At 34.2% G+C, this 72,089-nt stretch overlaps 6 protein-coding genes and 1 long non-coding RNA gene across 7 annotated transcripts; 4 read left to right on the forward strand and 3 right to left on the reverse strand.

Annotated features, from left to right (window-relative positions):
• Positions 1 to 477: 477 nt before the first annotated feature.
• On the forward strand, positions 478 to 2,131 carry LOC110614594 (scopoletin glucosyltransferase). Its single transcript, XM_021756160.2, has one exon. It carries the CDS (start codon positions 597 to 599, stop codon positions 2,028 to 2,030), a length of 1,434 nt encoding a protein of 477 aa, XP_021611852.1. The 5' UTR covers positions 478 to 596; the 3' UTR covers positions 2,031 to 2,131.
• Positions 2,132 to 6,285: 4,154 nt separating this feature from the next.
• LOC110615363 (tetraspanin-8) lies at positions 6,286 to 7,184 on the forward strand. The gene is made up of 2 exons (XM_021757205.1): positions 6,286 to 6,771; positions 6,864 to 7,184. The coding sequence occupies exons 1-2, from the start codon at positions 6,286 to 6,288 to the stop codon at positions 7,182 to 7,184; spliced, it is 807 nt and encodes a 268-aa protein (XP_021612897.1).
• Positions 7,185 to 8,162: 978 nt separating this feature from the next.
• On the forward strand, positions 8,163 to 9,318 carry LOC110614332 (tetraspanin-8). Its single transcript, XM_021755845.2, has 2 exons — positions 8,163 to 8,764; positions 8,961 to 9,318. Exons 1-2 carry the CDS (start codon positions 8,261 to 8,263, stop codon positions 9,270 to 9,272), a joined length of 816 nt encoding a protein of 271 aa, XP_021611537.1. The 5' UTR covers positions 8,163 to 8,260; the 3' UTR covers positions 9,273 to 9,318.
• A 927-nt stretch (positions 9,319 to 10,245) lies between these two features.
• On the reverse strand, positions 10,246 to 14,690 carry LOC110614262 (protein CHAPERONE-LIKE PROTEIN OF POR1, chloroplastic). Its single transcript, XM_021755752.2, has 5 exons — positions 14,401 to 14,690; positions 14,117 to 14,226; positions 12,585 to 12,967; positions 10,595 to 10,671; positions 10,246 to 10,471 (listed from the first exon to the last, which is right to left on the reverse strand). The coding sequence occupies exons 1-5, from the start codon at positions 14,457 to 14,459 to the stop codon at positions 10,321 to 10,323; spliced, it is 780 nt and encodes a 259-aa protein (XP_021611444.1). The 5' UTR covers positions 14,460 to 14,690; the 3' UTR covers positions 10,246 to 10,320.
• An 874-nt stretch (positions 14,691 to 15,564) lies between these two features.
• On the reverse strand, positions 15,565 to 18,466 carry LOC110614511 (calcium sensing receptor, chloroplastic). Its single transcript, XM_021756061.2, has 6 exons — positions 18,065 to 18,466; positions 17,731 to 17,976; positions 16,949 to 17,141; positions 16,542 to 16,683; positions 15,978 to 16,109; positions 15,565 to 15,882 (listed from the first exon to the last, which is right to left on the reverse strand). The coding sequence occupies exons 1-6, from the start codon at positions 18,302 to 18,304 to the stop codon at positions 15,660 to 15,662; spliced, it is 1,176 nt and encodes a 391-aa protein (XP_021611753.1). The 5' UTR covers positions 18,305 to 18,466; the 3' UTR covers positions 15,565 to 15,659.
• An 18,487-nt stretch (positions 18,467 to 36,953) lies between these two features.
• Positions 36,954 to 38,828, forward strand: LOC110615364 (ethylene-responsive transcription factor ERF086). Its single transcript, XM_021757206.1, has 2 exons — positions 36,954 to 37,001; positions 38,178 to 38,828. The coding sequence occupies exons 1-2, from the start codon at positions 36,954 to 36,956 to the stop codon at positions 38,826 to 38,828; spliced, it is 699 nt and encodes a 232-aa protein (XP_021612898.1).
• A 4,736-nt stretch (positions 38,829 to 43,564) lies between these two features.
• LOC110616220 lies at positions 43,565 to 46,863 on the reverse strand. The gene is made up of 2 exons (XR_002488169.2): positions 46,747 to 46,863; positions 43,565 to 46,484 (listed from the first exon to the last, which is right to left on the reverse strand). It is a non-coding gene; the product is annotated as an uncharacterized LOC110616220 (long non-coding RNA).
• Between the last annotated feature and the right edge of the window lie 25,226 nt (positions 46,864 to 72,089).

Here is a 72,089-nt window from a genome sequence, read left to right on the forward strand (position 1 = left end):
TTTTTTTTATTAGAATTGAATTGTGTTATTTTATTTAAATTTTATATTTTTTATTTTTTTATTATCACTTTAATTTTAGAAATTGAGTTTAGATAAAGATAAAAAGCAATCAAAGGGAGTTCTTAGTTTGCATCGAATTTTAATGGACGATGAAATTAAATTAGGTGAAAGGACTATACAATAAACAGATATAAAATAAGAAATTTTTAATAAATTTTAAAAATGCAAAGATTAATTTATTAATAATAATAATATTTAAGAATTAAATAATAAAATTTTCTAATTAATTATTACATAAATAAATATTATACTTCTTTCATTCTATATTTTTTTAATTTAATTTAATTTTATTTTTAAAATATTTTTTAATATTTAATAAAATTTAATCTTTTTATAATAAATATAATTAAAAAATTAATGAAAAAATTTGTCCTTGGTGTAAGTTAATAAACAAAGTCAATACACATAATGAGACGGAATGGCGATAAAACAGTAGCATATAATCCTTCACATGGAACCCTAAGATCAGAAGTTATGCAGCTCAACCCAAAATTTTAGATTTCTTTCCCCTCAGTTGCTCATCTTCGCGAGATCTAATGGACGTTGAAAAGAGACACGGCCTTCTTCATATTTTCTTCTTCCCATTCATGGCTGAAGGCCACTCTATTCCCCTCATAGACACGGCCAAACTCTTTGCTTCTCGAGGTCTCAAAGTAAGCATAATCACAACCCCAGTAAACGCCCCTCTTTTATCCAAATCCATTGAGAGAAACAGACTTCTGGGTCACAAAATTGATGTTCTAGTCATCCAATTCCCTTGTGTGGAGGCTGGATTACCAGAAGGATGTGAGCGATTGGACTTGACTACTTCACCTGAAATGGGTTTAAATTTCTTTATGGCCACCACCTTGCTTGCTCATCCACTCGAAGATCTTTTGAAAGAGTATCGACCCAATTGTCTAATTGCAGATAGTTTCTTTCCATGGTCGTCTCAAGTTGCATCCAAGTTTGGAATTCCAAGGATCGTTTTTGCTGCAACTTGTTTCTTCTCTTTATGTGCTGCACAGTGTTTGAGATTGTATCAGCCTTACAAAAGGGTATCATCTGATTCAGATCCTTTCATTATCCCCAATTTTCCAGGCGAGATCAAGTTGACAAGAAATCAACTGCCGGACTTTGTGAAAGAAGAAATTGTCTTCTCCAATTTCTATAGGGAAGTGAAAGAAGCTGAGCTTAAAAGTTTTGGGGTTCTTGTCAACAGCTTCTACGAGCTTGAGCCTACTTATGCTGATTATTACAGGAATGTCTTGGGTGCAAAGACGTGGCATATTGGGCCAATTTCCCTTTGGAACACAAACATTGAAGATAAGGCAAAGAGAGGAAAAGAATCTTCCATGGATAAAAATAAGTGTTTGCAGTGGCTTGATTCAAAGGAACCCAACTCGGTTGTTTATATATGTTTTGGAAGTCTTGCTAATTTTCCTGCTTCACAGCTTCTTGAGATTGCAATGGCTCTTGAAGATTCTGGGCAGCAATTCATTTGGGCAGTGAGGGAAAACAAGAACAATGAAGTGTGGTTGCCTGAAGGATTTGAGGAAAGAATGAAAGGCAAGGGACTAATCATAAGAGGCTGGGCACCACAAGTGTTGATTCTTGAACATGAAGCAGTGGGGGGTTTTGTGACTCACTGTGGATGGAACTCTACGCTTGAAGCAATTTCTGCAGGAGTTCCAATGGTCACATGGCCACTATATGCAGAGCAGTTTTATAATGAAAAGTTGGTGACACAGGTTCTGAGGATTGGAGTTGCTGTTGGTGTACAACAGTGGGCAAGAATAGTAGGTGATAGTGTGAAGAAAGAAGCCATAAAGAAAGCAATGACACATCTTATGGCCAGTGAAGAAACAAAGGAAATGAGATGCAGAGCAAAAAGTCTTGCAGAAATGGCAAGCAAAGCTACTGAAGAAGGTGGATCTTCTCTTTCTGATTTTAATTCCTTGATTGAGCAATTGAGATGTAAGGGAATGTAAAATGTTATTGCAATTCCAAATATGATTTGTTTGCTGTTTTTCTCAGTGATGAATAAGGAATTTTTAATAACTATTATATAAATTTCAATTTTATCTTATCACCGCTGGACGTGGGATGTCATATTTACAGTAGCTCAATCATAGATTTTGAAAATAATGCCCCTAAGATTGACTGGTTAGGTGATTGAGTTCAACACCTAGCTCGAATCTCAGTCTCTACTTCAGTGGCAGACACAGCAAGATGGAGAATTATTATTATTTTAAATATATAATCATAAAGCTAATATCTTTGATAAAAAAAAAATGTAAAGCTAATATATTAACTTGATAATTATAAATTTATGCATGATAATTAGCAATAACGTTTTATATTTATGGCGATCATTTGCTCCTAAAATCTTTTTAATTTATAGTACGTGGACCAATAATATTAGGTGGTGGTCTCGAAAAGAATAGAGTTATGCACTTTAAAGGTACTTTAAGGGTTGACGCTGCAGCAGAGGTAAGTTGTTCCCAAAGCCAAGAAATATTTTTTCTTCTTTCTTAAATTGATATCATAAAGAAAAAAATGCCAAGAAAAATTTGTAACTCGTAAGAACTGTATCTATTTCTTTTCTTTTTTGAATTGTTCTTTTTTTTTTAATTGCCATAAAAAGGATTGAAAATCCCATTCTTTTTGTTAATAGATTCAAGAAAGAAGAAACACTGCACCAAAGGTAAGCTTGTTCATATATTTCGTTGAGAACCTGGAACCCAAAGCCAGGAGATATTTATCACAAATAAAAACACACAGGAAAATTCATAGCTTGCAGATACTGTACTTATATCTTGTACTAAAGAAAGAAAATTCTTTCTTCTCTTTGAATTGCCATAAAAAAGGATTGAAAATCTTATTCTTTCGGTTAATAGATTCCAAGAAAAAAAGAAACACTACTGCCTGCTAAAAAAAAAAGTTAACTTTCAGAAGCTATGGCCAATTAAATTTATAGCTCCTAGGTTTTGCATCTCGTTAGTTTGTTTTATATCATTTAAAGTTTATTTTGTTAAGTTCTCTATATTTTAATTTATATTTAAGCCTTTAAAATGGTGATTAGGGGTGAGTTATTGTGGTTGTTTTTTCCTTTTTTGTTGAGTAGATCTCAAGAAAGAACCAATCTCCTTCACTGCAGTGGTTATTCTTTCTTTTAATTTCTTGTACGGCACATAAGAGCCATGGGAGCTATGGCAGAAAAACAAATTGAATGTCAGTGAGGATGTTTTCTTCTTTTCAAAGTTAAACAAGAAAACTACCGGCGGTTCTAGAATTAATCGCAAGATCGGTGCTGATGGGGTACTTGGCATGGCGAGTAAAGATCAGTCATTCTCGTTGGCGGTTTAGCAGCCTACAAGAAAAGATTCAGTCACAGAAACCCATCAAAATTGGACCAAGATCGTTGTTGACACTTGATTGAGTACAGTTTGGATCTTGAGGTGTCAAATATACTAGTGATTATCATGTGCTTTGTCAACTGAAGATGAGTAGCAGAAATAGATTCAACCCCTAGAAGAGGAAGTATAGCCTTCTTGATGACGCTACTCATGGCTTCCTGTCAAACAGGCGCTTAGAAATTGAATCAAACAAATTTCAAGAAAGCCAACCAATAACAGTACTGCAAATGGTAATGGAGTTTGGAGCTAAAGTGTTGATGATGGCGTTTTCTTGACCGGGATGATATGTCTTCTCCTTTTGATTCACAGAGTTTTGATACAGCAGCTGAATCATTAAACGACGTTCAAGAAAACCCATCAGTTGTGACATCTCAACAATTGAGTTTCAGAGTTCAAGTTGCTTGATGGGTATAGAAGAGGATCCTGCTCACAGGCAATACAGTAGAAATGGGGAATAGTGTCACCACCAACACTTTGGAACAATATGAGGAATCGCTAGCCAGTGTTGGAACAACGGTGAGTCAGAATAACATGTAAGACAAAACACCAACATTTCTTGAGACGATGACATGATCTGGTTCGAGCATTTTACTTTCAAGATGCAATATGATTTGCCAGAAATTAATCAAGATAAGGTATTAATTTATCTAATCAAATAAAAGTTTTGTGTATTTATTTTAGCTTTAAATTTTATTTTTTATTAAATAAATATTTAATTAATCAAAATAATAGTTGAATTATAAATTGAAGATACAATAGAGTATAGGGCGGCGGTTTACGGAAGAATTGATAAAAAAATCACAAATTGATAAAAAAATCACAAAATGAGAGACAAATAATCGTAAAAGTCCGAATTACGAACAGTATAACTCAACTACTAGAGTTTTGATTCATTTATTAAAAGGATTTAATTATTATTATTTTAAAAATTAAGTTCAAACTTAAAAATACCTTTTTAATTCCTAACAATGTAATTATTTTTATATTATCATTTACTGATACATGTATAATTTCTATAATTTCTTGTTTTTTTCATTTGTATGTTAAACTTTTTTGTAAATTTATATATTCAAAATATTTCTTTGTACATTTTTTATATAATCAAATTGATGTTACACATGTAAACAATGTCAGTAAATTATGGGGAATGGTATAAACCGGTTTGAACTGAATGGGTATTCAGTAAATTATCAACTCATTTGGTTTGATCCTAATTTCAAACCAAACCAGTAATGGGATTTGACCTTGTGAACCACAAACATGAGTTTTCAAGGCTATCGCCACCCAAACTGTTAACAATAACAATCGTTTGTTGTTTTTTACTCACAAAAAGTATATATATTTATATGAATTTTTCATCTCGAGTCTAACCATAATAAATGAAAAATAAAAAATATAATTTAAATAATTAATAGTATTAATCATTTGTTTTGTTAGGTAAATTAAATCACTACATATTTTTTTTTATTTTATTATCGTTTATAGAGTAAAAAATACATAATTTTTTGTATGAATTATATTATATAATTTATCATTAGTATTTTTCCATTTTTATTATAAAAATTAAATTTAAATATTTCTTAAATTATATATAATTGAATATTATTACTTATAATTTTAAATTATTTTTTAAATATTTTACATCATGCAATTTAGATGAACTTATTCCAACAATTATATATATAATACATAATGTATTAATTATAATAAAAATATTATTATTAAATTATAATATTTATTAATAACGAAAAATTCAACTACTAATTTTTACTATCCGAATTAAAATTATAATTTTTACTATCCGAATTAAAATTAAAATTATATTTATTAATAACGACAAAATAGAGTTTCTAACCGTGAACGACGTAGAGGAAGAAAAGAAAGAAAAGAAAGAGGAGGCTGAACAGTGGCTCCTCCAATTGATAATTACTTATATGCCATGCATTCATGTCCCTCCTTCCTCCAATCATCTCGTTTGTTTCAGATTGTGAACTTATTTCTCTCTAATTTGGGGATTAAGGATTTTAAAGAAATGAAATAGAGAGAAGAGAGTAATGATAAGAGTAAACATGAAGGATTTATTTTTTCTTTTATTTTAATATTAATTTATATATTAAATATTAATTTAAATATTTTAAATTATTTTAAAATTACTACGTCATTAAATTTAAATGGATATGCTATTTTGTCGTCTTTTTACTAACGGTAAAATAATATGTAATACTAATTTGACATGAATTTAAATTTAGACTTTAAAATGATTTTTATTATAAAACGTGTTTTTTAAATTTTAATTAATAGTATTAAAAATTAAAGTATATATAGGTAAAAATTTTCCCTTACGGTTAGTCTGATTTTCTCCTAAATAGGAAAAAAAAAAAAAAAACAAATTAAGCAAACACTCAAAGGGCGACGTTTTGATGCATTGGACCAATCAGCTTTAATGCAAATTCAAGATAATGCCGAAAAATCTACGACGTATTTGGATGAATGCATCCAGTTAATAGAATTTTGATATGTAATTAAAAAATAAAAAAATTATCTAAAATATATTGAGATTTACCCATTAATATAAAATTTTAAATTTTTATTAATTGAGTGTGAAAATTACTTGTACGCCCCGCGCGTGGTAGTATTCTCTGAATGTAAATCTGACGTGGAAACCTTTCTCGGTAGACAGCTGGCACCATTCACCGCGTAAGCAGCGCCATGACATTATGTCTTTTACGTTTTCGCATTCCGAAATCAAATCTAATTCTAATTAGCAAACCGAAACCCTAAATATAAGTAACCTTCTTCTTGATCTTCTCTTACAATCGTCGACGCCATGGTTCGGGTAAGCAACACTATCGTCGCACTCCTCAACACCATCTTCCTCCTAGTTAGCCTCGCCGTCATCTCCGGCGGCATGTACATTCACGTGCATGCTTCCGCCACCGCCTGCCAAAAATCGCTTGAGAACCCGCTGTTCATACTGGGTGTCTTTATGCTTCTAGTTTCTTTCCTAGGGTTGATTGGTTCATGCTGTAGGAACAATTGTTTGTTATGGCTTTATCTGATTCTCTTGTTTTTGATGATGGTCGGCCTCGTGGTGTTCACGATTTTCGCTTTCGTCGTCACCAATGAGACTGCGGGTCAGGCCTTGTCTGATAAAGGGTTTAAGAAGTACAGGCTTGGAGATTACTCGCATTGGTTGCAGAATCACTTTGTTAAAGGGAAGAATTGGGATGTCCTCAGGAGTTGTTTGATTGAAGCTAAAGTTTGTGATAATAACCAAAACGATTTCTCGAAGCAGAAATTTTCTGCTATACAGGCACGCACTTCCTCAATTTCTAGCCATTTTTATTTTCTTTTGAATGATTTGATTCTGATTAGTTTTTGAATGATTGTATTTCTTTTTTCCAGGGTGGTTGCTGCAACCCGCCGACGGGTTGTGGATATCAATATAGGAATGGGACCACGTGGACGGTGGCGAAATATGGGCTGCCGCCGGTGGATGACAGTGACTGTAAGACGTGGAGTAACGACCCGAAGCAGCTATGCTACAACTGCAATTCATGCAAAGCTGGGGTTGTAGCCAGCATAAGGAAGCAGTGGAGGATTCTGGCTATATTCTTGATCTGTATCATCCTCTTCATTCTTGTTGTCTTCTCCATTGGTTCCTGTGCCAAGAGGAACAATTCTCTTGATAGGAGATATAATTGGCAAAGAAACCATTTTGCTTGATTGTACTATATATCATTCTTTTGATTTGTAGGATTATTTAATCAATTTCTTTTAATTTATTGTAGCCTAGCTAATGTTCTGCGGCTTTTAATTGTGAGACATCATTTCTTTTTTTATTTAAATATTCATTATAAATATTAATGATTTTTTATAAGACTTGTTTTTTCATCATACTTACATAACTATAAAAAACTTGTTGGTTTGCATGTGATTTGACAGTCACTATATTTGTTTAGGTTGTCTTGTCTTAGCACAAAATGATTCGTATGGACATTCGATCAGTTTGATTTAAAATTAAATTGAATTGAATTAAATACAAATTAAAATTTTAGTATTTATAAAAATCAAATCGAATCAATTTTAGTTAGAAATTAAATTGAATTAAATTGGTCTGATTCGATTAGATTCGGTTAGATTTAATTAATTTGAATTTTTAATAATTTTTTATTTTTTATTTTATTTTTAGTATTTTAAAATCTAATTAGAATATTTTTAATCTTAATATGATCTAATCTCTCTATATTATTGAAAATAATATATTATTATTACTAATCGATTCGGTTCGATTTCTTCAATTTTTTTCTGATCAAAACTGAACTGAACTAAAATAATTGAAATTTCTAAAATAAAAAATCAAATTGAATTTTCAAATTAATTTGGTTCGATTGATTTTTTTGATTTGAACCGAAATATGAGTATTAACATATTATTGGAGATTTTTTTTATATAAATCATGATATATCTAGCCTATTAAAATTACCATTTATGACATATTTTATATAAAATAATTAATAATTTAAGAGCGAGTTTTATGATAGACCACAAGTATTTGTGATGAGATGAGATGAGATGTTAGGAGCTAAAATCACGAACAAATCTAACCAGAAAAAGGCATATTCGTACCAAACTTGAGTAAACAAAGGCAAAAACATTAAGACCTAAATTAATCTCAAAAATCAATTAGAGAGATCAGGAAACTGGTGCGTAGCCTTAATCCATCGCTACGTAACAGTTGATAACTAAAAACCATCGCGCCAAATTAAAACCCTTACCAACCATTCATCAAGGTCATCGTCATGCTTCGCCTAACAAATTGCATCTTTTTCATGCTGAATATAATGCTGATGATGTTTGCCATCGCCACCCTTAGCTCCTCCCTCTACCTCCGTCAACACAGCGGCTCCGACTGCCAGAAAGTCCTGCAGAATCCGTTCATGATAATAGGAGTGTTCACATTCGTTATGGCTTTGATAGGGCTAATGGGTTCGTTCTGGAGGCTCATCATTTTCCTTTGGATGTATTCGTTTGTGGCGTTTGTGATGGTGATTGGTCTGATGGCTTACATGGCCTTCGCATTTGTGGTTACGAATGAAAATGCAGGGAAGGCTTTGTCAGGGTTAGGGTTTAAGGAGTATAGAGTTGGAGATTACTCCAATTGGCTGCGAAATCAATTTGAACAAGGGAAGAATTGGGAAGAGATTAGGAGTTGTTTGGTTGATGCTCAGGTCTGCAAGAATCTTGGTCTTGATATTAATCAAGATGCTTATGATTATTATAAGCAGCAATTCTCTCCAGTTCAGGTACATATTTTGTTTTTATTAATTTCCTGTTAATTTTAATTTGATTAATTAATTATTTCTTTATTACTGTGCTCTTCATATGTAATTTGAGATTTCTTAAAATTAACCAACAACTCACTCACCAGCAGTTTAATTTTAGAGATGAAACCATATATATTGTTGATATTTGAGAATGGTGATTTTACCGATTTCTCAGTCCGGTTGCTGCAAGCCGCCAAGATATTGCGGATTTGGGTTCAAGAATGCAACGTTCTGGATAATGCCAGAATCAGGGCCACAAGTGGAAGATAGAGACTGCAGCAGATGGAGGAATACAGGAGACAAGCTTTGCTTTGACTGCAAATCATGTAAGAGAGGAGTTTTAGAGAATATTAAGATTGAATGGAGAAGTTTGGCTGTAATGAATGCATGTCTTCTTGCTTTTGTAATCCTTGTTTACTCAACTAGTTGTTGCACCAGAAGGAATCTTCAATGCCATACCACTTGCTACAAAGATTACTGCCCTTGAACTTCTCTTTCTTCTTTTGGTTTTTAGTTATTAATATTTTAGTTCTTTAGATATATTAGGTTTCTTGATTAAGACCCTTGTGAATTCATATAAAGATTAATTTATTTCCCAAATTTAATTATCTGCCAATTATCAATTGTTGCATCTGGGTCAGGTTTTATAATTATCAAAGAGATAAATTTTGCCCCATCAAAGCTTAGCTTAGCTTAGCTTAGTCTCTAAAGCTCGCATGGATACACAATGGTGAGTTGTTTTTTAAAGAGTAGGTTTTTTTGTTTTTTAAATACTTTTCTAGCACTCAATTTGAATGCCAAGCATGCTGGAAATCTGGTTATTTCGTGGTTGGCTCGTATTGCTAGCCATCAGGTCACAGGTTACCAGACTGTGGTCCAGAAGCCTCTAATGATAATGCCAAGCCTCTAAACTTTTCTGTGCATGGCTTGCAGTTCAATGCCAGTAGTCTTTATTGGGGTGGAGATTTTGTAAGGTAATGAAAGGTTTTTCGACATTTGAAAACCTTGAAACTATATTTGAATAAGAGTGTTTTTAAAATAAAAGTTTTAGTAACTTTTAAAAATTTTTAATTTTAACTCGCTATATGGTCAATTGAGAAAATTTTATCTTTAAAACTTCTAAATATCTTAAAAGGATATTTTCTTCTTTTTAAATAATAAAAAATTATTATTTACCATCACTAGAAGAACAAAGTGAAAAGTTCTCAAAGGAATTTATAAAAAAAGATTCAATAAAAATCAAAACATGGGAGGCAGAAAGGATTCAAAAAGAAGTGCAGCATAGAATTCTCAAATTCATGGCATTCAAAATACCTCTCTTTGTTTGGAAACAATTATTTGTGAGAAAAGAATTCAACTAAAATTTGATATCATGCATAATTTCTATTTTTTTTTTCTCTTAAAAGGAGATTGAGCTTCCTACAAAATTGAATTGAATTGAAATCCTACATAACATGGGGTAAAACAAAAGGATGATTAAAATGAATATATAAACTTCAATACAACTCCCAGCATTAGTGAGACACGGTTGTCATTCACTTGAGGAAAGTACATGCCACAAACAAGAAAACATACGCTACCAATGAAGTAAGGAGTTCGAGTGTCCAAGTTGGATGTATTAGAACTGTGGGAATCATGGGAACAAATATAGAGCCGCATACCCACCCAGCTGCAAGAGATCCAAGACTGCAACACATGAAAGATACATTTAGGTAATAAAACAGATGAGAGAGAGAAGAAAATTGGGGGAAAAATAGAAGGGGGCCGTTAGGCAACTGCAGCTTCCATTCTTTTTATTCATGAACTCACCCAATAACAAAAGCTCTGCCTAAGTTGTTCGTTTTCTCGTTGAGGAAATATATGCAAGCTGCTAAAGATACCGCCACCTGCATGAGAAATAATATAGTTTAAAATAAAGAATGAGGAGGCAAGCAATGTACTACATATTCCTATATTTGTCTTATTTTCGAACAGTCCCATAAGTAATGTTTGATGTGGTGGAGTAAAACTCAAAATCGAGGTTATTAAGTGCAGCTCTAGTGACAGGCGTGACTTTCCATTATCACATCCCTACATACTTTTCCTATATGCATAGTACAAACAAAAATATACATAAAATGATGACAAGCTTAGCATGTAACTTAATTAGGGCTTCTTGTTTAGATAAGCAAGAAACTTGCAAAATTTTATCTTTATAGAGTACATCTAATTTTGTAATATTTGGTTTTGCTCCTTTTTAGGATACCTTATTTTCATTTTGAATTCTTAATTTTAATCTATTTGGCTTAGGACTACTATTTCTTTTAGTTCTCTTTGGGAGTCCAAAATAGGAGTAGTGCTCCACAATTTAGTTATAATTCAATAATATTTCCTAAAATTTAGGAGTGTGCAATCGGTCAGTTTACACTCAAAACAAATCATAAATACTGAAATACTATGAAATGGAAACCTAACCAAAACAAAATGATAGAAAAACTAAACCGCATCTCTTTTTTTTTCTTTTGACAAAGCATCTGTTTGGCTCAGTTTGTCAGCTTTGAGTATACTTCCACCAAGAAAATGCTGACGGTTCACTTCCTTCTCTATCCAGAATTCCCAACAGCTTCAAACAATTCCACAGTGGATCAACTTTGCCATGAATGACAGTGGCGTACTTTGAAATTTAGTCCCACAATCCCACAACAAGCAGCCAACAACAATTTTTTTAAAAAAAATCTAAAAATTCACAAATCACGCGGCAGTAAAATCAATTACATGTCTTTTAATTAATAATACTCAAATTTACAAAATCCTCAAATCAATTACACACCAAACACAGCTCAGGAGAGGAACGAGGTGTGTTGTTCTCAACCCAGTGACTACGACAATGACAAGGACTACAGGACAGAAATGTGTGAGATGAGACATTGTGGAGACATGAGCAGCATGAGATGAGGGCATTGACTTTGTCAATGAAGGGCACTGAGGGATGCAACGACAATGAATGGCATGGATGGATGATTGAATGCTACAACACCGATGAAGGGTGATGGCGACCTTGTGACTTGTGAGAAAGGATGATGGATGACTTGGACACCCCTTATGCATGAGATTCTATGTTTTTTATACAAATTGTGAGGTGAGACAGTGAGACATGAGGAAAGGTGACATGACGGAGTCTTTGGAAAGGAAAAAGGTGATTGAGGAATGATAGCCTATAGGTGTGGATTCTCTAGGGTCTTTATCTCTACAGCCTCTGGACCTCGGAGACTTGAGGAAGGGCAATTGAGAAAGTGTAAAGTGGTTTCAATAACAGGGGTATATATGGCTTGTTCAAAAACAATGCAGCATTGAATGTGTATAGCACTATAGCTTTGTTTGGTTATTTCAGTTTTTCAATCTTGAAAATCAAACCGAACCAGAGAACTGTTATTCTCTAAAAATACTAACCAAATGAACTGCTTTACTAAAAGCCAAATCAAAAACCAATTTAAATTGGTATGCTTCTTTTTTTTTTTCGATTGAGACTGACATGTGTTCAACCATCCCTGCAATTGCTCTCTTGAGTTTTGTGATGCAATCATGTAACTTTATCCTAGGTGTCTTACCTCTGGAACTTTCTGTGTGAAGCCTAATTCGTTGTTCCATTCACTTATCATAGCAATGTTTACAATGCATAACCTGTGTCCTACGCTAACTCTTAACTTCACAAGAATATTGTGCCTTCACCAGTAAGGATGTTGCAAGTATACACATAAATGTTTATATGGAAGGTTCACCAATACAATCAGAAGAAAGAAAAGAGACAGGTGAAACAAACCTGAAAAGCAGGTCCACCTTCAGCAGAATTCATGACACTCCAGCCACCCATGAATGCAAAGAGGAACAATCTTCTAAAAATAACTTCAACTGGAGGAAGTTCCACAAAATTGAGCAAATTCTTGATCCAAGGTGGAGATTCTTCCACTTTCTTCTTTAGCCTGGTTTTCAAATTAATCTTTGTTTTCTTCCGTTCTCTAAAGCTGGTCATCAACAACTTCTCAAAGGCAGCCTCTATCGATTCTTCACTTCTCTCATGACCAGCATATTGCTCTAAGAGAAAATTCCTTGATGACCAAATTTCCTCCTCAGAAGCATAAGGACTGATACCAAGACGCCTATAAGGATCCCAAACATTCATTCGAGGAAACTTTGGGATATTACCTGAAAAAAAAAAAGCCCAACACATATAAGAAGGTAGTTCTAGCACAGCAAAATCAGAGATGATTACAGACACGAGTATACAGCACATAATAATGTGAAAATGAGGAATAATAGGCTGTCAATATCACCCATTAACATTTATCACAAGTATTTACGCTGATACTTGACATACTATTATTTTCTTTTGATTTTAGTGCATGAAATTACAGGTGTGTGGCTCCACCAAAGGTAAACTTGTTCTATTTTGCAAGAAAGTGATGAATCTTTAGTTGCTTTCATCTCTTGTTTTTTCTGAAATATAATCTAATACTATAATTTGCTATATTAGTATATTTGCAAAGGCCTTTCCCAATCCCAATGTGTTGAACTGAGAATGAGAGAAATGACAGGATGCACAAGGGATAGAATGCTATTCAACTAACTGTTGAGGCTCATCCTTTTCTCACTCTAAGATTGCTTCACTTATTGTTGAATACACAAAAAAATAAAAAAATAAAATAAAATAAATCTTAGGCTTTTAAGCTTCATATAAGAAAGTATTACAATTTTTTTTTCTTTTTGAACATATGTCTTCACAAGAATTAATTAGATGAAACTGTAGAATAACCCAACTCCAATTTTATGATTGTCCTAAGCTGATACTCTAAATGTGTTACATTCCAGAAGGATCTAAGTAGTTCACAAGCTTAAATTCTGAAATGGACAAACTCCAGGAGGGATTGCTTTCATACCCAACCGAAAAAACAAAAAGGTTACCAAGCAATGAACCCAACAGAAACAACTAGGTAGCAGCAAACCTGAAATGCACACATCTTTAAATCAACTTCTAATAGAAACGATATTCTTTTTCATATATTTATTGAACAAACCAAGTTCACAAATAAACATACTTTATATGGACACGTTTTTCTAAGTTAGATAATTGGAATACCCTTGATAATTCTTTCCTTGAATGACCATCCAAAAACAAACAACAAAAACAAATTTCCATCACATTATTGATTTATCTTAAGTCAAATTCTATATATGCTCCTTTTCTTCTTATTTATTATGGAAGCAAAACTAATTGACATAGAATGACAAGGAAAAAAAAAAAAAAGCTCAAGTGAAAACAAAATCTAAAAATTATACATAAGAAACAAGTCATACCTCCATATGTTACATCCGCTGCACACCTAACGCTGGTAAGGGTTCTGGGGCTTCTCGAAATTGGGCTACATAGCGTTATCCTATTACTTGTGTTTTGTTCAAATTTAGTGCTGCACAGACGAGGGGAAAACAATTTCAATAGCTAAATCTTCAAAATTAGTAACAAAAAAAAGAAACTAGGAGATGCAAAAGCTAAAAAAGATTCGAATTATCCAATTGAATAATCAAAGAGCCAACCTCAAGGATACAAAAGAATTGGAGATAATGAGAGAGAGGAAGCTTACAGTTTCTGAGGGAGGAAAGGAGAGGAAAGAATAGGGTTAGAGAGCAGAAAGGAAGCCATAGATAATCAAATCTTCAGACAAAAACCGTAATTTCAATTTCCAACTTGGTAAAAATCGCAGCTCTATCTCCCTCTCTGGCTCTGCGAACGTTCCGCCTCCGATAGCTGCAGAAACCAAAAGGGAAGGGGCGGTTCTGTGAAGATTTTGCGCTTGTCTACATTCTCCACAGAGAAAAACAGTGGCCCATTCTTCCTTTTCCTTTTTTTTTTTTTTTTAAGTTTTCAAATAAAAAAATTTGTGCAACTTTTTATTCTTCAAGCTTCTTAATTCTGAATTTTGTAAATATGGTAATGGCCGTATGTGATAATGTTGAAGTCAATATTGGCGTCCATTTTTTATTAAAATATGGCTAAACTGGTCGGAACCGGAGTTGCGCCAACTCTAATTATACATTTATATTATGGTTAAGAGATATATATTATTTTTAAATTTTTTTACAGTGATCATCAAAGTTATAATAAGAATAAAAAGACCCGATTTCTCTTATAAATTATAAAATTTTAAATTAAAATTTTTGAATAATATAAATAAATTTTATTATTAATCAAATTACTAAGATTTATATTATATTTTTAATTTTTAATATTATACTAATTTATAAAAGTTAGTCTTATTTATTAAAAATAATATGTATTTAAATGTTTTGAAAGTGAGATGGGCTGAGAAGGAGAAGGACGAGGATTAAAGGAAAAAGAGGTAGTGAGATGGATTAATTTGGAAGTGAAAAATAGTGTTTAATTGAATTTTTTTTTATTTAAATGGTAGTTTAGTTATTTTCATTAAAATAAATGGAAGGCTAATTGAAAATTTGACGGCAGAGATTATTTTATAATTTTTTTAAATATAAAAAATTAAATTATAGATTTTTAAAAATATAGAGACTAAAGTAAATATTTTATTAAATTAGAGGGACTAAACGATAATTTACCCTAGTTTTTAATGCAGACAAGCGGGAGTTCAAATTCTCTGCTTGGTGAACTTTTCTCGTCGCATATCTCTATTCATACTCAAAGAGAGGCCATATCTCTTTGCTTGATGGTGCTGTATTCAGCTTCCTTGATGGTGTTATCTGATTGAAACAAGCAATAGAATGAAGGCAACAAATGAAATACAAGGGAAGAAAATTTGATTTACTATTCTAAACTGAGAATGCACATCCAATCATTTCTGTTCAGTGATCTGGATAAGGCAAAAAAATTTTAATCAGCTCCAGGAAGCAATTTAACATTTGTTGATCTGGCTGCTCCAGGAATTATTCTAGATGGTGAGAGAACCTCAGCAAAAGATAATTTATATGAATCTGTGCCTAATCGACTCTGTAACCATCCTCTGCTTCCAGAAAATCCATCTGCTACAATCCAGCAGTTCTTAAAGCCAAGACTTGTTAGTGCTCTGGCAACTGTTTTTGCTGAATCTGAGTACCTGCATATCTCAAGGCATTCAAGTCAAAAGCAAGCAAAAACAAGAAACAAAGAGATAAAGCAGCCATAGGAGACAAGCAAGTAGAAAGAACCCACGAATCCAAGATGACAATTTTGGAGCCTTTGTTGATTTTCTTGAGATATGAAATCTTCAGAGCTACTATTTCAGCTTCTGTTTTCTTCACATTTCTAACAAGGCTTCTCAACTTGCTTGGTAGCTCTTCCAAACTGAAACATTAGAGGTAACGATAACTTAGAAAATGAAAAATGCTGATCTATATTTTAATAAACAAGCATAAAAGAACAGGCAATGGTAGTAAAAAATTCCAAGTTGCACACAACCATGGAGGATTCTTAACCTTTTATCGCATTGCTTAGTCTCCGGATAATTTCCAGCATTCACAATCTAACTGCTTGTCTAGTTAGGGAAACTAGAAATAGAATGACAATAACTTTTGCATCTTTTTTTTAAAAAAATATTACTATCAAGATTATAATTGTATGTCTAATAAAAGAAAGGTTTAGACAAGTGCTTCTAAAAATGGCTATTGTCATCATATATCCTCTTATCTTCTAAATTTTCTTGCAGTCATAGTCTTAACATTCTTGACTTTTCAGTTGTGTCACAAAAATGAACTGAGGCAAACAGATTATACTCACGGAATTGCGATCATCCTGTTCTTCGCATTGGAGGGAAGGCGGGGGATGCCAGCCTTGTCCTTGTCCTTCTCTGAACGAATGTCGATCATAACATAATTTTTTTCAGACACTAGATCAAGGGTTTGAGCAGGAGTGAGATCCCCTACAGGGTCACAAGAACACATGGGTTAGCCCCACTTCATACTATTAGTTTCCAATTATCCTGTAACTTCCTCTTGTATAAACTTGAAAAGTCTAAACCAGAAGGAAAATGAAATAAAGTCTTATATTCAATACTAAACCAAAGACTGAAATGTTCAAAGAAATACAATGGTGCCCTAAATATAATTACTTCATTATCACTTGTTTATATCTGTGGGTGGAAGCAACACAAGCCTCCCTGCATGAAGAGAAACATTAGAATTCACCTTTGTAACCGCGGAAGCTAAAGGAGATGACGGACCATATGGGAGGAAAGAGCAGATATGCAAGAAAAATTGCTCCAGCACTTCCTACAATCACAACAGGATCTGCTGACATAATGGTTTCAACAGTTGAAGAAGCTGCAGGTTTCACCTCTTCAATTACCTTGGTGGTCTGTTGTGCAGCATCAGCCACTGTCTGCGTTCAAAGGGGTCATACATTTTATGAATGAAGGCATAAATATTAGATCTCAATGACTACAAATTGGAATTGACATGAGATTATTCATCAAATTCTTAAACAGCTTGTTTTTATAACATGTTGAAGATGAAAAAAAAACCAACACTATTAAAATGGTCCAAAGCAAAATACAGTTATGGGTAAAACAAAACAGGCCTTTTAGATTCTTTACAGTTCATTAACTCAATTCATTTTGAAGTATTCACAAGTCCAACACAATGATACCAAAAGCAAACAGATTAGAATTGCAACAGTTATCCAATGTGGGCAGTTTAATTATTCAGTCAATAATCACTACTATAATCATTCCTTTTCTAATTCTTGGGATAACCCATTGCAATTAAATCAATTCAAATAACAATTCACAAACCAATCATTTCAAAACCTAAGGCATGTTCTATTACTGATTTGATACAATTTCAAGTAGGGCAATGAAATTGACATCAATTTCCATACATGCTTGTAAAGCCCAATTCTTCAAAGCAACAAAACACACTCCATAATTAATGGGGAAAAAGAATGAAGCAGAAAAATTGAAAGGTCCAACCTTAGCAGCAGAAAGAACTGGCTGTGTGTCAATACCAGAGCCTTGAATTGCTTCTTGGGCTTTCTTTGAGGCCTCTGAAATTGCAGGAGAAGCGATCTTCAAAGCTTGATCTCCAGCTTGCTTTACAATTGGCAATGCTGCATCTACCCCAGGCTTCAAAGCATCACTAACAATCCCAAAAACACGCTGAGCAGTGTCAAAAAAACCTGAACCCACTTCCTGAACCTGATCAATTGTCTTCTCCACCTATCAAAATTTCAAAAAGAACTAATTTGAAGGAATGGGTATAAAGTACAGAAGCTAATTATTACAGAAAGAAAGATGAAGTTCTTACTTCAGTGAGAGAGGAGACAATCTGGTCTTTGGAAAGAGTGAAAGCTTTGGCTTCATGAGGAGAGAAGACAGCCAAGAAAGAGATGGTAGTTGAAGTTGGGAGTGAAACAGAGATGGGTCTCAAAAGAGGTTTAAAGAAAGAGGGTTTGGAAGGTGAAGTAGTTGACGGAGGTGGTGGAAGAGAGAGTCTTGCAGTGGCAGAAGAAGAATATGATGATCTCAAGGCCATTTCAGCTGCCATAGATGGGCTAGAGAGTGTGGTGTGCCAAATTTTTGGCAGTTGGATTGAATGTAAGGCTGATGTGTAGTGTACAGGGGATTGTGTGATGAGAAATCGAAGATTTTTGGCCAATAAAATGGAAAAAGTGATTGGCCCATCATATCCCAGTTGCCCAATTGAAGAATTCACTGGAGCCACCCACAATTCTCTGTACATTTGCATTCTTGTGGTTGCTTTCTTTTGTACTACTGCACTACCTTACAGGCTTACACCATTTTATCTACTGATTTCCTGTTTTGGTGGACTTTTGGTTTAATTTTCTTTTTAGAAAATTATAGGCTTTCAATTTTATAAAATATATTACAAAGTCTTTAAAAGTATTAAAATATATATTAATTAATTATTCAATTAATTTTAATAATTAAGTATTTTATTATTAATCTTTAAAATATAAAAAAATTTATTAATTAATTTTTAATTTTTTTAAAATATCTATTAATTAATTCATTCGTATCGTAAATATTTTAAATTTTTTTTATAATATTTAATAGTTAAAATTGACATAGAATAATTAATAAATTTTTTAAAATTTTAGAAATATTTTAATATAATTTTTAAAATTAATTAATTAATTAATAAAATTTTCAATAATACAAGAATTAATAGTAATTTTTTTAAAAAAAATCTGATAAATGGAAAATTTTGTAGAGAAAATTCATAATTATTTTTTAATTTTAAAAAATATATTAAAATATTTTTAAATTGTTTATAAATCTCATAATTAGTATTAAAATATTTTTAAATTTTTGACAAATCTCATCATTAATTATTTTATTAGTTTTAACGGTTAAACATTTTACAATTTATATTTTATAATATGTAAAAATTTAATAATTAATTTCATAATTTTATAAAATTATTTATTAATTAATTTTTTATATTAAAATAATTTAATTTTTTTTTAGTATTTAATTGTTAAAATTAATGATATGATTAATTAATAAATTTTTAAAATTTAGAGTCATTTTAATATATTTTTTAAAATTAAAATATCATTAATAAGTTTTTTATATTGAAAAAGTAATATAATTTTAAACTGATCTCATAATTTTATAAAATTATTTATTAATTAATTTTTTTATATTGAAATAATTTTAAAATTTTTTATAATATTTAACTATTAAAATTAATGATATAATTAATTAATAAATTTTTAAAATTTAAAGTTATTTTAATATATTTTTTAAAATTAAGAGATATTCAAAAGATAACTTTTTCTTAACTCATTTTTTTAAATTTGAGAATGGGAAATTATCAATTTGATTTAAATTGATAATTTATAAAAGAAAAAGTAAACAAATTATGATTAAGAGTGTTGGACAATCAGTTAAAATCACACACGTGTAGGAAGAGCCAGCAGCTTCTTAAATTAACCTTGCACTTAAAAATGGACCTGGAGAGGATTGGGCCCGTTGGCGAAGGTTGCCGTATACGGAATTTTTATTGGAAAATTGTAATATTTATTTTGATAGTAAAATAATTATTTATTTTTTATTTGATAAAATTTATTTAAAAAATTAAAAAAATTTTATAAAATCACATAAAAATTTAATTTTTTAAAACTAAAAACAATTATATTATATTATTTTAAATTAAAAATAATTAAAAATCAATTAAATTAAAATTTTTTAATTTTAAATGAGGGTTATATAAATTCGTGCACAATTTTTAAATATCTAAAAAATATAAGTATAAATATAAATATTTTTTTATAATGTATAATAAAAGGGCTTAATAATATATGTATTTAAAATATTTAATAATTAATATAAAAAAGTGTAATTTTTCTTTATTTAAATTATTGGTAAAATTTTATTTAAAAATAATAAAATTTTTATTGGCTCCTTCACTGGCTGGTATTTCTTATTTGTGCTCTTATTTTTTTTTTTTGAAAAAAGTGAATGGAATTTATTTTCTTCAAGGGGGAAATTATGTATATATGTTCCCCGATTATAGCATATACAATTTGGATTAGGTTAAGCATTTGGTCACTTCGGTTTAAAATTGATGTTATTGAAATTAAATTGATGACGTGGTTAAAATAGAACTGTAGTGTAATTGACTAAAATTAGTAAGGAAACAAATATAAGGTGGTGGTAGGTGCCTACTGCAGCCACTCTGACACTCAAGTCAGTATCGACGAGTATAAAGAATGCAAATAATTGCTTAGAATTTTAGTGTTAGAGAATAACGTACTTTTATCTTTATAATTATTCTCCTTTTATACTATAGAAAGATTGTGATAATATAGAATTTCCTGATAATCTAGCGATGATGCAGCCGTTTGCATGATAGGGGGTATTGCCAGCTAATAAGTTAGAAATCCCGCGATTATAGGTGCAATGAGTATACGCTGGATTATGTTTGTTAAAAGTAACTTCGTGTCGAGACTTACCTTGTTGAAGGAAGGGCGAGTCCTCTAATGGTGAACCGAATGTTAAGTTGTTTAGGTCTTCCTTTCCTCGTGCTGGTTAGCGTTTCTTATTTGCGAGATACTTGCCAAGTAGCCCTATTCTGTGGTGACAGCTCACGGCTTACTTTGGACGGTTGTTATGTAGTATCAGAGGTTCCCCCGCTAGTTATCGATTCTTTAGATTCGAAAGAGATACCTCTCATCGAGGTCGGGGGCACGTAGCCCCTTAAGATTTTTTCTTATTGCTCACGCTATTTCGCCTATCTAGCCTTTCAATGATGAATGGAATGGTCATTATGCCGCATTTAAAGTCTGCTATCAAAATCGTCCTATAAAAGCCCTTTGTCTCTCCTAAGTACTATTTTTGCTCTCTTCTACAACCTTTTAGAGAAGCTTGCTCTGCAATAACTTTCTTCCCATTTCTACTTTTTACAGTCTTATTTTTCTTATGGTAATTTTTGCTTCCTTCAATATGAACAGGAATACTTCTTCTTCCCTTTCCCCTAGCGAGAGTTCTACCTCTAACTCCTCCTCTGATGGCCCCATCCATGGCCCGACCATTATCATTCTGTTGAGGGAGGCTCTGAAAAATGAAGGCATCCTAGTTAGTGATATTCTGTCTTTCCTCTCGAAGCGTAGTACTTGGGAGAACTGGCCTTGTGATTTGGCCTGACAAAAATGAACGCCCGAATAGTCTGGCAGAAACCGCCTTGTGACCTGACTTGGAAAAAATTACCTTGTGGCCTTAATTAGTGGGACCAACACTCGAATGGTCTATCGAAAGCCGTCTTATGATCTGACCTGGTGAAAACTGCCTTGTGGCCTCTTCTTGTTTTCCTAATATTTTTCCCTTTCAGGGAGGAAGGCAATCCCATTCTCACTTATCACCGGTAATTATGTCTATAATCTGCTCACTTCCCCTACCCCTCGCCAGGTCCTTTTATTATTACATGTATGAACCCTACGGATTCTCTATTAGGGGTTGTTTCCTAGGGCTTAGATCTCTTCTCTTTTTTTTTCCTTCCTTGTGAATTTTCAAATGTTATTGTCCCTTATTAGCCTTTTGATCTCGTCCTTTAGTTGCTAACATTCTTCTGTTATGTGGTCATGATCTTCATGAAACTGATAATACTTTATCTTGCCTCGTTTTTCTATTTTCTCGGGGTTGATCTTAGATGGCCATCTGATTTCTTTATTATTTTTTTATCCACATCAGAATATGAGTTCGTGAGTCACTTAACGGAGTGTAATTCTTATACTTACTATGTCCGTCCCTCTTTCACTAGATGGGGTAACTCCTCTAATCTCCTTCATGTCTTCGTCTCTCGGACTTTTGACTTTACTTTTGATTTGCCCCCTTATGAAAGGCCTGGACTTCATCATCCAATCTGATATATTTTTGGGCTTTGTCTATTAATTGTTGATACGTTGCGAGTGGATTTTTAATTAAAGAATTCATGAATTTGACGTTGCGGATTCCTTTCTTCAATATTTCTCACATTATCTCATGATTTAACTCTTTCACCTGTATGGTTTCAGTATTGAAACGTGAGATAAAACTCCTTAAAGACTCGCCCTCTCCCTGGAAGATCTTTCGCAAGTCAGAGGAAAGTTACTTAGGAAGTAATTAATCTGGATTTAAATAACGTGCCAAACTTCGTAAAGAAATTAAACCTGGGCTTAGATGTTAGTACCACTTCTGAGCCAAACTTGTAAGCGTAAATGGAAACACTCTACATAACATAAAATCACTTACATTCTGAAGCTGCATGGTCGTCCTGAAGATTGCTAAGTGGCTTCTAGGGTCTATCGTTTCTTCATATTTGTCAAAGCTAGGCAATTTGAACTTGGGGAGAAAGGTTTCTGCTAAGATCGCCTCCAAAAGAGGTGAAACACCATCTAGATAAGGTTTCTACTAAGATCTCCTCTGAAAGAGGTGAAACACCATCCAGACTGAAAGCCTCTTCTTATTCTTTTTTGTACCTTTGCACGGCCTGTATTAGCTTCCAATCAACTTCTTTTGGGGCCTTGTCTGATTCATCTTTGGACTTGGCCCTTCCTTTGGACCGTATTTTGACTGCTTCTGTTTGAGCCCTTAGGGTGTCTACAGAGACTTCCTCCCTTCTTTAGGGATCTATTTTTTATGCTTCTTCTCGAGCCTTATACTGTCCAAGAGTAGTCTGCAGCCTTTGGATGCACTAGAGTATCTGTTCGTAGTTTAAATTATTAAGGTCTGCTTCGTTGACCACTTGAGGCATATTTTCTCTATTGTCAGGAGCATAGGAAATAATGACTCCCTCGTTGGTAATAATATTAGCAACAACTCGTGAACTACCGGTCATGTTGGAGGTGAAAATAAAGAAATTTATTTTTGAAAAAATGAGTAAGAGACCAGTTGTAATTTAAATGAATAGTATTCAAAAGATCTCCCGGCAGCGGAACCAAATGATGTTGCTGAGATTAAATTAATAACATAGCCGAAATAGGATTGTGCTATGATTGGTTAGAAGCTACAAGGAATAAAACGTGAGGTGATGATGGGTGTCTACTACAGGCATTCCAACGCTCAAGTCAGTATCGATGAGTATAGAGAATGTAAGAAATTGCTTAGAACTTTAGTATTAGAGAATATCGTACCTTTGCCTCTGTGATCTTTCTCCTTTTATACCGTAGAAAGGTGGTGATAAATATAGAATTTCCTGATAATCCAGCGATAATGCGGTCATCTGCTTAATAGGGGGTATTGCTAATTAATAAGTTAGTAATCTCGCGATTACAGATGTAATAAGTACACGTTGGATTATATTTGTTAACGGTAACTTCGTATCGAAACTCGCATCATTGAGGGAAGGGCGAGTCCTCTGGTTGTGACCCGAGTATTAAGACATTTAGGTCTTTCTTTTCTCGTGTTGATCCGCATTTCTTATTTGCGAGATACTTGCAGCTCACAACTTATTTTAGACAATTGCTATAAAGCATAAAAAATTAAACTAAATAATTTGAAAATCATAATTTAAATATTTATGAAAATCGAATCCCAATCGAAATAGATGAGAAATCAATTTAAATTGAATTGGTTTGATTTGATTCAATTCGATTCGATCGGTTGAACTTTTTAATGAAATTTTTTATTTTTTTATACCTTATTTTTTGTGTTTTAAGATTCATTGAAATATTTCAACTTATCTCTCTATATTATCAAAACAACATAGTTTTTTAATTAATCGATTTGATTTGATTTTACTCAATTTTTTTAGCAAAATCGAAATGAATAAATCTTTTTAAAATTAAAATTAAATTAAAAATTTTAAATTAATTTGATTTGAATCGAATATTAATTTGAGAATATAGGTGAGATAGTTGAATAAACAAGGTCTACTTGGTCACCAAATGTAAGACCCCTTACTCGTGTATAAAATAGCTCAGTAAAGGATGTCACATACTATACTATATGCAATTACATATGTGGACTTAAGTTAGCTTTTTCATTATAGATTGTTCATTAGTTTATTTAAATACATGTTAATTCATCAAACAGTTTTAAAGGGAAAAACTGCAAGAGTCCTCCCTGCTCATCAGTAATTATCCCTATGGAAAATAGTCATAAAATCTCAATATTTGCTCACTTCACCTTATTAAATCCATAAATAGAACATAATAACTTAAAATAGTAAATACATTTGTATATATTTGTACTATTTCCAACGTTCATTTACAGACTCTTGATAGACTACTAATGTACATGCCAAACATAAACAACCTCTGTACAAATCTTATGAATAACTGGTTATGATGATGTCTCTGTGCTGATGCAGAACCAGACCTCTTAACTGTTGCTTTCTCTATTTAATACCTGCACATGGAAACTCCAATGCGCTGAGCTTATGCCCAGTGGGTGAATAACAATATATATACAGTCAAATATATGTAGGAATACTCATGATAGATATAATGAAATCATTTTATAAAAGCAAGTGAAAATTTTATGTGTCAGTGGGTGAAAAGTGGGCAAATCAAGTTATGCAGTTGTATAACTATAAGGTCATTCATATTATGACAACCATTTTATGCGCACACTTATAAGGTATTAACAAGTCATATAATTAAATCTTAACCCCTATAAACTCTTCGCAGGATCAGCTAGCTAGATAAGGGAAAACTGTATTTGTATAGCACGAAGTGCCAAACTGTATGGCCTGGGGGCTGAATGCTATACCTGTATGGCTCAAAAGCCAAGAAACTGTATGACACATAGTGTGTCGAACATATCATATCATGTAGCCCATTAGGGTGCAGTACTACTAAACTGTATATGGCATGCCATACCCTTATGCTATCTATGACTCCCATTGAGGTTTACTAAAGCCAAGAATGTATATTTTCATGTTAAATATTTATTGGTACTAAAATTATTCATTTAGATGCTTAACATGTTGAAACAAGCAAATATGTCGAACTATATATTCATAAGCAAGCACATCGATAAAAAGAGTCCTTAAGAACATACGTATGTGTGTAATAGACTATATTCACTCATGAACATAATATTCAGTCATAAATATATTACTATTTCATCAAAAATATATGTGTAAAGTTTTCATCTATTAAGCTAGCATGTGCGTAAAGCAGGTATGTCAAGCTAGCACGTGCGTAATTTGGCCGTAAAGCTAGCATGTCAATCCTTTTTAGGTCATCATTTAGATTTAGGTTTGTTTCTACTTGAGATTGTGTCACATTTCTAAGTATCTTGTGGACATAATTAGACTCACCTTTCTTCATGAACTTTGTATATTTATGTCTTAGCTTTCTAACAAGATATATTACATCTAATTCTAACCTTCCTAACTTAAGTTATGAATTTTTCTTTGCAAGCTGCTCAATCAGGTTTTAACAAGTACAGTTTTGGTATTTGTTTTTAATCTAACAAAACATATCATATGCATACATTTGCATACAAATTCAAGCTTAACTTTCTTGTACAAAGTTTTAGATATACTTCTCAGAGTTCATTTCACTCTGGTCTTATTTATTTTCATTGAGTAAATCATTAGTTATGGTCTAAGTGATACAGACTGTTCCGGGTACACAATCCCCTGTGACCAATTTAGGTTCACTAATAATTTATATACAATTAACTACAGATTTTGAATTTGGTCACTTCAGGAAAGTTTTAGCTTTTTGTCTTAGCTTTTATTTGATATATATTAAGCTTAATTTCAATAATTACACAATAAGTTATGAGGCTTCTAACACAGACTGTCTTGTTAGAACCTATTCTGCCAGTTTTATGTTTTTGGTTCCCATATTATATCTATGTGCTTTAACCCTTCCAATCATCATTTCAACATTCATATTACATATCCATACAATCAAAAGAGCATTTCCAGCAATCAAAACCTGTAATACCCGGCTCGAGTCCGGCATCGGAATTCCTATAGTCCGGTGGAATCTCGGGTGTCGGAACCCTCGAGAAGGGTAATACATATGTTTTTTAAGGTATTTTCACTGGTTTTCATGTTTTGAAGGGTTAAAAGACTTGAGTTTTGAAAGAAAAGCAACAAGGGAGAAATGCAAAGGTTCGGCCGCCGAAGGTCACTTTCGGCCGCCGAACATTGCATGGTTGCGGCTTCACGTTCGGCTGCCGAAGGTGGTCTGGCCAGCCACCTATAAAAGGGCCAAGGGTCGGTGGAAGGAGGTTATTTCTCCTCCACTTGCAGCCAGAGGTGAGTTTCAGCCTCTCCCCACGTTGACTTTCATATTTTCCATGATTTTCATCAAATCTTTCAAGAGTTTTAAGAGTTTTGGTGATTTATGAAGGTTTTGAGCAAAAGAACCAAGTTTTGAAGCTTGGAGCTTTGGAAGAGCTTTTCTTCATATCTCCACGTTAGGATCCTTCATCCTCAAGTTGTGTAAGAGGTAAGTGAAGATCCTGAGCTTCTTTGATGATTTTGAAAGGTTTTATGAAGTTTGTATGGGTAGTTTGCATGTTTAGGTTTAGGTGAGGTTTTTGGTGATTTGTGGTGTTCTAGCATGATTAAGTGTTATGTGTTCTGTTTGTTTGGGGTTTTAGAGTAGTTTTAGACCCCTTTGTGCATATATATGTGTATATGCTAGTTGGGAGTAGTTGATGTGCATGTTGGTAGGTTTTGGGCAAAGTTTGCATGAAACAGAGCAGGGTTCTGTCCTTCGGGCAAAACCAGGTTCGGCCGCCGAAGGAAGGTTCGGCCGCCGAACCCTTTGTGGAGGCAGTTCGGCTGCCAAAGGTTGCCCCCGAAAGCTAGGCTTTCGGTTTAGAAAGGGACTTTCGGCCGCCGAAAGAGGGAGTTCGGCCGCCGAAAGTGTGTGAGTTTCGTCTCTGGACGAGACCTTCGGCCGCCGAAGGTGCCGCCGAACATGCATGAGTTTCGTCTCTGGAGTGGGGTTTCGGCCGCCGAACCTGCCGCCGAAAGTGCCCTGTCCAGCTTCCTTTTGCATGTTTTATGTGATGGTTTGAGGATTGTTTAGAGGGGTTTTGGGGAGTTTCTTAGAGATGTTCTTGAGTGAGTTTAGTCCCTCATTTGAGTCCACCTGTGTAGGTACGGACCAGAGGAATCAGGGACATCAGCAGTGAGTCCAGAGTCAGAACCTGCAGAGTCAGTTCAGAGAGAACTACAGGTGAGTGGAATTTAACTTAATGTTTTAATCTGAGAACTGAATATTTTATCATGCTTCATGCATCATGAATATGCTATAGGGTGAGTGCATTAGTGTACACAAAGATGATGCATTGCATTTATCCTTGTACTTGGCACTGCTCCTTGTACATTGCTTATGTGAGACGGCACGGACTTCGTGAGGATTCATTAGCCCTCAGAGGAAGACCTGGAACAGCCCTACGGGGACCAGGCACACACAGAAAGACCTGGAACAGCCCTACGGGGACCAGGCACATGGTACTTAGGTACCCCAAATGAGATAGAGGGAGTTTTGATCCGTCCGGCCGAGGTTATGTGATTATGTGTTGCATTCCATGAGAGCATGTTTTATCACCTGTATTTGCCTATTCTACTCACTGGGCTATCGTAGCTCATCCCTCTCCCCTAACTTCAGTTGTGCAGGTTCAGAGGTCAGAGAGAACTCAGCAGGGGTACAGGAAGAGTTCAGAGTCTTGTAATAGCTAGTATGGACATGTATATGTATCGAGATAATGTATATGTACAGTGTATAGAATGGTGCTTGATTTATAAGACTTGTAATCCCTTTTTGGAGTCACATGATCAGTTTATGTATGTTTCTTTATTGTTGTATGTTTATGAGCAAAACCAGGCTTAACATTATGAGATTGATCCGCCTAGAGCCATGAGGAGCTCTAGTAGGGATTAGTAGAGCACAGGAAGAGTGCATGCACAGGTTAAGCCTTGGAATGAAGAAAAGTTTTATGTTTTTACAGCAAATGTATGATCATGTATGGGATTTTACAGGTAGACAGACAGGATAGCAGGCTTACTACGGGTCCCGGCGACCTTAAGTCGATCTGGATCCTAGTGCCGGTGGCAGTTCGGTTTCCGGGCTGTTACAGATTGGTATCAGAGCCCTAGGTTCATATGGTCGGACCTATAGAGCGAGAGTTGGGCTCATAGAGAGGTTTAGCAGGTCAAGCACCATAGGAAAACATGTCCACTAGGATAGGATGTCAGTCCTATCGCTATATGCTGATGTGCAATGCCATGAGTTATGCATGTACATGTTTTGATGTGTTGCTTATGTGTTATGTGATTTGTTGTTTTCCAGAGAGTGAAGATGCGAGGAACTCGTCGATCCGCGAGATTGACTGGAGTCCCACCTGTAAGTGAGGGTACAGCTGCTCGTCCACCTGCCTTGCCAAGGGCAAGATCTCACAGATCAAGCAGGGAAGGAACGTCACGAGACCCTAGAAGGTCTTCTGACGAGAGCAGGAGAGGAGTAAGCAGAGGGGGAAGGTCAGTAGAAGAAAGAGGTGTGAGGGAAGAGGATCAGAGTAGAGATGTAAGCATGGGTGTAGGAAGGTCGGAAGAAGGTATGGGGGAGTCCCAGGGAGGCGTTCAGGCCTCTGGGTTTGGCTATCCACCCTTTCCACAGGGCCCAGAGTATCCGATGGGAGGCACGTCGGATTACTCCAGCTTTGCCCCATATCCACCTTACATGCCTTATATGCCCTATCCTTCCTTTTATCCACCATATCATATGTATCCACCCCCACCTGTTTATCCAAGTCCAGTACAGCCTGAAGTGAGGGAATCAGTTCCTCCACCACCACCTCCTGAACCAGTAGCCCCTGTTGTGGAAGCACAGCAACCCAGTTCTTCAGGGGGAAGTAAGGTGAAGATGACCGAGTACTTAAAGTTGGATGCTCCGAAATTCAATACAGGAGATGATCCCTTTGAGTATCTCAGTGCAGTTAGAATGATAACAAGTGAGTTGGGAGCAGATGATGGTAGAGCCATTGAGATGGCAGGGTTCACGTTAAAGTGTAAGAAAGCTAGAGAATGGTTCAAGAACTATGTGGACCCGAGACTTGAGAGTATGCCATGGGAAGAGTTCGCCAACGAATTTGCAGGATGGGCTTTTCCTGACAGTTCCAGGGAACTCAAGGTTGTGGAGTTTGAGCAGTTGAGACAGACGGAGGAGATGAGCGTTGATGAATATACAGATAAGTTCCTGGAATTGTTGCCATATGTCGGTCAAGCATATGATACAGATCAGAAGAAGGCAAAGAGATATGCCACAAGGCTTCATCCCAGGTATTTCTCTTTGATTCTTCATGCGGAGAAGGAAAGTTTCCACTCTATTGTGGATGCTGCTAGAAAGATGGAGGCCAGTGCCATAAGTCAAGGTGTAGTCAAGGCCCAGTCTTCTGGTGTTAAACCAGGTTCCTCCTCACAGAGTACAGTAAGTGCAAGCAAGAAGAGATGGGAGAAATTCAGAGGAAAGAGAGGCAAGTTCTGGAATAGGCTTAAGTCGGGTCTGGGAATGAGTAGTGGCTCCAGTTCTGGCGCAGATTTTCCAGTGTGCAAGAGGTGTGGCAAACAGCATAGAGGAGCTTGTCAGTTGGGATCCACAGCCTGCTATAGATGTGGGCAGGAGGGACATTATGCACGGGAATGTCCTCAGGCGACTTTGGTTGCACCATCCCAGCAGATGAGTACGGGCAGTGTGGTACAGCCAGTAGCTTCAGCCGTACCACCAAGCAGTGGCAGAGGAAGAGGAAAAGGGGTAGCCTCTTCATCAGGGATGGGTTCCCGAGGTGCAGGTCCGTCAGCCCCAGCACGGATTTTCACCCTGACTCAGCAGGAGGCAGACACGTCGAACACGGTGGTGTCAGGTAATCTCATCATTGGGTGTTCAGAGGTGTATGCTTTAATGGACCCCGGTGCTTCTCACTCTTTCATTTCTTCTAGAGCTGCAGAGAGGTTGGGTCTGATGGTGTCTGAGTTAGAGTGTCCTCTATGGGTCAGTGGACCCAAATGTGATCCATCTTTGGCAGAGTCAGTCTGTCGGTTCAGTCCAGTGTGCATAGAGAGTAGATACCTTCCAGCTGACCTGGTGGTTCTAGAGTTGACAGATTTTGATGTCATTCTAGGGATGGACTGGTTTGCATGTTTAGGTTTAGGTGAGGTTTTTGGTGATTTGTGGTGTTCTAGCATGATTAAGTGTTATGTGTTCTGTTTGTTTGGGGTTTTAGAGTAGTTTTAGACCCCTTTGTGCATATATATGTGTATATGCTAGTTGGGAGTAGTTGATGTGCATGTTGGTAGGTTTTGGGCAAAGTTTGCATGAAACAGAGCAGGGTTCTGTCCTTCGGGCAAAACCAGGTTCGGCCGCCGAAGGAAGGTTCGGCCGCCGAACCCTTTGTGGAGGCAGTTCGGCTGCCAAAGGTTGCCCCCGAAAGCTAGGCTTTCGGTTTAGAAAGGGACTTTCGGCCGCCGAAAGAGGGAGTTCGGCCGCCGAAAGTGTGTGAGTTTCGTCTCTGGACGAGACCTTCGGCCGCCGAAGGTGCCGCCGAACATGCATGAGTTTCGTCTCTGGAGTGGGGTTTCGGCCGCCGAACCTGCCGCCGAAAGTGCCCTGTCCAGCTTCCTTTTGCATGTTTTATGTGATGGTTTGAGGATTGTTTAGAGGGGTTTTGGGGAGTTTCTTAGAGATGTTCTTGAGTGAGTTTAGTCCCTCATTTGAGTCCACCTGTGTAGGTACGGACCAGAGGAATCAGGGACATCAGCAGTGAGTCCAGAGTCAGAACCTGCAGAGTCAGTTCAGAGAGAACTACAGGTGAGTGGAATTTAACTTAATGTTTTAATCTGAGAACTGAATATTTTATCATGCTTCATGCATCATGAATATGCTATAGGGTGAGTGCATTAGTGTACACAAAGATGATGCATTGCATTTATCCTTGTACTTGGCACTGCTCCTTGTACATTGCTTATGTGAGACGGCACGGACTTCGTGAGGATTCATTAGCCCTCAGAGGAAGACCTGGAACAGCCCTACGGGGACCAGGCACACACAGAAAGACCTGGAACAGCCCTACGGGGACCAGGCACATGGTACTTAGGTACCCCAGATGAGATAGAGGGAGTTTTGATCCGTCCGGCCGAGGTTATGTGATTATGTGTTGCATTCCATGAGAGCATGTTTTATCACCTGTATTTGCCTATTCTACTCACTGGGCTATCGTAGCTCATCCCTCTCCCCTAACTTCAGTTGTGCAGGTTCAGAGGTCAGAGAGAACTCAGCAGGGGTACAGGAAGAGTTCAGAGTCTTGTAATAGCTAGTATGGACATGTATATGTATCGAGATAATGTATATGTACAGTGTATAGAATGGTGCTTGATTTATAAGACTTGTAATCCCTTTTTGGAGTCACATGATCAGTTTATGTATGTTTCTTTATTGTTGTATGTTTATGAGCAAAACCAGGCTTAACATTATGAGATTGATCCGCCTAGAGCCATGAGGAGCTCTAGTAGGGATTAGTAGAGCACAGGAAGAGTGCATGCACAGGTTAAGCCTTGGAATGAAGAAAAGTTTTATGTTTTTACAGCAAATGTATGATCATGTATGGGATTTTACAGGTAGACAGACAGGATAGCAGGCTTACTACGGGTCCCGGCGACCTTAAGTCGATCTGGATCCTAGTGCCGGTGGCAGTTCGGTTTCCGGGCTGTTACAAAACCAATCTCTAATTTTACATATTCATGAGAAAATCAAAGGAAAAATAGAACTTTATACAATCACCAAACCTTTTGCAAATTCTTTTCAAAATCTTTAGGTACACCTTAGTTACTCTTTTTCCTTGCCTTTCCCCTTTGATGTACCTTCCTCCTTTTGAGTTTATTCTTTACAAAGAATAAGAAAAATAGGAGTTTTAATTCATTTAACAACATATAATTAATTGAAAATATGGAAGAATATGCTTGCCTAACCTAATTTTCAATTCCTATCACTTACCACTTAAACACCTAAACTTCTCTCCTTCTTCCCTCCTTCTCTATGGTTTCCTTGCTGGTTATTACACTTAGGAAAGGATGTCTTTATGGAGAAATATGGTGGAAATGAAAGATAAGAAGGCAAACTGATTTTCTCTTTCTTTTTGGTGTAGGTACGGCAAGGATGGAGCAAATGAAGACACATTTTTCTTTCATGCCTAGTCATGTTTTCATGTATGGCTAAGTGACACATGGTAGGTTTAGGTGAAAATGTAAAAAAAAGTGGAGGCCAAACTTGGAATTTTACTTTTAAACTTTCCATATTTACACTTTAACCTACTAAACATTTCCACATATTTCAATTTAGTTTTTAAACTTTCAATATTCATAGATTAACCTACTAAACTTACATTTTTAACCTTTAGAAGTTCATTTCACTTAAGCAAGCACGTCGGTTTTAATAAGCACCTCAAGCTAACATGTCGGGAAACCCTTAAGCACCTCCCGAAAGTAACTTGATTCCGACCTGCTTATCATATTAGATGCTTTATTTTAAGATATGTTTGTTTTCTCATTTGAGCTTTCTATGATTCAGTCATTACAACTTAAAGATATTAACATACTATTATTGGTCGTTCTTATTTTAACTCTGTCTTTGGATGTATAACTCTATATGAAATGCAAGTTGGACCTCTAAACAACTTTTAGTGCTCTACCTATAAACGAATTGTGTGTCAAATGACTATGGATAAGCTAGCACGTCTTCTAATTAGCTCGAGGATAAGTTAGCACCTCCCCTGAATTTAATCACTCTAACTTTAGAATGATACAATTTAAATTTAACAGTTATTTTATTTCTATCCGTAAATTTTTTTGGAATGTGACACCAAAAACTAGAAAGCTAGGTTTTAATGAGCATTGCATCTAAACGCATGGTCAAGTTGAGTAAATTTCTTCATAGTACTACTTTATAATAAAAATATAAAATTTTAAAATAGGAAGTGATGAGCAAGGCATTTTCTAAACGACCCTCATTATGTGACAAATTAAAATTATTATTATTATTATTATTATTATTTTAAATGGAAATTAAAATTATTATTTTATAAAGTTGCAGCTGAATGTTTTGGCAGTTTTGAGGTGTAAGTTTTGTTTGGAGGCTATTGGTGTATGCCATCAAAGTATTAATTAGAATAATATTTTTTTTATATGATATTAGTTTAGCATACCACCACCAAATAAATCTAATAATTTTCCTTTCTAATGAGTTGTCAAACTATCTTTTTCTTATTTGCTTTACCATTTATATTAGGCCAACCTAACATTTAGATATTTTTTATTTTAATTTAAATATTTAAATTTTAAATAAATTGATAATGTTTATATTTAAATGTAATTTTAGTTAATTTTTAAAATTAAAATTAAAAATAGCAATTCAATAATTATTAAACATGCGGCTTATATTTTTTGATAAATTTTATTTTATAGTAATAATTATGAATATTTTGTAATAAATATATTATTTAATCCAAAATAATAGCCTATATAAAATAAATAAAAATAATATATTTATTATAAAATTTTCATAATTATTAATATAAAATAAAATTTATTTATTATTGAAACTGTTAACTTTATATTTAATGGTTAAATTACTATTATTTTTAAAATTAAATATATTATTTAACTATAGTTAAATATGAATTAATATTATTTTGTATATAAAATTAATTTATATTTTAAAATTAAAAATATTATATTTAACATTCTATTCAAATTTTTATATTTTAATTATTAAAAATTAACTAAAATTATATCTAAATGTAATTGTTAAATTCATTAATCTAAAATCTAAAATTTTAAATTAAAAGACAAAATATTATAAATGTTTCTAGTCATTTAACCTTTATATTATATCCTCAACGCAATAACTATGAACCTATTAATCATATTAATTTCATTCTTCTTTTATTTTTTTTAATCTTTCGTTTTCCAATAAATATTCAGTGCCCTAAAAGCTTCTCCTAATATTTTCTTTTATTAATCCAGCTAATTCTTCTTTACGTGTCATAACAAACTTACGTGTGGAATACCACGTAGTTGCACAGACGTGTTCAATACTTATAATGTTAAACACTATAAATATCAAATAAGATTCAATGACTTAGATACTTTAAGTGTGGAATACTTATTTTGTTTGGCGCTTTGAGCTTAACATTATGACTATTAAAAAAACTTTCAAATAATATGAATTCAAAAATATGTTTTGGGTTTGCAGGAGGTTTAAATTTTTTTTTTTTTTTTTAGTTATGATTTGAAAAAGAACTCGCTCAATGATGTCCAAACCTATGTTTCTAATGATGGCAGGGAAGGAGGGTGACCTTAAAGAATCGATAAGAACTTGATTGTCACCCTAAATTAGCTCACCTCCACCTCTAACACTTGTCTCCATTTTTTCATGGATAATGTTGATCACACCTCCATTTTTTACTTTGAAATTATTAACAAGTGGGTAATTGTAACGACCCGGAAATAGGACCACTACCGGCGCTAGGATTCAGATCGACTTAAGGTCGCCGGAACCCGTAGCAAGCCTAACATACATCCTGTACATCTGATAAAATCTCATACATGATCATACTTTTGTATAAAAATTTTAAACTTTTCATACACCAAGCTTGACCTGTGTATACACTATAACTGTAAACATAAAACCCCATACTAGAGCCCTCATCAAATGCTCTAATTGGGTTCACATTTTATATATCAAGCTTGGTTCATCAAATAACATCATTAAAAAAAACATTACATAAAGATCATGTGCCAAAAGAGATTAACCATACATTAGGGCCAAGCACAATACTAATCCTCATTACATTGCTTTACATTATATTACATGTCCACTACTATTCTGTTACATAAACTATACCATAACCTTGCTGGCTTTCCCATAGCTACCTGTGCTCCTGCAAACCTGGAGGTTAGGGGAGAGGGGTGAGCTACAAAAGCCCAGTGAACAGAACAGTAAAAACAGTTCATTAAACATATGCTCTCATGAAATGCATCACATCACAAACAATTCACATCACGGATGGACTGATCCAAAAATCCCTCTACTCTGTGCCCGACCCTCAATGGAGCTCCTCAGGACTTCTATTACATAACATAAGCTCTGTGCCAGGGGCGTAGTGCAGGCCACACCTGGTCTTTCCTGTACTCTGTGCCAGGGGCGTAAAAGGGCAGCCCTGGTCTTTTATTACATAACATAATATCTAGAGGGCTAATGGATTTTCCTGTTGTCCATCCACACCAACAATAAATAATGCAATGCGTCATATTCATAAATTCTAGTGCAAATAACCAATTACATATCATGATGCATGAACATGCTTAAAAAGTTTGATTGCTTTAAAAATAAAAGAGTTATGTCCTACTCACCTCTGGCTGACTCTGAACTAACTCTAGAGCAGCTATCTCACTGCTGATCACCTAGGTTCCTTAGGTCCGATCCTACACAGGTGGACTCAAATGAGGGACCAAACATACTCTATCATGACACTAAACATCTCCCCAAAAACCCCCTAAAACATCATGAAACATGCATACAAAACAAGCAAAGGAAGGCTGGGCAGGGGATTTTCGGCGGCAGATTCGGCGGCCGAAGGTCCTTCCAGATTCGAAAGTCAGGCACTTTCGGGGGCAGGTTTGGCGGCCGAAACTCCCTCTAGATCCGAAAGTCACTAACCTTCGGAGGCAAGTTCGGCGACCGAAACTCCCCTCCAGAGCCGAAAGTCCAACTTTCAGGGGCGAGTTTAGGCGGCCTAAAGTTGCCTCCACAGGCAGGTTCAGCGGCCGAACCTGGGTTCTCCAAAATGGCAAAACTCGATTCTGCCTCTCACATCTAGCCTCCCAAAACCCTCCAAACTCATACTCAACACTCAAAAGCATGCATAAACACTTCCTCAAGCATATAGGGGCATAAAACTAGCTTAAACCCCAACAAACAACATCATAGCATCACATTTAACATTAAACTAACATAAACCCTAATGTTTTACAACTAGCCTAAACATGCATCAAAACCCTCAACCCCTTCTTAAAACTTACTTAAAACATAAAAGAAGGTGAGGATCTACGCTTACCTCTTGAAGATCGAGAGGAGAGGTGATCCAAACTTGGAGATTGGGAGAAATCGAGCTCCGGGGGTCTCCAAACTTCAAAACTTTGATCTTAGCTTAAAATCTTCAAAAACAAGATAGAAACTCATAAAAATCATGAGAGACTTGAAGGAAAAGCACAAGATCGATAAGGGGTGGCGGAAACTCACATTGCCCAGAAATGGAGAAAGAAAACTCGCCCATTTTCGGACATGAGGCCCTTTATAGGTGGCTAGCCAGACTACCTTCGGGGGCCAAAAGTGCATCCGCATCCACCCCATGTTCGGCGGCCGAATCTGGTTTTCCTCCAAGCTCTTTTCTTTTTTCAAAACTCAATTTCTTTCTTCATTAAAACTATAAAAACATGTAAAAATATTTTATAAAAACATATTTTATCCTTCTAGAGGGTTCCGACATCCGATAAATTCCGGATTCCAACGAAGATTCCGTTGGAAAGTGGAAATTCCGATGCCGGGGTCTAGCCGGGTATTACAGTAATTATATATCAGAATTTAAAATTTTATAATAAATGAAACATTTTTTTTTCTTTTAATTATGCATTTATATGAATAATTAACCCAAATCAGACAATTAACATGTCATTTGTCCATGTCATCATTCTTGTAGTCATTATTATCTTTAGGGTGATTTACAATTTAGTCCCTGGGTATTGCCATTATTAACAAGTCAGTCCCTGTATTTTTAGAAACCTATTAAAACGTCCTTATGTTTTATTTCCGTCAACAAAATAGTCCTTCCGTCCTATTTTCCGTTAAAATTAGATAAAGGAGGAGAGAGAAAATTTTTAAAATCCAATTTTACCCTCAAATAAAACCATTTATTTAGTCCTTGTATATTGTAATTATTAACAAGTTAGTCCTTACATTTTCAAAAATCTATTAAAATATTTTTATCTTTTTTCATATCTATTAAAACGTCCTTATTATTTTTTTCCATCAATAAAATAGTCCCTATCTTTTCTCACATCTATTAAAATATCCTTATCGTTTATTTAAGTCAACGAAATAGTCCCTCCTCATCGTTTCTTTCTGTCAACGAAATCGTCTCTCCCTATATTTTTAGAAATATATTAAAACGTCCTTATTGTTTCTTTTTGTCAACGAAATAGTCCCTATCTTTTCTCAGATCTATTAAAACATCCTTATTGTTTCTTTTTATCAACAAAATAGTCTCTATCTTTTCTTTCCTCTTCCTCCTCCTCCTCCTCCTCCTCTGAAAAAGAAGAAGAAGAAGAAGAAGAAGAAGAAGAAGAAGAAGAAGAAGAAGAAGAGAAAGAAGAAAAAGAAGAAGAAGGAGAAGAAGAAGAAGAAGGAGAGAAAGAAGAAAAAGAAGAAAAAGAAGAAGAAGAAGGAGAAGAATGAGAAGAAGAAGAAGAAGAAGATAAAGAAGAAAAAGAAGAAAAAGAAGCAAAAGAAGAAAAAGGAGAAGAAGCAGAAGAAGAAGGAGAAAAAACAGAAGAAGAAGAAGAAGAAGGAGAAGAAGCAGAAGAAGAAGAAGCAAAAGGAAGAAAAATTGATGAAGAAGAAAAGGAAGGAGGAGGAGGAGAAAAACAATTGGGGGTAATTTAGTCTTTTACTATATTTTTAACGGAAAAAATAGACAGAAGGACTATTTCGTTGACGGAGAGAAAACATAATAACGTTTTAATAGATTTTTGAAAATATAGGGACTGACTTGTTAATAATGGCAATAACTAGGGACTAAATCGTAAATTACCCTTATCTTTATAATAAAAATATTCTATATCATTACAAGCTCTCTTTTCAACTTGTGCTAAATCAAATCCTTGCTCATCTTAGCTACTATGGACAAAGACACAGAGCTCAAAAATCCCTTCTTCTCATCAAGAAATCCATTGCAACAGTAACCCAACAACAACTCTTGAAAATGGAGATGAGAGAATAAAAGGAAAGGTCAATAATGGCGTAAGAAGGTACCTTGGGGTGAGACAAAGACCTTCAGGGAGATGGGTTGCTGAAATCAAAGACTCGTCTCAGAAGCTGAGGCTTTGGTTAGGGACTTTTGATACAGCAGAAGAAGCTGCCATGGCTTATGACGGTGCAGCTAGGGTTCTTAGAGGAAGGAACGCTAAGACCAACTTTGCTTACTATGGAACCTCCGCCATTGATCCCAACGAAGAAAATTGCTGCAGGTTACTTGGGAAAAATCCAAGATTATATCAGCTTCTTCGACATGCAGTGTTGAATAACCATGCAAGATCTTCATCGGCAGCTGATAAAGTAAGTGTGGATCGAAATTTTGACAAGATGGTTGAAGAAAGAATCGTTTGTTCGTCGGATTTAGATCATGATCATGGTGGGAGTAACAAGCTTTGTGGGGTATCGTTTCGTACTTCTAAAGTTTATTCTTCTGTTTTTGTTGCTCCTTCTTTTAGTTCTTCTTCTTCTTTGTTATGCACAGGAGAAGAGAACAGCTGCAAAGAAGCTTAGAGACGATAGGTGATCAGGGATAAGTATTGTTCGGTTTAAATCGAAAAACATTAAGCGAACAAAATTAATTTAAAAATTCCATATTTTATTCATTTCGATTTGATTTTTAATTTTAAAATTTTCATTTATTTCAGTTCGATTCGATTTTAATTAGAAAAATTAAAATCAAACCGAACTGATTAGTAATAATAATATATTATTTTTAATAATATAGAGGTATTAGATTATATTAAAATAAAAATATTTTAATTAAATTTTAAAATATTAAAAATAAAGTATAAAAAATAAAAAAAATTAAAAATTAAAATCGATCAAATCGAATCAAACCTAATCAGATCGGTTCAGTTCAATTTAATTTTTAATCAAAATCGGTTCAGTTCAGTTTTTATAAATATTAAAATTTTAATTTTTAATTTATTCGATTCAGTTTATTTTAAATCGAGCTGATAAAATGATAAGTGATTCTAATCAAAATTAATTTTAGAGATATTGAAAAAAATTAAAAGAATGAATTTATTGTAGAAATTAGTGAAAGTACAAAGATATAATAAGCTTAAAAATAATTAATATAATAATTTTTTTTATGAATCAATCTCTCACAATTAAATATTTAAAAATAAATTAGTATATATTATTTTTGTATTAAGTAAATAAATTATTATTATTTTCTAATTTTATATTAATTAATAGATTAGGATATGGTTCCATTTATTCCCTTTTCTCTTGTGGCATACGTGAAAAGCACCAAACCTTCAAATATTTGATAATCTTTTTTTTTTTTTTTTTGGATAATCAATGTTTAATTAAGTCATCAAGGTATCCTTGCCTCTGCACTTTTTCGCCAGGAACCATTCACCTTCTTTCAACCAACAGCCCATCAGCTGAGGCACGTCCGCTACAATCCTCCGTTTCACTTATTAGTATTAAAATCGTATATAGATTAGAAGTAAAATTAATAAGATAAGGTATAATTTATACATGAGTATTTTATATTTTATATTTTAATTAAAATTTATTTTATTTTTTTATTCTAATTAAGATGAGAAGATATTTAATTATAAATAACATTTATTTTGTAAAACCATGAATATACGATATTTTATTTCGAATTTATTTTTAAAATTTTGATTTTTCTTCATGATAATATATCAAGATTTAATTGTTCTGATATGAATTTTTTCTGGATTACACTAATTATTATTTATTATTAAATAACTCAAAAAATAATAAAAATTTTAAATATTCAAATTAATAATATATCATTTTAAAAATATAAATACTGAATTTATTGGTCACATAACAAAATAATAATAATATTCAGAATAAAAATTATATAAATATTAAAAAAATAAAAAATAACAATAATATTTATTTCATAGTTAGTTAATTTATTAAAATTTTCCGAGTATTATATAATCACTTAACTATCTATATTACTAATTATATTAATCGATTAGGGATGTATTAAAATAATTTTTAAAAATATTTTAACATTATTTTTTATCATGTGACGAATTTTCAATCATAAATTAATTCTGAATTTCGTATCAAATCATCTTTAGAACGGCAAATTGAATTCAAATTCTAGTATAAATCAATTGCATGAAGGAAAAAGAATATAAAAATATTTTATGATTTTACGTATTTTTATTTTATAACTTATGATTTAATTTGTGTGAAATTTATATTTTGTATTAAAAATAAAGTAATTGTCAAATATTGTCAAGAATTATTGAGATGATAAGTAAAATATAATTATTAATTAATATTTTTAAAAAATTAGAAAATGAGATTTTATTATTTTTTATTTTAAAATTTATAATTTAATTTATATTAAAATAATATTTCATAATATAAAAAATACATTATTTGTTAATTATATAATATTATAATATATTATTTTGATATAAATTAAATTATAGAATCTAAAATAAACAACTAATAAAATTATATAACGCTTTTTTGTATTTTTTTTTTTTTTAAAAAATAAGCTATTAGCGAACATCATCAAAATTGGATGCTATTGCAGTTAGAGCCGAAGGATGATACTCTTTCTTATTGAATTCCATATAACAGCTAAACTTTGTAATCGGTGATGTTTTAGTGTTAAGTTTTTGAGGTATTCAATCTTACTAAATTATAATAAAATAAATTTAAATAATATATAATTAAATTTAAGACGTGTGAATTTTGTGTATTAGCATAGGTTACTTAAATAATTTTATTAAATATATTATATTTTTTTTTTTGAAATAAGAGGTTGGAGGAGTCGAACCTTAGATCTCTCAAGGTTACAAGAATGTACTTTCCACCGGGTTAAGTTTCGGAGTGCATTAAATATATTGTTATACATATTAGATAAGAAATAAATAGAATTTGAATATTTTATTTAATTATTAAATTTTTAAAATTTTATTTTACGTAGATTATTAAATTAAAATTATAAAATGAAACAAATTTAGATATTTTTCGCATAATTCAAAATAAAGTTTACTCGAATTTTAACAAATTCAAGTATTGAATATATTAAACGTATTCAAGTAAAGTAAATTTTCGCTAGTACTCTTCTCCCTGTCATCCTTATACATAATCTGCCTTAGTAGCTCTTTCAATGACATGAATTTGTCTCATTTAAAGAAAACATTATTCGTTATTGATCAGCTCCGTCATAGTTCAGTCATCTTCATTTGTCGTTTAGAATCATTGCTAGCTGCCCATCAATTCTAGGGTTGGAGATTTTTATTTTTTAAAGTAAAAAAATTTAGATTAGATTAAATAAAAGGTATAGAAATAAATATAGATATTAATATTATTAAATTGATAATTGAATAAATAATTAAATGGTACAAAATGTGCATATTTAAAGAGTAAAGTAATATTATATTTAAATAGAAGTAATATATTTTACGGATGAAAAAACTTTAACTTTTTTATCAATAAATAAAATTAAATATATTTATATATATATATATATATATACTTGATGTCACCGGTCTAGCAAAATAGGTTTTTATGCTATTCACCTGCAGTTAAGGAGACTCTTATAGTTAGGAAAGCAATTAGATTAGCATTGTATCAAGGTTATAGCCGTGTCATTTGTAAAAACAAATTTGGCCATAGAATAATCAGCTCTGCTATCCTCCTAATTTGGTTCCATGGATGTCCGTGTACATGTGATTGTCATATTAGCATTATGATCTCAATTTGAGTATATATCTTTTAATTTAATTTATCGTTCTATTATTGATGATAGCAGATAATATAGCAAAGATGTATATAAAAAATTAGATTTCTTTTTCAATATCAGCCTTGTCGAAAGCTAGATTATAGTCTATTAGTTAAATTTTATGTACTTTTTGTTGGATTGTGCAGTCATGCAATGCATTTTTTTACAGTTTAAAAAAATTATTTATACATTTATACTTAGTATATTTAAGCATATTTATATTGTATTTAATTGCCCTTCTCATGACTTGGGCGTGAGTTAGGCTTGAATCCTATGGCCCAATTGTAAGTTGTGTTGTTTCTTTCCAAGGCATCTAAACCTCCCAAATGACTCGATCATCAATTGAAGCCCCTTCATACCTAGCAAACAAAATTGAATAAAATTATAAGAAATGCTGAAGAAACATAAATTATATGAAAATAGAGAGGCAAAAGTTCTATGACCAGGCCAAGAGCAGTTCTTGAGCTCAAATCTCACTTTTTTTACTGTTAATTTTAGGCCTGAAAGAGTTAGAAGACACCAGCAACACAAACACCATATAAGTTTCATTATCTTCATTTGCACAAACAAGAAACACAAACAATATTGTATTAGTATGAATTGGAACAATATAATTCGACTTATAAGATTTAGGTCATAACTTAGATCTTAATTAGTTCATTTGCATTTACTGTGCTAGTGAGAAATAGAATTCATATTTTAATTAACATTTTCATTGAATATTAAAAGCATTGCTATGGATATTTTAGAGTTATAAATTCTGATATTAATAATTAAAATTGGATTGTTGTTGTTCAAGTGACATCAGATGTCTTTTAATGAGTTCTTATTTATATATGCCTTATTTGTCTTAAATCAATTTCAGATTTAAATAATTACATAGTAATTTACTTAAAATTAATTTATTTCATCCTATTTCAATAGTTTATATACTACTAAATTAAATACGCCTTTTTATAGTTAATCCCAATACTATAAAGATAATACTCATTCAGTAGTTCTATATGGCACATCAATAATAGAAAGGAGGCTTAGAGGAATCAAAACGGGAAATAAGTACTTCGATTAAGTCCAAATACATAATTTAATCCTAACTTTTAAATAAAAAGTCACTTTAACCCTTTAATTGTTAACCTTTAATATCTAACCCTTTATATAAATATAATTATTTAAATTCTAAAATTTACAAAATTTAACTATTAAAAACCCTTTAAAAAATTAACTATTTAACCTCCTAAAAATTTATAACTTATATCCGAAATTAAGAATTAAATGATTAACTTCTATAGATTAGATATCAAAAATTAACAGCGCTACCTGACTTTTTTTTTTTATAAAAAATAAAGTTCAATTATATATTCATCCATTAATTAACTTATCCGATATGAGTCATAGGACAACCTTCATTTGTAGTACATACAGCTGCTAGATGCCAAAACTTGAAAAGGGCAAAATTCTAATCAGCTAAAATAAGAACTAAGAAAGTAGTGAAAGAAATGGAAAACCTTGCGACGAAAGGATCAACTTTAAGCTTTCCCATTAAAAGCAAACTTGGGAATAATAAGTTCAGTAAAGTAAATTGGGAATAATAAATTCAGCAAGAAAGCAATTGTAGACCAAGTATTAGAAAAAGGAAAAAATATAAAAATAAATGAAGAATATCCTCAGCTTCTTTCTCAGGAATCTCTCTTTCTGAGTTGTAGTCTTGTCCCAGGAATAACACTTTCTCTAAATTTGCTTGGTCCACATGGTAGACTAGAGAATTCTAGTTGATTTACACAATAGTTTGGCTGGCACAAGGAACATGATACAAGATTACCAATTCCACATTCCATTAGTACACATCCTCAACCTATCTGATTCTCCAATAAGCTGATACACCATAATTATATTTTCCCTTCACTTTCATGGAGTATTTATGACGATGGTATGTCTCCCGCTTGGAAACTTCCTCCAAATATAGCTTTTCTTTTTTACCAAGAAAGAAACAAGGAAACTACTTTTTGACCACTTGGTGAAGAAAATGACACATAATTGGCAGCCAATTAACTCCTATGACTTCGGAAAAGAAAAAGGAGCAAAAAAAAAAAAAAATTCCTATTACCTCCATGTCTACAAAAACAAGCAGACAGTTTCTTCCTATTTTCTGGGAAAAAAAAAAGTGTTCCATACTCATAAAATTGCAGAGCTCCTTGTAGTGTGCTTTTTGGACAATGGTTACCTTCACATTTATATAATCCCACCCAAAAAAATGATCTGGTTAAAAACGAGATGAGACTTTTCACTGTTCAATAATGTAAAAGTTCTCAATTTGATTCCCCATCACAGCAATTTGAATGTTACGAGGTGAATTACAAACACACTCGACTCATGACCGAATTGAAAAATATCGATAATAAATCAAGTAAAACCGACACAAATTGACCGATTTGATAGATTATTTCTTTAAAGAGTGTTTAGATTCAATAGCTTCAAAGTTTGACAATTCACTCCATTTGTACTTGAAAAGGCATACAAAATTTTCTCTTTAACTATTTCACTTCCACTAGCCATTTCTCTCTTTCTCCCTCTCTCGGTAATTCACTTCCTTAACTAAGTTATCAAAGTATGATTTTTTATATCAATATATTCACCTTTTAATCTCTCCCTTTTTTTATTTAATTACTTGATTAAGTCAAAATGAGTTTCAGCAAATCACATTTAATATCTTGTCTACAATTCATGAGTTCATAATTTACGCCATAAACTATAAAGCACAATAATTCTATATTCATAAAAATATATTATTACATTTTTCTTTTGCTTTTATAAAACACAGAATATTTTTAATCAATTTTGAGAATATTTATCGAATCTTAATTCACTTTGATTCCTAATATACAGAATGAAAATTTATGTTCTCGATTTGAATCTCAATTTGATAATTACACAAGTTTAAAGAGCTGGAGTTAGCCAGAAACGTATATGTCAAGGATCAGACTAATTTTCAATCATCAAAAGAGAAAAATTGAATTCAGAAATGCTAAGATAGTTTTTTCCAAGCAAAAATCAAGATATAATTGGGACAAAAAGACCATGTCCATTATTTTCAGAGACACCAAACCTAAAATACAAGCAAACTCAACAGCAAGGAAGTAATATGATAATGAATCTTGGCAAATTAAACTACGGAAAAGGAATCATTATCTCCATCATAATATAATAAACTAGGAACTTCATATAATATATATATATATATATATATATATATATATATAACTAAGAACTAGCTCTATAAAAAAACTCCAATAAATTCTTCTCATGCAACTGCATCAGGCAAGAGACTAGAAGATTGATATTGAAAGAAGATCAGCAATTTGAAATAATCAACACTGGGAATAAAAATGAAGCACACATCAAAGTAAAAGAAAGTCAAGTCAAGGTTCTCGAAACTTAAGCAGAAAGCTAATAGTCACGGTCTTCAATCATGGACACTAACAGAACATGGAGAGTTAATGTCATACGAGTGGAACAAATATGCTAAAACTTATTCATAGAAACAAATAAAGCATGAATGAAGAAAATGAAAAAGGCAATGAACATGCTGCATGCCCCGTATGCTAGTCCGACAGCATAAGTTAATGAATATGGGTCCTAAAAAGCATTATGAACCATCATAACAATTTGCAGATTCACAAAACTAACAGCAGAGTATGACTACGCAGAAAACAATTAGAATTCTTTGGCCCAAAAATTATATAATTGACAAAGTTTGTGTGAGCAAAAACTTGAACAAATTGTGATCAATAAAGCACAAAATTCACAATTTCACTCATTACTGAAAAGGATCCATCTAATACAAGCTCAACCTCACACAAGAACAAGCTTAATAACCATAACTGTTAGATTAAATCATCAAATCTTCACTCAATAACACATCATACAACAGATGATACTTAAGATAATTGAAATAGGAAACCAACAAAGAAAAAATTAGCACATATAAAAACTCCTATAAAGCTTAATCTAAGACTAAAGGCACTACCAAGCTCAAATTCAACACCCAAAATTATAGCAGTAGTAGAGACGTGTGAGAAATTAATGGATAATAGGAAAAAGAATGCTACCGGAACAAGTCCATAGCTGGACGGGGGCGCATTTGCTTTTCTGCAACGAGCTTCAATTAGAGTATCAAATAATAATAATAACCAATAGTCAAAGAAAGCGCCGCAAAATTTCAGCCCAGGGAATATGGAAAAACATAAAATAGATTATTTTCTGTAACAATTTCTCGGAAACCAAACAGAAAACAGACAGAGAGAAAAAAGGGAGAGGGTGAGCGCTGGATGCAGAGGTTTATCGATCGATTCATGTGTTTGTGCTAATTTCACAACAAAATTCTCCAGGAAGAGATCGATGAACCGCTGCCTCCAGTGACTTCACCCCCCAACCTAAAACAGCAACACAACGAAAAAAAAAAAAACTGAAAGCCGATCAGCGAATTGCTCGAAAGATGAAACAAATAATCATCAATCAAAAATCGAAGAAACAATGCAAAACGACCACAGATCTGGAGAGAATGTGTATATATACTGATACAGCAATGCTTAGTTTCAAAATTAGCATATGCATGCATTTGTAAATAGTTAATACTGTAGAGAATTAGGAAATGAAAGAGAAGGAGACATAGAAGGGAGGCGTGAACCAGATTACCATAGCAATCTAGCAAGTCCAGGTTCACCTTTTCCGGACGTTCTTCTCTCTCTCTCTCTCTCTGTCTCCTTGTTTTGTACAGAGAGGGGATGAAAAATGGGAGAGTCAATAAAAAGAGTGTGACTTCCACAGGGGCATTTTGGTATTTCATTAACAATAAAAAAAATGTTAAAAGGAAAATTCAAGATAATATACCAAATAAAAATTAAAGCAACTCTAAAGAATAAAGTTTTCTTTAATTTAGAAATTAGAATGATTTTATTTATTTTATTTGTAGTTTTTATTTTTCTTAAAATATGAAATTGAGCAGAAAATATTTCTAAATATAATAATCAAATATGAGGTTTGCTCTAAATTTTATTTAAATAGTTTTAAATTATTGAGAGAAATATGAATTTTACTAAAATAATAATTGAAAAAAAAGTTATTGGACACGCGTGGCAAATAATGTAGAAATCTAGTGGTCCATGGCTTCATGAATCATAATATAATGAGAAGTGGCAAATAACATCATAGTGATTTTGTTTTTAGCGCTCTCTTTCTCTCTCTTACTTTTTTAGAAAGTGAAAATGAAAGCAACTCCTCGTTTGTCTTCCTTCCTTTGGATGCACTAGACAAGGACGTCTTTTGGAGGAAAAAATAAATAAAAGTTTTTAAAATAATAAATCTATATACTATCAATATTTTTTAATATATGAAGGAATAAGGGTTTTTGGATTTGCAGCGGTTAATCTTAACTTGTGCTGTTGTGAATTCTTCATTTGATTTCTCAAGTGATTGCGGGTGTCCTTTACTCTCGCTTCTAGTAGGGGAAGATTTGTTTTCTTTTTAGTCTTTATTTTATTTTAAATATTTTTTTTTTATTTTGATTCGTTCTCGCCAAAATCTTTTATTGTTTGATTGTTAATTTGACTTTTTTTTTGTACAGATTCGTAGTGATATTTATAATTTAAGAGATATTTTGTTTTTTAACTTTTAAAAAGAATTTATACACCATGACATTGATATTTTAAAATCATATCAATATATCTAATGACTATTATTATCGTAAGTTATTGATCAACTAAAATTCTATCGCATTGCACCACCTTATCCTATTGACTAAAGCTATTATTTACTAAAACAAAAATTATTTTTAATCCTTAAGATTTAACATAATTAACACTTTTTCTGTCTCTTTATTTTGGCGATTCAACACTTAAATCTCTCACTTTCTCTTCTATCTAGATTGTTATCCTTCCATCCAAAATAGTTGTTTGGTCAAAGAATAAAAAATAAGAGGTGATAATTTTTTTCAAAAATACCTTTAATGAACTTCTAAATACCCTTAATAAACTTTTTAAAACCCACTCAACGTAAAATCCTCATCTTTCTTTCTCTTTCATATCTTCTCCTTTTCATTTTATCCATTGTTAATTCTCTTTTTTTTTCTCTCTCTTTTTTATATTTATTCTCCCTCATATCTTCTTTATTTCCTTTTTACATTGTTGATTTTTTTCTCTCTCTTTTTCATCTTTCTTCTCTCTCATATTTTCTATGTTTCCTTTTGACATTGTTGATTTTCCTTTTTTTTTTTTTTCTCATTTTCATATTTCTTTCTCCCTGAAACATTATTTGAGAGTTGTAAGATCTTTTCTTAGAGGGTTTATAGAGAGATGAGAGTTTGAACTCCTACAAAAATAGAAAAAAGATTTGTTATAAAAATGTTAGAAGTTATGGTGAGGAGGCTGACATAGGAACTGAGGGATCAGTGATTTGGAGATGGAGAGTTGGAGAAATAGTATGAGAAAGAAAAGAAGAATCTACAATGAAGAGACATTGGATAATGGGTTTGGGTTTCGTGATTTTAAAATAGCGGGACTTTTAGTCAGGGTTACTTTTGTTAATTCACGTGTTCTAAATGGTTATTTTAGACGGAAGAATTACGAATTTGGACATAAGAGAAAGTGAGGGACTTAAATGTTGGGTCGCCAAAATAGATGAATAAAAATATTAATTACATTAAATTTCAGAAACTAAAAAATAATTTTTTCTTTACTTTACTTCATCAAGGACTTTTTTTTTTTACAGATTTATTTGTCACTGTATTTATATTATTATCGTATTAAATTGTCATCGATTTGAATTATTATTTAATCTACTCTCTATAATTATAGCGATAAATTGGTGTATTCGAAATATTGAGTTAATATATATTTGATTGGGTTCGTGGTGGCTGGGTCAATTTGAAGCTTTCGTTTATTTTATTTAATTTGATTTTTGAGTTGAGTGCTATGGTTAGATTCTTTCTATGTTTTAAGTTTCTCTTTTGATTTTTTTGTTTTAAATTTTTGCCATCCGTTTTTTAGCTTTGAAATTAGGTTTTTCCGATTTTTTATTAAAATATTAATTAATTAAATTAATTAAAACAAATTAATTTAAAATAAATTATATAAATAATTATTTAAACATTTAAATTTATGAATATTTTACATTTTATATAAATTAAAATTTTAAAATTTAAAAGTTTTGGGTTGACATTTTTTAAAGGTATACTGTAGGTTAATTCTTCAAAATTTCCTAGCAGTTATAAAGTCCGTAAGTAAAGAAGTTTATATAAGATAAAAAAAAATTTGTTAAAATTAATTTTAATAACAGTTCAGTCATTTTTTTTATTAAAAAAAAGGAAATTTAAATTTTGATAAATTTAAATTGAACCAAAATTTTTCTTGGCTAATAAGTCGGTGCCACCGAAGCGACGCATGATTCATGTGCGAATTAGTTTTTGTCATGTTAGGGTAGGGTAGATGCTAGATACCTAGCTATCTCCTCCACTATTTTATAAATTAATTTTCTTTTACCTATCGACCAAAATCGAAATATTAGTATTCATTTCACAACTTTAAATTTTAAATAATAAAATTAAATTTTTTTAATGATTATAATTTAAAAATTAAATTAAATTTTAAAAAAATTAATAAAATATTATAATATTGTCCTTAACATTAAATAAATATTTTTTATTAAAATAATGTATTTTTTTGTTAATTTCATTATTTTACTTTTATTTTGATTTATATATCTATAGTATTAATGTATATTTAAAATGTAAAATAAAATAAAATTTTACAAACTAAATTATTTAATATTATAATATGAGATATTATTTTTTCACAAACAAATAATATGCACATAATTGATAATAGTGTTAAATATAAATATTTAATTAAATATTTTAATATATGATATTTATATATAAAATTTTATGTAATATGAATTTCTTTATAATAAATAATTATAATATATAATGTTGCTGAAATTAGATTAATGAATAGCGTCATGTTGTGATCGGTTAAACCTGAAAAAAAGAATGCGAGGCGGTAAGTGTTTACGGCAGCCGCTCAAGTTAATAAGTTGAGGAGAATGGTGAGTATAATATTTAGAACTCAAGAATATTGTGAAAAATAGTAAATATTTGTCTCTGTGATTATTATCTTTTTATACTGTAAGGAGATAAAGAAAAATATAATATTCTCTGATAATTCGATGATAGTGTGATCGACTGTCTAATAAATATTTGTCTATGTGATTATTCTCTTTTTATACTGTAAGGAGATAAAGATAAATATAATATTATCTGATAATCCAATGATAATGTGGTCGGCTGTCTAATAAGGGATATTGCTAGCAGCCGCATTTATAGGTATAACGGAAATACCACTAGACTGTACTTGATAACGATTACTTTGTGCCGAGACTTGCCCTATTTAGGGGAGGGCGAGTCTTGACGATGAACCGGGTGTTATGGTGTCCGGGCCTTTCTTTTCTCAGGTGGGACAATATTACCCACTTATCAGATCCCTGCTATGTGGACCTATCCTGTGGTGACAGCTCACTCCCTATTTTGGACGAGTTTCATGTAGCATTAGAGGTCCCCCGCTGATTTTTTATTCTTTATATTCGAATGTGACAGCTATTCTCACGATATGGGACACGCGGCTTACGGATATTGGTTTTTTTCCTGACTCAAGCCGCTTTACCTGTCTGGCTTTTCAATGATGGTTGCTCCATTTCCTAAACCGCATTTAAAACCTGTCTGACTTTTCAATGATGGTTGCCCCGTTTCCTAAACCGCATTTAAAACTTGCTGTCAAAATCGTTTTTAAGAACCTTTCTTCTTTCTCAAGTATCACTTTTGCTCTTAACTACAATCTTTGCCTTTAGGAAAACTCGATTGTTTTTTTGGATTACACTCCCTAACTTTCATGATAATTTTTATTTTCTTTTTCAGTTTTGAATGAATAGGAATACCTCATCTTCTCTTATTTCTAGTGGAGATTCCACTTCAATCTCCTCCTCCAATTGTTCCATCTGTGCCCCGACTCCTATCATTCCATTAAGAGAGGCTCTAGGAAATGAAGGTAACTCGATTAGTAACATCTCATCCGTTTTATCGAAGCAAGATGTAGATTATCTTTATGATACCTACCAAATCCCTCAAAAAAATTTTGGTGTCTTTGTCCCTTATTCTCAGGTTCGCGTGAATGACTTGATTCCAACCGAAAATACTATTATGATTGAGATCATATTTTTATCATGTGATTCTATTTTATAGGCAACTCACTGTTTATTTTAAGTGTTTTGTTGTGTAATATAATTTAAAAAAATAAAACTTAACTGTGGCGTAAATGGTGACTGCTCTTTATCTCCATTTTGCTAAGTTTTATATTTCTTTTTTATTAACAATTTTGTTTCTTATTTAAGAAAGAAAAAAAAAAAAAGAAAAGAAAAGAAAAGAAGAAGAAGTACGCCCTACTAACATGATATGCATTTTCTCTCCTATTTCATCCCGTGAAGGTAGGGCTGAGCAGAATCCGGTTCAAACCGAAAAAACCGACCGAACCGAACCGATTTGAAAATTTGGTTCGGTTTTTTATATATTTCGGTTCGGTTCGGTTTTAAATTTCAGAAATTTTGGTTATTTCGGTTCGGTTCGGTTTTGATTAGAAAAAAACCGAAAAAACCGAACCGAACCGATTAGGAATAATAATATATTTTTTCAATAATATAGAGAAATTAAATTATATTAAAATTAAAATATTTTAATTAAATTTTAAAATACTAAAAATAAAGTTTAAAAAATTAAAAAAATATTAAAAATCGAAACCGATCAAACCGAACCGAATCGAACCGAATCAGACCGGTTCGGTTCGATTCGGTTTCTGACCAAAATCGGTTCGGTTCGGTTTTCATAAAAACTAAAATTTCGGTTTTCGGTTTATTCGGTTCGGTTCGGTTTTGAACCGAACCGACCGAATGCTCACCCCTACGTGAAGGTATGGCCTTGTGGTTGTTGACCTCCCCTCCCTACTTCTCTTTTCTTTGTTTTAATTTGTTGCTCACTCTGTCTGATAATAAGATAATTGATTTATTTTTCTAATAATTTTTTGATTTAAATTAAAATAATTAAATTCTTTTAAATTTAAAAAAATTATTTTAAAAGAAATTGCTATTTTACATTATTTAACCAGAATTCATTTAATAATTTAGTAAGAATTTATTTATTTTTTTAAAATAAATTATGCCAAACAAAGAAATTATCCTTTTATTATTTTAGTTACAGTCTCTTTTTTGGGAGTCCTTAATTCAATGCCTTTGATAAGTGAAATTCTTTGAGTTTCTATAGTTGGTAGGGCTGTTGCATGCAGCCGATTCTCTATCTAGAGGGCCGATATGATGTTCTCTGTTCCTGGATGACAGCAAGTGAAAATAAAGAGATTATCTCCTCTCTGTTTTCCAGTTTTATCCAGCCTCGGCTTGAGTTGGTGATTTCGAGTGCTGATATAGTTTCCAGATGCTCTTCAACCTCGCCTGTGACCAGCAAGGATGCTATTTCTTTATGTTTTTGGTTCGACGGAGTTACCATCTATTGTGCCATCGCCGATGCGACGATTGAAAGGGTGGGTGGAAGTTTGAGTTGGGCTAGATTTTTAGGTTCTTTCCTAAGTTTTTTCTATGGATTTGATTTGGGTTAAGTTTTGATTATATTATCCTTGTACGTAATTTCTTTCTAATAAAAAAAGAAAGAAAATGAGACCATTCAAATAAGAAAGAATTACAAACTGAGACTATATAGATTTAATTAGTTATTAATATTCCATAGTTTTATAAAGATAGATTTATAGTTAGCTTCTTTAATATAGTTAAAATAATAAATTTTGTATTATTTTTTAATATATTCTCTATTTATATTATTTAATAATTAATAAATTTTTATATTAAAATAAAAATAAATTACGACATTAAAAATGGAAATAATCTATAATTTAAAGTAAATGAAAAATAAAAATAGCTCAATATTTATGAAACTATATATTAGTTAGCATTTAATAGTTACATTGCTAATCTAAAAATTGAAAACCTCAATTTTAAGTAATATGAAAAATATTAATAGCTCATTTAAGAAATTAATTTAGATACAACTAATCAATTAAAATCCGTTACTAAAAATATTTTGTAACGGAAATTAACCGTTACAGCAAATTTCGTTGCTAATGCATTAATAACGAAATTTGCAATCCATTACTAATTTATTGATGCATTTGTAACAGAATATTTGTAATACCCGGCTAGACTCCGGTATCGGAATTCCTACCGTCCGGTGGAATCTCGAATGTCGGAAGCCTCTAGTAGGGTAGAAACATATTTTCATAAAATGTTTTAATGTATTTCATGATTTTAAGTAAAAAAGGAAATGGGTTTTTGCATGAAAACAACCTTGGAGGAAAACTCAGGTTCGGCCACCGAACCTCAAGTTCGGCCGCCGAACATGCATGCCTTCGGGAGCGCTTTTAGGCCCCCGAAAGCATAAGTGAGGGAAGTCCAGGTTCGGCCGCCGAGCCTCAGGTTCGGCCGCCGAGCCTCAAGTTCGGCCGCCGAACATGGCATGCATGTGGAGGCACGTTCAGCCCCCGAACGTGGCCTGGCCAGCCACTATAAAAGGGTCCCTTAGCCGAAAACGGGCGAGCTTTTCTCCCCATTGTCGGCCAAGGTGAGCTCTCCGCTGTCCCTCACCAATCTTTGAGTCCTTCCTTCAGATCTTTCAAGATTTTCATGAGTTTTTGCTTTATTTTGAAGATTTTCAAGTTTTGAGCAAGTTTTGGAGTTTTGAGGTTCAAGGAAACTCAACCCCTCCCATCTCCGAGTTTAGGTCGTCTCCCTCTCGATCTCCACGAGGTAAGAGCCGATCTTAAGCTCATTGCATGTTTTAAGTAAGTTTTAAGTAGATCTATGGGGTAGAATGCATGTTTAGCTTATGGTTAGGTTTATGGGTTTTATATGTGATTATGAGCAATGTGGATGTTTGATGTGTTGTAGATGGGGTTTTAGATAGTTTGAGGCCCCTAGGAGCTTATATGCTTGTGTATGTGTGTTGTAGAATATGTTTATGCATGATTGGATAGTTTTAGAGGCAAATGTGCATAGAAGAGCTGAGTTTCTGCCACTATGGGAGAAACCAAGTTCGGCAGCCGAAGGAACTTTCGGCCGCCGAACATGCTTGTGGAGGCAGCTTTCGGCTGCCGAAGCTCGCCCCCGAAAGAGGAATTTCGTCTCTGTCTGGGAGTTTCGGCCGCCGAAAGCGCCGCCGAACATGCATGAGTTTCGCCTCTGTCTAGGAGTTTCGGCCGCCGAAGGTGCCGCCGAACCTGCCTGACTTTAGGCTCTGGAGGGACTTTCGGCCGCCGAACCTGCCGCCGAAAGTGCCCTGTCCAGCCTTCCTTTGCATGTTTTCCTATGATTGTTTCATGATGTTTTAGGGGGTTTTTGGGGAGTAGTTTAGAGTTATGTTCATGTATGTTTGGTCCCTCATTTGAGTCCACCTGTGTAGGTTCGGACCCGAGGAACCGAGGACCCCAGCAGTGAGTCTATCGCCCCAGTGTCTGGTCAGAGCTATCCAGAGGTGAGTGGAATAACTCGTTACGTTTTAAAGCAAATAATGGACATTTTAGCATGATTCACGCATCATGAATGCCATGTGATGATTTAGGTTGTTTGCATTAGAATTCACGAATATGTTGCATTGAATATTTTAATGTTGATGTGGATGAATGTTGGATGATCCATAGCCCTCGATCTATGATGTGACGATGTGATATGTACGGTACGAAATGTAAGACCAATGGGACCCATTCTACGTTCGCTGGCACCATGTAAGAGAAAGACCAGGACCTATTCTACGTTCTGGCACAGTTGGACTGTTATGTTATGCTATGTTATGTAAGAGAAAGACCAGGACCCATTCTACGTTCTGGCACAGTTGGACTATGTAGAGGGCTATTGGTGACAAGTTCATCCTTGATGTGATTAGCTGTGATGTGATGCATTCCATGTTATCATATGTTTTAATGTTTTATTATTCTGCTCACTGGGCTCTAGTAGCTCACCCCTCTCTCAAATTCCCCAGGTTTGCAGGTACAGGGTAGACCAGGAGGTCCGCAAGAGTAATGAAGTCATGTGTATGTAATAGATAGTGTGGACATGATGAATGTATTAATGTTATGTAAAAAGTACAGTTTTAGTCATGTAATGATATTGAGGATTAGAGATTGTGCTTGACTATATGTATAAGATATCCCTTTTAATACATGATCTTAAATGTTTTATTATGATTATGCAAACCAACTCAACTTATGATGTATCGCCCATTGGGGCATTGATGAGATCCCACAGAGGGGTCATGAGTATGATTATGATTATGCACAGTGCATGCACAGGTTGAGTTTGGTGTATGAATGAAAGAAAAGTTTTAATTTTTAAGTATGTTGTTGATCATGTATGGGATTTAGCAGGTTTACAGGATGTATGTCAGGCTTGCTACGGGTCCCGGCGGCCTTAAGCCGACCTGGATCCTAGCGCTGGTAGCGGTCCGATTTTCGGGTCGTTACAGAATGGTATCAGAGCCCTAGGTTCATAGGATCGGACCTAGAGTGTCGGGCTCATAGATGTTCTAGAATGGTCAAGCACAATAGGAAGATCATGTCCACTAGGATAGGATGTTGAGTCCTGTCTTGTATGATGATGTGAAATGCCATGATTATATGCATGTGCATTGATGCTATGATTTGAATGATATATATGTGATGCGAGTTCATGTGTTTCCACATGAACCATATGATGCTAATGTTTGTGTGATGTTTACTGTTTTTCAGAAAACAGAATGAGAGGAACCCGTCGATCTGCGAGATTGACTGGAGTACCACCTGAGGATGAGGGCACGAGCGCCCGTCCTCCTACATTGCCTAGGGCAATGTCATGTAGAGCAAACAGAGAAAGAGTGTCAAGGGACCCTAGAAGGTCTTTTGATGCTAGCAGAAGGGGGACTGATAGAGGAGGAAGTTCTTCAGATGTGAGGGAGGTTATGGAAGAGGATCGGAGGAGGGATGGGAATCTGGATGTCAGCATGGCGGAAGAATGGACAAGGGAGTCGCAAGGAGGCGTTCAGGCCTCGGGGTATGGTTTTCCACCCCATTATCCACCCTTCCCACAGGGTTCAGGGTATCCGATGGGAGGCACATCAGATTACTCCAGCTTTAACCCCTACCCTACATACATGCCTTATCCACCTTTCTATCCACCTTACACACAGTACCCAGCTTATCCACCCTCACCCTTCTACCCTAACCCGGCAAACCCCACCTTGGAGAATGCTGCACCCCCACCTCCACCACCTACAGAACCAGCAGCCCCAGTTACTCAACCTTCCAGACCTAGCTCAGCCGGTGGGAGCAAAGTAAAGATGACAGATTACCTTAAGCTGGATACTCCTAAATACAAGTCAGGGGATGATCCTTTTGAGTACCTGAGAGTAGTGAAGACAATAACTGATGAGCTAGGGGCAGATGATAGCAGGGCCATTCAGATGGCAGGGTTCACTTTAAAGTGTAAGAAAGCACGGGAATGGTTCAAGTGTTATGTGGACCCAAGACTAGACGGCATGACATGGGAGGAATTCACGAATGAGTTTGCTGGATGGGCTTTTCCAGACAGTTCTAGAAAACTGAAGATGATTGAGTTTGAACAGCTGAGGCAGACAGAACACATGAGTGTAGAGGAGTTCACGGATAAATTCTTGGAGCTATTGCCTTTTTCAGGGCAAGCTCTAGATACAGATTCGAAGAAAGCCAAGAGATATGTTATGAAGCTGCATTCTAGGTACTCCTCTTTGATTCAGTCAGTTGAGAGGGAAAGTTTCCACACTGTGGTGGATATGGCTCGAAGGATGGAGGCAAGTGCTATAGTTGAGGGGTTAGTGAAGCAGTCAGTGACCCAGTCTTCAGGGGTTAAGACCCCAGGCAAAGAAGGGCCAGGTCTCTCTTCTCAAGGCTCAGGTAGCAAGAGGTGGAATAACACCACCAAGAAGCCGAAGAAGAACAAGTTTTAGAGTAAGTTGAAATCCGGTCTGGGTTTTGGCGGTGGCTCGAGCTCAGGCTCAGACGGTACAGAATGCCAAAGGTGTGGGAGGCCACACAAGGGAGTGTGTCGAGCTGGGACTAATACATGTTTCAGATGTGGACAGGAGGGACACATGGCTCGGGAGTGTCCTAGAGCACCTTTTATGGGCCAGCCCCAGCAGACAGCTTCTGGTAGTGTAGCTCAGCCAGCAGCTCCAGCCACAACTCAGGGCAGTGGCAGAGGTAGAGGGAGAGGGGCAGCCTCTTCTTCTGGTTCCTGAGGTGAAGGTCCATCAGCTCCAGCCAGGATCTTCACCATGACTCAGCAGGAGGCTAACACATCCAACACCGTGGTGTCAGGTAATCTCATCATTGGGTGTTCTGATGTGTATGCATTAATGGACCCGGGTGCATCTCATTCTTTTATTGCTCCAAGAGCCGTTGAGAGGTTGGGTCTGATAGTCTCTGGGTTAAAGTGTCCCCTATGGGTCAGTGGACCCAAGTGTGACCCGTCAGTGGCAGAGTCAGTCTGCCAGTACAGTCCAGTTTTTGTTGAGGGAAGATGCCTCTCCGCCGACCTTGTGGTTCTAGATTTGACAGACTTTAACGTCATTCTAGGGATAGATTGGCTATCTACCCATGGTACTACCTTGGACTGTAGAAACAAGGTAGTCAGGTTTAGAGATCAGAACGGGTCAGAGGTCGTCTTTAGAGGAGACAAGAGGGGTACACCTAGAGGTCTGATATCAGCTCTTCAGGCTCGTAGGTTGCTTAGGAATGGATGTCAGGGGTATTTGGCTCATGTGAGAGAGCTAGATAGTCAGGTCAGGGAGCCAGCCTCGGTGCCAATTGTCAGAGAATTTCAGGATGTTTTTTCAGACGAGCTTCCAGGTTTACCACCTGCTAGGGAGATAGAGTTCGAGATAGAGTTGATGCCTGGAACTAGACCGATCTCTATCCCTCCCTACAGGATGGCCCCAGCCGAGTTGAAGGAGTTGAAAGAACAGTTGCAAGAGCTGGTAGAAAAGGGCTTCATCCGACCGAATACCTCACCTTAGGGTGCTCCAGTCTTGTTTGTGAAGAAGAAGGATGGATCCCTCAGACTTTGTATCGACTACAGGCAGTTGAACAAAGTCACTACCAAGAATAGGTACCCTCTGCCAAGGATCGATGATCTATTCGACCAGCTAGCCGGAGCGGGTTGTTTCTCTAAAATAGATCTGAGATCTGGGTACCATCAGCTGAGGATAAGGGAAGAAGATGTGCCAAAGACAGCTTTCAAAACCAGATATGGGCATTATGAGTTCCTTGTGATGCGTTCGGGTTAACCAACGCCCCTGCAGCATTCATGGATCTCATGAACAGAGTGTTTAGCCAATACCTGGATCACTTTGTTATTGTCTTCATAGATGATATCTTAGTGTATTCCAGGGATGCAGAGGAGTATGCCCATCATCTGAGGTTGGTTCTGCAGACCTTGAGGGAACATGGCTTGTATGCCAAGTTCTCTAAGTGTGAGTTCTGGCTGAGGAGCATTTCATTCTTGGGGCATGTAGTGTCAGGAAATGGGATCGAGGTGGACCCCAAGAAGGTAGAAGCTGTGGCTAACTGGCCTAGACCCACTTCAGTGACAGAGATTAGAAGTTTCTTGGGTTTGGCGGGTTACTACAGGAGGTTTGTACAGGACTTCTCAAAGATTGCAGCTCCTCTAACTAGGTTAACCAGGAAGAATCAGAAGTTTGTGTGGACCGACCAGTGCGAAGAGAGTTTTGAAGAGCTTAAGAGGAGGTTGACTTCGGCACCAGTGTTAGCTTTGCCGGCTAACAGTGAGGACTTCACGGTCTTCTGTGATGCATCCCGAGTGGATTTGGGTTGTGTGTTAATGCAAAATGAAAGGGTGATTGCTTATGCTTCTAGACAGCTGAAGCAGCATGAGTTGAATTACCCCACACATGACCTGAAGATGGCAGCAGTAATCTTTGCACTCAAGATGTGGAGGCACTACCTCTATGGGATTAAATGTGAGATCTTTACAGATCATAAGAGCCTGCAATACATCCTGAGTCAAAGAGATTTGAACTTGAGACAGAGAAGGTGGGTGGAGCTGCTGAGTGACTATGATTGCAAGATTCAGTACCATCCGGGTAAGGCGAATGTTGTGGCAGACGCCTTAAGCCGAAAATCACTCGGCAGTTTATCCCACATATCGGCAGAGAGGAGGCCAGTGGTGAAGGAGTTTTACAAGCTCGTTAAGGAAGGTCTACAGTTGGAGTTGTCTGGTGCTTTGGTAGCCCAGATGAGAGTGGCACCCGTGTTTCTGGAGCAGGTGGCTCAGAAACAGCATGAGGACCCAGAGTTAGTGAAGATTGCCAAGATTGTTCAGTCAGGCAAAGATAGTGAGTTCAGATTCGACAGCAAAGGGATCCCCCGCTATGGGAGCAGACTATGTGTACCAGATGACATAGGGCTAAAAGGAGACATTATGAGAGAGGCTCATAATGCAAGATACAACGTTCACCCTGGAGCCACCAAGATGTATCAGGATCTGAAGAAGGTTTATTGGTGGCCAGCTATGAAGAAAGAAGTGGCACAATTTGTGTCAGCCTGCGAAGTGTGTCAGAGGGTGAAGCTGGAACATCAGAAGCCGGCTGGAATGCTTAACCCGCTACTTATTCCAGAGTGGAAATGGGAGAATATAGCTATGGACTTCGTAGTGGGGTTACCGGCGACGTCCAACAGATTGGACTCCATATGGGTGATTGTGGACAGACTCACCAAATCTGCTCACTTCATCCCTGGCAGGAGAGGCTATTCTGTGGACAAATTGGCGCAGGTGTATGTCGATGAGATCGTCAGGCTGTATGGGGTTCCTGTTTTGATAGTGTCAGATAGAGGGCCCCAGTTCACCTCCAGATTTTGGTGGAGTCTGCAGAATGCCATGGGTACCAGGTTGGATTTTAGCACTGCTTTCCATCCACAGACGGACGGACAATCAGAAAGGACCATCCAGACCATAGAGGATATGCTCAGAATGTGTGTGCTGGACTTTGGCGGTTCTTGGAGGCAGCATCTACCTTTGGTGGAGTTTGCCTACAATAACAGCCATCATGCTAGCATCGGGATGGCTCCATATGAAGCTTTATATGGAAGGAAGTGCAGATCACCTGTTTGCTGGGAAGAGGTTGGAGAAAAGGCCTTGGCAGGGCCTGAGCTAGTTGAGATTACCAGCAGGGTAGTACCCATAATCAGAGAAAGGATCAAGACTGCTGCAAGCAGACAGAAGAGTTATGCAGACATCCACAGAAGACAGGTAGAGTTTCAGGAGGAGGATCTGGTATTGCTCAAGGTGTCTCCTATGAAAGGAGTGGTTCGCTTTGGGAAGAAAGGTAAACTAGCCCCACGATACATTGGACCCTTTGAAATCTTGCAAAAGATTGGGAATGTGTCGTACAAGCTGGATTTACCTGCTTCAATGGAAAGAATCCATCCGGTTTTCCATGTTTCAATGTTGAGGAAGTTTGTGTCAGATCCGAGCAAGGTTCTTAGTGAGCCTGATGTGGAGGTCCAAGAGGATCTCACCTATGTTGAACAGCCAGTACGGATCATAGACACCCAGATCAGAAAGCTAAGAAACAAGGAAATCCCGATGGTGAAAGTCTTGTGGAACCACCACAATTTGGAAGAATGCACTTGGGAGACACGGGAGTCCATGCTCCAGCAATACCCTTATCTTTTCTAAGGTTAGTTCCTTGTGAGTTCATGTGTTTTATATGTATGTTATGTTGTATGCTTTGCATGTGCTAGTTGAGGAACATTCGGGGACGAATGTTCTTAAGGGGGGGAGAATGTAATACCCGGCTAGACTCCGGTATCGGAATTCCTACCGTCCGGTAGAATCTCGGATGTCGGAAGCCTCTAGTAGGGTAGAAACATGTTTTCATAAAATGTTTTAATGTATTTCATGTTTTTAAGTAAAAAAGGAAATGGGTTTTTGCATGAAAACAACCTTGGAGGAAAACTCAGGTTCGGCCGCCAAACATGCATGCCTTCGGGAGCGCTTTTAGGCCCCCGAAAGCATAAGTGAGGGAAGTCCAGGTTTGGCCGCCGAACCTCAAGTTCGACCGCTGAACATGGCATGCATGCGGAGGCACGTTTGGCCCCCGAACGTGGCCTGGCCAGCCACTATAAAAGGGTCCCTTAGCCGAAAACGGGCGAGCTTTTCTCCCCATTGTCGGCCAAGGTGAGCTCTTCGCCGTCCCTCACCAATCTTTGAGTCCTTCCTTCAGATCTTTCAAGATTTTCATGAGTTTTTGCTTTGTTTTGAAGATTTTCAAGTTTTGAGCAAGTTTTGGAGCTTTGAGGTTCAAGGAAACTCAACCCCTCCCATCTCCGAGTTTAGGTCGTCTCCCTCTCGATCTCCACGAGGTAAGAGTCGATCTTAAGCTCATTGCATGTTTTAAGTAAGTTTTAAGTAGATCTATGGGGTAGAATGCATGTTTAGCTTATGGTTAGGTTTATGGGTTTTATATGTGATTATGAGCAATGTGGATGTTTGATGTGTTGTAGATGGGGTTTTAGATAGTTTGAGGCCCCTAGGAGCTTATATGCTTGTGTATGTGTGTTGTAGAATAGGTTTATGCATGATTGGATAGTTTTGGAGGCAAATGTGCATAGAAGAGCTGAGTTTCTGCCACTATGGGAGAAACCAGGTTCGGTAGCCAAAGGAACTTTCGGCCGCCGAACATGCTTGTGGAGGCAGCTTTCAGCTGCCGAAGCTCGCCCCCGAAAGAGGAATTTCGTCTCTGTCTGGGAGTTTCGGCCGCCGAAAGCGCCGCCGAACATGCATGAGTTTCACCTCTGTCTAGGAGTTTCGGCCGCCGAAGGTGCCGCCGAACCTGCCTGACTTTCGGCTCTGGAGGGACTTTCGGCTCTGGAGGGACTTTCGGCCGCCGAACCTGCCGCCGAAAGTGCCCTGTCCAGCCTTCCTTTGCATGTTTTCCTATGATTGTTTCATGATGTTTTAGGGGTTTTTGGGGAGTAGTTTAGAGTTATGTTCATGTATGTTTGGTCCCTCATTTGAGTCCACCTGTGTAGGTTCGGACTCGAGGAACCGAGGACCCCAGCAGTGAGTCTATCGCCCCAGTGTCTGGTCAGAGCTATCCAGAGGTGAGTGGAATAACGCGTTACGTTTTAAAGCAAATAATGGACATTTTAGCATGATTCACGCATCATGAATGCCATGTGATGATTTAGGTTGTTTGCATTAGAATTCACGAATATGTTGCATTGCATATTTTAATGTTGATGTGGATGAATGTTGGATGATCCATAGCCCTCGATCTATGATGTGACGATGTGATATGTACGGTACGAAATGTAAGACCAATGGGACCCATTCTACGTTCGCTGGCACCATGTAAGAGAAAGACCAGGACCCATTCTACGTTCTGGCACAGTTGGACTGTTATGTTATGCTATGTTATGTAAGAGAAAGACCAGGACCCATTCTACGTTCTGGCACAGTTGGACTATGTAGAGGGCTATTGGTAACAAGTTCATCCTTGATGTGATTAGCTGTGATGTGATGCATTCCATGTTATCATATGTTTTAATGTTTTATTATTCTGCTCACTGGGCTCTAGTAGCTCACCCCTCTCTCAAATTCCCCAGGTTTGCAGGTACAGGGTAGACCAGGAGGTCCGCAAGAGTAATGAAGTCATGTGTATGTAATAGATAGTGTGGACATGATGAATATATTAATGTTATGTAAAAAGTACAGTTTTAGTCATGTAATGATATTGAGGATTAGAGATTGTGCTTGACTATATGTATAAGATATCCCTTTTAATACATGATCTTAAATGTTTTATGATGATTATGCAAACCAACTCAACTTATGATGTATCGCCCATTGGGGCATTGATGAGATCCCACAGAGGGGTCATGAGTATGATTATGATTATGCACAGTGCATGCACAGGTTGAGTTTGGTGTATGAATGAAAGAAAAGTTTTAATTTTTAAGTATGTTGTTGATCATGTATGGGATTTAGCAGGTTTACAGGATGTATGTCAGGCTTGCTACGGGTCCCGGTGGCCTTAAGCCGACCTGGATCCTAGCGCCGGTAGCGGTCCAATTTTCGGGTCGTTACAATATCCGTTACTAAATTTAATTTCCTTTTATTTAATTTTAGTAATGGACATTTTTAGTAACAGATTTTTCAGTTACAGAAATCCATTACTAATTTTGAAAGAGTAGAAATAGTTTTGTCCGTTACTATTTTAAATGGATCAGTAACAACTTAATCTGTTACTAATCTGTCATTATTTATAAAATTATAAAAGAAAATATTACAAATTATATATTCTAACCAGACAATTTAACTTGTAAATATACTCAACTATTATAACTCATCTCAATAACAAATATGTAAACCAATGTCATACATATTATGAACGAATTCAAATCTAATATCATATATAATATAAACCAGATCAAACATATATCCAAATATCAAGTTGAGTAATGTTAAACTAAAAAAATTAACAAATTATTTATTATTCTAGTACATATGGGTAATGAAAAAAAGAACTATAAATGTGTAGTATCCTCATTCTCATCCTCATCATTAGCTTCATCTGCTTGATCAGGAGACTGTGCAGAAATTCCCTCACTAGTAGTAAGAGCTGAAGGCTGGCTACCTTGCCTTTGACTCGCGAGCTGTATAAGTAAATCCCTCACCTGTGAGAGCTCAGAGGTAATCCGTACGTTTTGCTCACGCAATACTTGTTCATTATCCTCCCGCTCCTGTAGCTTGCATCTGAGATCAGCCATTTCATCATGAAGATCCTGATTTTTGCTGATCTGATGTGAAGAATGAACTAGCATAAGACTTGTTTGGAAAGAAAACTGAAGCCTATGATTCAAGACCGTACATCCTTCTTTTTTTCTCTCGACCCATTGCCTCAAAGTATAATTGAGTCTCATCAATGCGAGATGCCTCAGTACTGTCATTATCTGTCTGTGATGCTTGCTCTTTTAAAGTCAGAATGCAGTCCTTAAAAAAAATACAATGTGATATAACAGTATAAACTATAAATCAAATAATTTATTATAATTTATTTAACTTCTCACATGAATGGCTTTCGAGCGTGCATTAATAAACTCTGAGGTCCCCTTGTTCTTATGAGTAGTCTCAAATAACTCATGAGATAAAAGATTTTTGCCTAGTCTTTCGCGTTGTAAGTTCAACATAAATAGTAATAGCATACTTGAATATAAATTCAGAACAAATTCGATAAAATTCAAAGCATTTGAAAAAATTTAAGTGTAAATAAATATTACATACTATCTGTTGTTGATGCCTATACTAAGATATGGATCCTCCACAATGTCTTGATGGGTCAGCGCCTTACCCACCTGTTGCACTCTTTCTGTTATTTGAAAATTTTTTACATTTGCCTTGATAATCAGTTGCACCCCAAGCGGATTGCCATGTATCCATTACTCCTTCTAACAGCAATAGCCTCTTCTCCTTCCCATTCCTTATGCTACACATAAGGCTACGATAGCGCTCTGCAGCTTCCTTACACATAAGGATACGATAGCGCTCTGCAGCTTCCTTCTTTCAAGCTATCTTCATAAGCTGCTTTATTGGCTCCTCCCATAAGAAGTGTTTCTGTAATTACTCACATTTAGTGATAAATAATGAACAATAAAATTAATCACATGTACAGTAAAATTTATATTACTTTAAATTCTTGCCAATAGAATTCATTAACATCTTCTGGTATATTTTTCCAACAAAAGTCATCTGCTACTAACTTTTCCTTGAAGATCAAGGTAATCCGCCTAGTAATCGGATTAGAAGGCTGCATGCTGTAAAAGAATAATTGACAAAATAATTCTTTTTGAAATGAGCAGAGAAATTAAATACATATTTAAAAATACTTATAAATTATACTCACATTGAGTTCACTAAGGAAATATGTGATCTATGTCTTGTAGGTCCATAACTACCAGATGCAGATGCAAATGCAGCCGTCGATGTAATATGTGGCAAATCTATGGGAGCTGAGGTAGTAGCAGATGTGTGCACTCAAGCAGGGGTGGATGATGCAGCACCCTGTGTGGATTTGTCACCCTAGTCTGGTCTTGGAAACAAAGCAGTGTGCTGGACCAAATCTTGATTGACATTTTGTAATTCACTTGTGTGGACACTACCCCTACCATAGTCTCCTCGACCCTTGCATGAAGATCCACGTCCTCGTCCTGTCATCCTGTATAAATTCACATTAAACAAATCATATCTAGTAAAACATATTCAATAACTGAGAGTAAAAATAGATATCATTTATGTTATATCTTCTATTCACTATTTACATCTAATTCATCATTATCATCATTATCATCTGTTTCTGTTGCTATTATAGTTTCATTTTCATCATTTTCCTCACCATCATCAATTTCAATAACATCCCCAGTTGGATAATTTAATTATTCTATTGAATCATCAATTTCTCTAATAATGGCAGTGTGTTCCATTTCATCTTGTTGAAATGGTTCATCAGTAGATTGTGTATTTTTCTGTGTTGGAAGTTGAATTACAGAACATGCTTTGACTTTTACAGCAGCCTACCATTCAATTTTGTCTCGCTTTAGGCTAGAATATGGAGTATATATCACTTGTATCACTTGTACTCACAGCACAAAAGGCTCATATCTATTAAAAGATCATTTATGATTAACATCAACAAGCTTATATTTAGTATGGATCGTTGTGTCTACATTTGAAGTGGGGTCAAACTAATTGCATTTGAAAAGTACAACTCGCTTGATTAGAAGACCTGGATACTCCAAACGTATAACTTCAAGCAATTGTCCATAATAATCGCTCTCTTCGCTGCCGTAATTTGACCCAATTAGCAATTTATATCATGGGCAGATAATTTATGTCTCCTTCGATTCCAATTAGCAAAAAGTCATTTTGGCATTTAATTACCATGTTATACTACTATGTTCAACTAATCATATAACGATATTTTTTTTCTATTTATTTTCCTAGTTATGATTTTAGGTTCCTGCAAATGCCAGTATAATATTGGAATTTTAACACTATATAGTAAGATCATACTTGTCATATTCTATTTAGCAACCTGTAAATTTTGTTAGTTCTAGCATATATCATAAACATGTACTATTTTTGGAATTTTTCATATATTTTTACTATTTTTAGACTTTTCAGTTGCCTAACATCAACATGTAATATGTTGAGCAATCTGTCAAATGCGTAAAATTATGAATATAACCTAGTCAAAATCTCATAGTGTATTGGGCCAATATAATGCAAAGGATTTGCTAATCAGGTGTTTGAAAAATCTCATTTAAGATGGAGTTTAACATGTATATGTTAGGCTACAAAATCTGTTTCCATGGCACACATATACACCCATGAGTAGTTCCACATGTTACTAAGAAGAGCTTCTAAGCTAACTGCTTGTGTAAATCTCAGATTTGCATATTTTATGAAAACAAATGTGTGGTAGACCTAATCCTTATATCTGATATAATCAAGTCATTTCCTTTTTTTTGCGACAATGTTCTCTCTCTCCCTCTATGACACACACACGCACATTCAAATGTCATTGCAAATGTAGCATAGCTTCCTAATTTTCCAATTCCTATACGTAATTCATATTCTGCAGATGCCAAAAAAAACTCTATCTATGCTTTGAAGATACAAATATAGTGTGCCATGTTTCTCTCTTGCAATAGATTTTGCCAGGGCCACAAACTCATATACTAGTGAATCTCCAACTAAAAAATTTCTAATATATATTATAATTAGCTCCACTCTTAGCAAGAATGCAAATCGAGGAACAATGAAAACAGCAAGAAAACAACACATTTAATTAAATCTTAGCATTTCCACAAATTTCACAAATATCACATTAACATCTCAATAAAATTCAACAACCCTTTTCAACTATTCACACAAAAAAGAGTGCATTTGAAATCACAATCTCAAAACCAATTCAAACCTGCAATGATTGAGGAAGTAGACTATAGAGGAGAGAAGCAGCAGTGGCGTGATTGAGGACGAGGAGCAGCATCGGACGGCAGAAGGACTGGACTAGCAGATGCAGCGATGAGGATCAGATGATGCAGCAACAAGGACTAGAGGGAGCGGCGGAGGAAAGAGAAGAAGCAACCACAAATAGTGGACACAGTAACGGTGCGATTGAGGACGAGGAGCAGCACCGAACGGCATAAGGACTGGACAGGCGGATGCAGCGACGAGGATTAGACGATGCAGCAATGAGGACAAGAGGGAGCGGCAGAGGAAAGAGAAGAAACAACCACCACCAGCAGACGCAACAACGACATTGACAGCGTGAAGAGAGGTGTTGGGAAATTTCATCCAAATGCCGAGAAAGGAGAAGTAAATTTGTGTAATTGAGAAAAGAAAATTTTGGGATTTCATATATAAGGGATTTTAAATTGGGAAAATTACTTTTTAGTCCCTGAGGCTTAACGTAATTAACACTTCTGTCCCTCTATTTTGACAACCCAACACTTAAGTCTTCCACTTTCTCTTCTGTCCGAATTCATAGTCCTTCCGTCCAAAATAGCCGTTTGGGACAAGTGAATTGATAAAATTGATCCTCACAAAAAGTTTCTCTATTTTTAGTGATTCATTATGGCTGCACTAAGCAAGATCTTGATATTAGCATACAGTAAATGGAGATGACCAATGGATGTAGGGAAAGCGTGCAGATCATCCATGGCTAGTGCATGTTCATAAAGGGTTTGATCTAAAATCTCCACACAATCATTTAACCCATTTTTTTCTTGGGAAATCAAATCCTGAAATGTGAAGAACCCCAAAACATGGGTTCTTGCTCTGGCTGTAGATTTCTCAGCTGCATCCATGGTGAATTCAAGAATATAGCGTAAAGTAATGAAATTCTTGAAAATGGGAATGGAGGAGAGAGTAGTGAAGCACAAAGAAGGGTATAGAGTTCTTGAACAAGCCGTTCTGATATTAGGATGTGGAATTGGAGTTAGAGTTGCAGAGGTAGCAAGGTTTGATAATCCTTGTTTTTCTCTGGAATCAAGAGAGAATTCTCTGGAAAAAAAAGCTAGGAGAAGTGTTGTTAGAGTGAAAAAGATTAAGAGAACAACAATGTTAATTCTTGGAAGGCGAAGATGAGTTATTGAAAATGATGGCCATTAAGGGCATTTTTGGTAAAAAATTTCACCTCACCTTAGACTCTTTGACCAAATGGTCATTTTGGATGGAAGGACTACGAATTCGGACGGAAGAGAAAGTGGGGGACTTAAGTGTTGGGTCGTCAAAATAGAGGGACAAAAGTATTAATTACGTTAAACCTCAGGGACTAAAAAGTAATTTTTCCTTTTAAATTTAGTAACGGACACATCTATTACTAAATTTAACTTCTGTAATAGATAACATATCTATTACTAAATGACTGAATAGAAAACCATTTAGTAACGAATGTGTTCATCTGTTACTAATTTTGAGTCAATTGAACCAATTCTGTAATGAATATAAATCCGTTACAGAATTTAGTAACGGATTTAAAACGAATTATTTAATCCGTTACTATTGTTGTTCTTTACCTGATATCCGTTATTAATCAATAATAGAAATTTTATGTTACTAATCTGATAAATTTTTGTAGTGATATATTTTTGTCAAAGAAGTGAACAACTCAAATCAATGTTGAAATTTAAAAATCAAAGATGATTTTTAATTCACTAGAGATGAGTTCGGTTATGGAGAGTTTCAAATCATATAAGAATAAATTTACAACAATTAAATTAAAATAGTATAATTTATATATTCATTATATACACGATAATTAATTTTATATAAATATTTAATTTAAAAATAATTGTTTTTATTATCATATAATTAAATTTCTAGCTTATATTAGATGGAATATACATTAACATAAAATAAAGTTTAATACTTAGTGAAAATTTAATTAAAATCTAAAATATAATTTCTAATTAAAAATTCATCTCCACCCATAGATTAGATGGTTTTGCATGGAGACAAAGATGGTTTTGTTATTGTATGCCAACTAGGTCTAGGGTTGATGTATATATTAATTTTTTATTATATATATATATATATATATATATATATATATATATATATATATATTAATTTTTTTAAAGTTTATATTAATAAATTAAAATGTATTATTATAATATTATTAAATATTTTTATAATAAATATAATAAATTTTTATTATAATATATAATATATTAAATATATTTTTTATTAAAATTAAATGTTATATAAAATATATTTAATATTATACTACAAAACATAAATTTATTATATTTAATTTTTTAAAAATATTTCTTAAGATTATATTATAAAAAATAAAAATAAAAAATATTAGCAATAGTATATTACTAAATATATTATTGATATTATATAATTTCAGTTTTTCAATTAAAAAAATAATTTTCTATTATAACTCATTATTAAATAATTCAGTAATAATAAATTAAAAAAAATATTGTTATTAAAGGACACCATTTTTTTTATTGACATTCACACAAAATTTATAAAATTTAAAATTTGACATGTAAATTGCTATTCCTTATACAATTCCCTTCATTATAAACTTTTATGTGCTTTTTTAACAATTTCAAGCTAATGAAAAATCATAATTAATAAAAAATGAAATATGAATTTACTGGCATTAAATTTGGTTGAGAGAATTTCTTCATTTATTCAAAATATATTCTCAATAAACACAAATTTAGGAGTTACTAACAAGTGAAAAGAATCATACTTACTAAAAGAAAAAAAAATGAAGAGAAGAAAACAGGGAAAAATTATAAGAAAGATATTAATTAATTTAATTTAATTTAATTTCATAAATATTATATTTTTAATTTTGAGTTTAATTATTTCAATTCAATTTTAAGGCAAATCTTTTCCACTTTCTTTTGTTGAATGATCATGTGGCCTGCTCTTCTTTTCACTTTGTTTGATACCCTTTGGAGAAATGATTGCTTTTGTTGTGTACTTTTATTATTATTTACCTGTCTAATTAAGATATTATAAATATTATTCTAAATACCCTGTAAAAATATAAATCCTAAGTGCAATTAAATTAAAAAATTTTAATTTAATTTTATTCACTGAATTTTACTACTTCAGTCTAAGATCAGGCTCACAGACTCACGATGACAGCCCATGACTTGAAAGTTTCTAAATCTCCCACGTGAGTTAGGTCCAGTCCGTCCAGTCTTAAGACTGGACCCTATTTAGATTCCTCAATCAAGCCGGCCCAATCTTACTGGTCCAGAGACCAAACCTCCATGAGGCACCAGTCCTACTCTCATCTTCCGACCCAGCCCGGAAAAGGAAAGGCAGCCAGCCCATCCGCCTTGTGAGTCCTTCAGCATGCGTGCAGAGGAGAATTAAATGGCCGTTACGCATGGGACATAGATTTGATACTCTCATATGTCCATATCAGAATGGCAGAGACAGGTGGCCCAATGAAAGCAAGGTCATTACACGTCACTGACAGACAGAGAAATGGAATAAAAGGGGAAGAACACCCTACTCTCAAACTAAGCTTACGGAACGCATTATAAATTCTATTTTTTGGATTTTAGATTATCACACATAAAATTTAAAATACATAAAATTGAATGACTCGAAAAAATAAATAAATTTAATCGACTTAATATAAAAATAACTCTTTTCCTATTTTATGCACTGCAATCTGATAGATAATTCAAAATGAACCAACTCATTTCAACCCCTTAAAAAAATATACCCGAAAATATGAAATTAATTTAAAAATAAAATAAAATAAATTAAGGTTTCTTAACTATTAATAAGCAAGTTATACATATTTATTTATTTTTAATTTTTATTAATATATATTTTAGAGTTAAATAACAAAAGTAATCTTATTATTTTAAATTTTTATAACTGTATTTTATATTAATTTAATTATTAATTAAAATTTAAATTTTATATATTATTTTAAATATATTTTACTGTTTCTTTTACTATTAATGTTTAATGAAATTGCCACGTTATCAGGTCACATCACTAAATTTTAGTATATAATTAATAAAAATTTTAAAAATAGTATATAATTATAAATTTTTTTATTATTTTATTTAAAATTAAAATTTATAATATTAAAAATTTATATTATTATTATAATATTTATTTTAATTTTATATATAATTGTGGTTTATTCTTTTATATTAATTTAAAACTATTTTTTTAAAAAAATTATTTTAAATATTACTGATATTATTGAGATTAGATAGATGACGTAGTCAGAATGAAATTATAATGTGATTTGTTAGAATATATAAAGAAGAAAAGATAAGGTGATAATATGTGCCTGCAACCGTCACTTTAACGTTTAAATTAGTATTCTAAAAAATAAAAATAAAAGTGAGGTGATGGATTGATAAGAGTTTAAACGGTGTTAAAAAATAGCATACATTTATTTTCGTAATTTTTCTTTATTTATATTATAAAAAATAGAGATAAATATACTATTTTTCTTTATTTATATTATAAGAAATAGAAATAAATATATTATTTTTTTATAATTTAACGATAATGTAATCGTATGTTTCATAAGGAATATCCTAAACTAATCAGTGAAAGTCCCGTAATCACAAATATAATGGAGATATGTTAGATTATATTTAATAATGGTAATTTCATTTCGAGACTTCCTCTGTCGAGAGAAAGATAAGTTTTTGATGATAATCTGAGTGTTAATGTATTCAATTCTTTTTTTTCTTATACTGAATTGCATTTCTCTTTCCTTAAATTTCTATCATGATAGTTCACCGTTGAATTGAACTGATTATTATGTAGTATCAGAA

The sequence above is a fragment of the Manihot esculenta genome, chromosome 5 (assembly GCF_001659605.2).
Source record: "Manihot esculenta cultivar AM560-2 chromosome 5, M.esculenta_v8, whole genome shotgun sequence".
NCBI classification, from domain to species: domain Eukaryota; kingdom Viridiplantae; phylum Streptophyta; class Magnoliopsida; order Malpighiales; family Euphorbiaceae; genus Manihot; species Manihot esculenta.

Coding starts and splice junctions, on each gene's coding strand:
- LOC110614594 (XM_021756160.2), top strand. CDS start 597: ATGGACGTTGAAAAGAGACACGGCCTTCTTCATATTTTCTTCTTCCCA.
- LOC110615363 (XM_021757205.1), top strand. CDS start 6,286: ATGGTTCGGGTAAGCAACACTATCGTCGCACTCCTCAACACCATCTTC. Junction 6,772..6,863: donor AGAAATTTTCTGCTATACAG/GCACGCACTTCC, acceptor TCTTTTTTCCAG/GGTGGTTGCTGCAACCCGCC.
- LOC110614332 (XM_021755845.2), top strand. CDS start 8,261: ATGCTTCGCCTAACAAATTGCATCTTTTTCATGCTGAATATAATGCTG. Junction 8,765..8,960: donor AGCAATTCTCTCCAGTTCAG/GTACATATTTTG, acceptor CCGATTTCTCAG/TCCGGTTGCTGCAAGCCGCC.
- LOC110614262 (XM_021755752.2), bottom strand. CDS start 14,459: ATGGCTTCCTTTCTGCTCTCTAACCCTATTCTTTCCTCTCCTTTCCTC. Junction 10,672..12,584: donor AAGGTGGACCTGCTTTTCAG/GTTTGTTTCACC, acceptor TTTCTCATGCAG/GTGGCGGTATCTTTAGCAGC. Junction 10,472..10,594: donor GGCAGAGCTTTTGTTATTGG/GTGAGTTCATGA, acceptor CATGTGTTGCAG/TCTTGGATCTCTTGCAGCTG.
- LOC110614511 (XM_021756061.2), bottom strand. CDS start 18,304: ATGGCAGCTGAAATGGCCTTGAGATCATCATATTCTTCTTCTGCCACT. Junction 16,684..16,948: donor TAGCTTCCGCGGTTACAAAG/GTGAATTCTAAT, acceptor GTGACCCTGTAG/GGGATCTCACTCCTGCTCAA. Junction 15,883..15,977: donor AAAATTGTCATCTTGGATTC/GTGGGTTCTTTC, acceptor TGAGATATGCAG/GTACTCAGATTCAGCAAAAA.
- LOC110615364 (XM_021757206.1), top strand. CDS start 36,954: ATGTCATTTGTCCATGTCATCATTCTTGTAGTCATTATTATCTTTAGG. Junction 37,002..38,177: donor TAGTCATTATTATCTTTAGG/GTGATTTACAAT, acceptor TGCTCATCTTAG/CTACTATGGACAAAGACACA.